Source organism: Oncorhynchus clarkii, chromosome 23 (assembly GCF_045791955.1).
Source record: "Oncorhynchus clarkii lewisi isolate Uvic-CL-2024 chromosome 23, UVic_Ocla_1.0, whole genome shotgun sequence".
Taxonomy (NCBI): Eukaryota; Metazoa; Chordata; class Actinopteri; order Salmoniformes; family Salmonidae; genus Oncorhynchus; species Oncorhynchus clarkii.
This window is the reverse complement of record NC_092169.1, coordinates 16,718,292-16,779,690: the sequence shown is the minus strand read 5'-3', so window position 1 is coordinate 16,779,690 and position 61,399 is coordinate 16,718,292. Positions and strand designations below refer to the sequence as shown.

The following is a 61,399-nucleotide window of genomic DNA, read 5'->3' as shown; positions in this document are numbered from 1 at the left end:
CTATGGTGGAAAATGGGACGTCCCACTCACATCGTTGCCAGCTAAAATGGCCCAGCACTTTTCTGTTCTCAATTAGGGGCTGCCAATAAATCTCACAGCCATTATGTTCCTTGCCTGCTGGTATGTATTGGATAACTTTTGCATTCTGAAGTTTCTACCCAAGTGGGATGGTCTTTAGTCCTTCTCTCATGTTTTGACCCAGTCCTTAATTCTAATCATTCTATTCATTCAATGTTGCTAAGCTAAACATATTCAAATAAAATAATATCCAATAGGCCTACATAGGCCATTGGCACTGTGCTGGTTAATGAATTAATGGAATTGCGAGTATTTACGGTTTCCATGGTGAATTATTAGTTCCATGTTTATTCTTGGGCTAGCTAGCCTGCTGGCATTGGAGTGATAGCATTTTTAAAATGACACATTGTTGCTCAGAATGTAAAGGCAAACAGGTAGGTTTATACAACCCCCAACCAAATAATAGCATCTGAAAATATATATAATGTGCTTTTTTCCCCGAGGGAGATGAAGTTTATGAATTTCTTCCCTGGGCTGTGGGACAGTGGAATTATGAGATTAACATGTCATGGTATCCCTCAACTCATGCATATCAACCAATCAGCATCCAGGATCTAAACAACTAATTTTATATTCAAAGTTAATCATTAAGATAAATTAAGATAAATCAAGAAATCTGTAATTAATTTAAACATTTCTGTTGAGGAGGTCTAAGTCACACAATTTTACATCTAGCTAAGATTTTTGGTGCAGTACTTTTGAAGTGAATTTTTTTTCATGAAAACTATTTGCTGCTGCGCTTTCTGGTTGAATCACAGCAAACACTTAATTGAAAAATCCTGTCCATAGTTCCCACCCCTACTGTTGATCAATCACAGACGAAGGGGCGTAGACTTCGGCTACCGAACTTCAACTTGCCTCAAGATAAAAACATTTTATGTTGTGTGTGCGAACAGCCAAAAAAAATATCAGTCGAACACCAAAACGAACAAAAACATCACACATTTTAATTTAGGCATAATATAGGCACAAACTGTTCCGACTGGGAAGCATGCAACAGGCTTAACGAAAACATGCTTACGTCGATGCAAAAACACACTCGTATTGGTTACTTTTTTAGTGTGTTTTGTGGAATCAGGACTTTCTGATATCACAGGCTGATGACCACCCATTCTGTCTGTTGAAGCAGGTAGGGCAGCTAGGCAATCATGATTTTCATTTGTTTTCTTTAGTTTTGTAGTAATCATCCAAGTAGAGATAAATAAATGCAAGTGTTAACATTAGGGTCACATTGATTTCTCAATTTAGTCATTTTCTCAACTAACTGTCAGCAAAGAGTCAAACAAAAGAGGATATTTTATTAGATGTTGATACCGAGATACAGATACTAATGTGTTTATTGGGGCATTTTAAGCATAGCACAATTAAAATACATCAAAGACAATGACGCTAGTCGCTAGCTCATTTTACCTGCTTCATGCGAAAGCAGAACACAAGATAGCCTACACACGGACTTTGCGCTAAGTATCAATAGATTACCCCATCTGTGTTTTAAGCCTGTAGAATATAGAACAAAACAATGCAGCACTAAATATATACTATACTGTAGGATCTTGCCATGCGTTCTCTATCCCCATTGTAAAGTACCATCAAAGCTCCATCTGTTTCTGTTGCATATTTTTGGGCAAAGTCTTTGCTGACATTCTTTGTCATCAAAAACCTCTATCCTCCTTTGTACTCAGACTCAGAATAAGTACTTGGACAACTGGCACAACTATAAACAAAAAGACAAAAAGCACAGCAGGTTACTGTAATGGAATTAATTTTGCTGGTGTGAGGTCCCCCCTCTGCTTCTCCTACCCAATCCATGGGTACCAGTGTTCAAATGCGACCACTCTTCGGAGGGTGTACCACAATTATTAACAGTCTCCCTCATAGTAGAATGGCTTTGTTATGGTAAGTCTTTGTAAATCACCTCTTTGTTGAGTCCAATGCTGCTGCAGACTACGAGACTAGGAGGTGGCAACAGCTCAGCACTCCTTCCTGGTTCTCACTGTCTTGCTGCTGTACTTTATGGGGATCCCCCAGCGTCTCATTAGATAGACATCAAACATGTAGGCCACCCCAGGCTCCAGGCCCCCGATCACGGCCGTCGTGACAGCCCGCCGAGGGTTTAGCTCCTGGAAGTATTTACACACGACTCTCTCAGTGTCCGACCGTGACTCAGGCCCCAGGCAGGGTGCCGTACCTCCCTTCTCGCCCTTACCCAGCCTCCGGCGGTACACGCAGTATAGGCTCCTCTCCTCTGTGCCCATCCAGGCCAGGGTGATGGAGTCACAGCTCCTCAGCCTGTTGAAAGACTTAATCTGCAGGGTGGTGGGGAGCGAAGGTACCCCTTGACGATGGTAAGCAGAGGATGCCTGCATCTTAACAGAGGCCTTCAGTGCCCCTAGAGCAGCTTGTCTGGGGGGCGCAGTTCCCTCTCTCTCCAGGTGGATGAGGTAGGAGGGGCTGCCCTGGAGCCAGATCTGAGCCAAGTCTTCTCCCACAGCCTGGGAGCTAAGCTCTTGGCCCTTGCTGGAGATGGTGACCTTGATCTTCTCACTGCTTCCGCAGCTCTGGAGAGTGAGCAGGCCACTCTGCTGCCAACCCCGGGGACGGAAGCTAAAGAACTCCCCAGAGGTTAAGCCTCCATCCTGGAAGGTCACCCACCGGAGCTCCCCTTCCCTGAGTGGTGTGATAGCTGGTCGGGCCTCCTCATGTGTTTGAGCGAACGTTCCAGTATATGCTGCACTGGTTCCATTTAGCCTGTCAATCAAAAAGACGTCAAAGTAGTACTGCGTGTCGGGGACTAGCTCTGAAACAGTGCACACGCTCTCTGATCCCTTACAAACACATTGGAGATCATCATGCTGGTCACGGAGAGCAGCAGGTGACCGGAGATCTGTTTCAGCATCCCACTGCTGCCACCACCAGTTTTTGAGAATGGGCCACACAGTTACTTTCCTTTGTTTGTCCTTCTTCTGTCGTTTCTTGTCTTTCTCCTGCTCTTTCCTGATGCCCTCCCGGGCGGCACAGAGGTTGCGGTAGTTGTGTTTGCGGTTGACAAGGACACAGTAGTCATAGCTGCGTTGGGTGTGCGGCAGTCTTGTGAGGGAGGTACTGGGGCCCCAGCTGAGGGTGACACTGGTCATTCCTACACCCAGGGTGTGGACATGGGGGTCAGAGGGAAGCTCCGGGAAGGCCCCTGAGGGCCCAGAGCCCTGATGGAGGTACATGGTAGCCCTGGTGTCCTGGTCCTTGGGGCGCAGTCTGAGGATGTAGATAGATGCTGGGGCATAGGAAGAACCTGTGTAGGTGTCCATGGCATTGCCAGTGTAGGTGTGTATCTTGGCTTCAGTTCCAGGCCCTCTCCACCACACCTCTGGCATACTCTTCTTGGTACTCCCTGTGCAGAAAACACTGTTAAGCCACGGGTCATTAATATTCTGCCTCATACATCCGCACACATACTTACATTCACTAGACAGAACATACATTCACACTCATTGAAGATACAGTCTTACAGTTCAATACGTATCCTGATTACTTTAAATGAATACAGTAGTCAACTATAATCAATGAAGTGCAAAGGAGATTGGCCCTTATTCATATAAACCCCTTTTCACCATCATCCATTATAATTTCTCCTTACCTTGGGAAATAAAAAGTGACCAAATGTTACACAATCGAAGTGAATAATTTAGGCAGACTTTGGGGAACATAGGGTTCAAACACTGAATGATTTATGTGTCACAGTATAACTTCATAAAGCTGTTCATTTGTCCATCTTGAATACCCACTGATTTGAAATAAGCAGGCTGGTGAGGGCCATGTTGCATAACATCATTGCTAGCCTAAATAGGCTACTTTTGGTAACTGTCCTTTTTGTGCTCATCGAGAGATTATTATTATTTTTTAAATTGAATGAAGTTATGTAGCTTAGACTTATCTGTTCTCTATTTAACCCTCGAGTTCTATTACTGCAACTCTTTGAGAGGTTTCCACCAGATTTGCTCTATTTTGGGTTTTGCTTAACCCATAGTAGCGCAAATAAAATCTATTTGGCATGAATATGAGACATTTTCAATTAAATGGTAAATGTCAGAATTTAGCTGAATTTCAGTTTGTACTGTATAGGCCGTTCTGTACAAATCTATCAATCTTATAAAAGTTATTTTAAAAAGCAGAACCCTCTCTATATGTGTTATTTTAAATGACAAATTTAAAAACCCTTATCCTCAAGTATTGGCAATACAGTGCCTTGCAAAAGTATTCATCCCCCTTGGCGTTTTTCCTATTTTGTTGCATTACCTATCATTTAAATTGTCACGCCCTGACCATAGTTTACTTTGTATTTTCTATGTTTTGATTGGTCAGGGTGTGATCTGAGTGGGCATTCTATGTTTCATGTCTTGTTTGTCTATTTCTATGTTCAGCCTGATATGGTTCTCAGTCAGAGGCAGGTGTTCGTCATTGTCTCTGATTGGGAACCATATTTAGGTAGCCTGGGTTTCACTGTGTGTTTGTGGGTGATTGTTCCTGTCTATGTGTTTTTCACCAGATAGGCTGTTTTAGGTTTTCGTTACGTTCATCACGTTCTTTATTTTGTAGTGTTTGCATTGATTCGTGTTTTACGTTTGTTCATTAAAACATGGATCGCAATCTACACGCTGCATTTTGGTCCGACTCTCCTTCGCATCAAGAAAACCGTTACAGAATCACCCACCACCAACGGACCAAGCAGCGTGTCAACAGGCAGCAACAGCAGCGTAAAGAGGAATGGACATGGGAGGACGTTTTGGATGGCAAGGGCTGTTACACTTGGGAGGAGATACTGGCTGGAAGAGATCGCCTCCCATGGGAACAGGTGGAGGCACTTAGGAGAGCAGAGGCAGCCGGAGAGAGGAGCCGGCGATATGAGGGAACACGACTGGCAAGGAAGCCCGAGAGGCAGCCCCAAAAATTTCTTGGGGGGGGGCTAACAGGGAGTATGGCTACGCCAGGTAGGAGACCTGCGCAAACTCCCTGTGCTTACCGGGGGGCTAGAGAGACCGGACAGGCACCGTGTTATGCAGTGGTGCGCACGGTGTCTCCAGTGCGGGTGCATAGCCCGGTGCGGTATATTCCAGCTCCGCGTGTCTGCCGGGCTAGATTGAGCGTCGAGCCTAATGCCATGAAGCCGGCTCTACGCAGCTGGTCCCCAGTGCGTCTCCTTGGGCCGGCTTACATGGCACCAGCCTTGCGCTCGGTGTCTCCGGTTCGCCTGCATAGCCCAGTGCGGGCTATTCCACCTCGCCGCACTGGCAGGGCGACCGTGAGCATTCAACCAGGTAAGGTTGGGCAGGCTCGGTGCTCAAGAGCTCCAGTGCGCCTGCACGGTCCGGTTTTTCCAGTACCACCTCCACACCCCAGCCCTCCGGTAGCAGCTCCCCGCACCAGGCTTCCTGTGCGTGTCCTTGGCCCAGTACCACCAGTGCCAGCACCACGCATCAGGCCTACAGTGCGCCTCGCCTGTCCAGCGCTGTCGGAGCCCTCCTCCTCTCCAGCGCTGTCGGAGTCTCCCGCCTGTTTAGCGCTGTTAGAGCCTTCCTTCTCTACAGCGCTGCCGGAGTCTCCCGCCTGTTCAGAACTGCCAGTTAACATAGAGCTGCCAGTTAACATAGAGCTGCCAGTTAACATAGAGCTGCCAGTTAGCATAGAGCTGCCAGTTAGCATAGAGCTGCCAGTTAGCAAGGAGCTGCCAGTCTGCAAGGAGCTGCCAGTCTGCAAGGAGCTGCCAGTCTGCATGGAGCTGCCAGTCTGCAAGGAGCCGCCAGAGCTGCCTGTCTGCAGGATGCCGCCAGAGCTGCCAGTCTGCAAGGAGCCGCCAGAGCTGCCAGTCTGCAAGGAGCAGCCAGTCAGCATGGAGCAGCCAGTCAGCATGGAGCAGCCAGTCAGCATGGAGCAGCCAGAGCAGCCAGTCAGCATGGAGCAGCCAGAGCTGCCAGTCAGCATGGAGCAGCCAGTCAGCATGGAGCAGCCAGAGCTGCCAGTCAGCATGGAGCAGCCAGTCAGCATGGAGCAGCCAGAGCTACCAGTCATCATGGAGCAGCCAGTCAGCATGGAGCAGCCAGAGCTGCCAGTCGACCAGACTCTTCCAGATCTGCCAGTCGTCCAGACTCTTCCAGATCTGCCAGTCGTCCAGACTCTTCCAGATCTGCCAGTCGACCAGACTCTTCCAGATCTGCCAGTCGACCAGACTCTTCCAGATCTGCCAGTCGACCAGACTCTTCCAGATCTGCCAGTCGTCCAGACTCTTCCAGATCTGCCAGTCGTCCAGACTCTTCCAGATCTGCCAGTCGACCAGACTCTTCCAGATCTGCCAGTCGACCAGACTCTTCCAGATCTGCCAGTCGACCAGACTCTTCCAGATCTGCCAGTCGACCAGACTCTTCCAGATCTGCCAGTCGACCAGACTCTTCCAGATCCGCCAGTCGACCAGATTCTCCCAGATCCGCCAGTCGACCAGATTCTCCCAGATCCGCCAGTCGACCAGATTCTCCCAGATCCGCCAGTCGACCAGATTCTCCCAGATCCGCCAGTCGACCAGGATCTGCTGAAACCGCCAGCCAGCCAGGTTCTGGTAGTTTCTACTACCTGCCTGGGCTTCTTCTCAGTGCTGAGCTTCTTCTCAGTGCTGAGCTTCTTCTCAGTGCTGAGCTTCCTCTCAGTGCTGAGCTACCCATCTGTCCCGAGTTACCTCTGTCCCGAGCTGTCCCTCTGTCCCATGTTATCATTGTGGTGGGTAACCTATTTAGGGACGTTTAGGAGGGGGATTAAAACTGTCATGGAGTGGGGTCCACGTCCAGCGCCAGAGCCGCCACCGCGGACAGATGCCCACCCAGACCCTCCCCTATAGGTTCAGGTTTTGCGGCCGGAGTCCGCACCTTGGGGGGGGGGGGTACTGTCACGCCCTGACCATAGTTTACTTTGTATTTTCTATGTTTTGATTGGTCAGGGTGTGATCTGAGTGGGCATTCTATGTTTCATGTCTTGTTTGTCTATTTCTATGTTCAGCCTGATATGGTTCTCAGTCAGAGGCAGGTGTTCGTCATTGTCTCTGATTGGGAACCATATTTAGGTAGCCTGGGTTTCACTGTGTGTTTGTGGGTGATTGTTCCTGTCTATGTGTTTTTCACCAGATAGGCTGTTTTAGGTTTTCGTTACGTTCATCACGTTCTTTATTTTGTAGTGTTTGCATTGATTCGTGTTTTACGTTTGTTCATTAAAACATGGATCGCAATCTACACGCTGCATTTTGGTCCGACTCTCCTTCGCATCAAGAAAACCGTTACATAAATGGATTTTTATTTGGATTTCATGTAATGGACATACACAAAATAGTCCAAATTTGTGAAGTGAAATGAAAAAAAATGACTGAAAAATAAAATGTAAAAACTGAAAAGTGGTGCGTGCATATGTATTCACCCCCTTTGCTATGAAGTCCCTAAATAAGATCTGGTGCTACCAATTACCTTCAGAATTCACATAATTTGTTAAATAAAGTTCACCTGTGTGCAATTTAAGTGTCACATGATCTGTCACAGAGTCTGCAACACCACTAAGCAAGGGGGATCACCAAGCAAGCAGCACCATGAAGACCAAGGAGCTCACCAAACAGGTCAGGGACAAAGTTGTGGAGAAGGACAGATCAAGGTTGGGTTATAAATAAATATCAGAAACTTTGAACATCCCACTGAGTACCATTAAATCCATTATAAAAAAAGAAATAAGAATATGGCACCACAACAAACCTGCCAAGAGAGGGCCACCCTCCAAAACTCATGGACCAGGCAAGGAGGGCATTATTCAGAAAGGCAACAAAGAGACCAAAGATAACCCTGAAGGAGCTGCAAAGCTCCACTGCGGATATTGGAGTATCTGTCCATAGGACCACTTCAAGCCATACACTCCACAGAGCTGGGCTTTATGGAAGAGTGGCCAGAAAAAAGCCATTGCTTAAAGAAAAAAATAAGCAAACATGTTTGGTGTTCGCCAAAAGGCATGTGATGCAGGTTTTTGGCCATCAAGGAAAATGCTATGCCTGGCGCAAACCCAGCACCTCATCACCCCGAGAATACCACTGGCAGGGACTGGGAAACTGGTCAGAATTTATTAAGGAATGATGCATGGTGCTAAATACAGGGAAATCCTTGAGGGAAATGTGTTTCAGTCTTCAAGAGATTTGAGACTGGGATGAAGGTTCACCTTCCAGCAGGACAATGACCCTAAGCATACTGCTAAAGCAACACTCAAGTGGTTTGAGTGGAAACATTTTAATGTCTCGGAATGGCCTAGTCAATGCCCAGACCTCAATCCAATTGGGAATCTGGTATGACTTAAAGATGGCTGTACACCAGCGAAACCCATCCAACTTGAAGGAGCTGGAGTTGTTTTATCTTGAAGAATGGGTAAAAATCCCAGTGGCTAGATGTACATATCCCAAGAGACTTGCAGCTGTAATTGCTGCAAAAGGTGGCTCTACAAAGTATTGACTTTGGGGAGGTGAGTAGTTATGCACTCTCAAGTTATCTGTTTTTTTTGTCTTATTTCTTGTTTGTTTCATAATAAAACATATTTTGCATCTTCAAAGTGGTAGGCATGTTGTGTAAATCAAATGATACAAACCCTCCAAAAATACATTTCAATTCCACATTGTAAGGCAACAAAATAGGAAAAATGCCAAGGGGGGTGAACACTTTGTAAACCACTGTACTATATGTGATCCAGATATAATCATACTTTAATACAAACGTCCTTCTAATCTCTCTTACATTCAGGATACAAGTGTGACATTTAGATATTACTGTCCTTCTCTCTTTGAAGGTAAAATGGTTGGACAGATTGTCCAGTGATATATTAGTCCTGGGCTCAGTACTGTGTGTGTGTGAGTAAGAGATAGAGAGAGGTGGAAAGGGAGAGCAAGACCAATGGACTGATTAAGTCTCTCCTATCTTGTAGACATTTATGACCAGGGTCAGTCTTTAAATGGACACTATGTCAAAAATAAATGGCTCCAGTGTGAATTGGATTGAGGTGTAATGAAACTGAATTGATATGAATAGGAATTGCATGTGACAGGGTGTTGTGTGTAGTTGCTTTTATTTTCTATCAGTGTTTCCCACTTACAGTGTGGACTTTTAGGCGGTTTGTCCTTCAGGGTTCGGGCTGCGAGGGTCCATTCGATGGGGAGGTCACAGGGACTGACGGTCACAGACATCATCACAACCTTCTTCTTCAATGTGAAGTACAGTCTGCACGAAGATAGGTACCACACGAAAAGGGATTGTCTATGAAATTCTCATGTATTTTTCTTCCCCCTTACAAATGTAATAACATTCTGTACCTAAGAAAAGTACTGTAACATGTAGCCGTCAAAGCATTCCATGTGACATTCTGGTCTCCTTCTACAAGCTTATTGTTCTTCTCCTTCACAATATAATTAGATTCAAACTCACCAATTAACCATGACTCTCATTATCAATCACTGACTCAGACATCAATATTTTATCATCTTTGTATTTTCACCAACATAACTCATCAAGGTGAGACATTCAATATTGAGATGTAATTGACCTCTGTTGTCATAGGCTCCGGGATATTTACTCTGCCCGTTGAAAAATAGTATCATTCTTTTACATGTATTTTCTGGCTCAACTGCTGATGTGCTGCAGTTTATCAACAGCTGTGCCATGCTAATATTGTCAAGGGCAATACATAGTTTAACTGATTGATTAATTCGAATCATAATTAGCAGATTTTTTTCTAATAAAATGCCTTTTATGCCTGGCTGCATGGATTGACAGATGGACAGCTCACAGGGATGCCCATATTCCAATTTACTGTTCCCAGTGTTAGAGCTCTACCACTGACATGATCAGCAGAGCCCGGCCAAGTGGGTTGCTCTTACTGCCCATGCGGCCACACTACGCTCAACCACTGCCTTTCCAACAACCGAAGAAATGGCGATTAAGATTAAGGCTATCATTGTTTTTGCTCAAAACAATGAAGAATTACGCAGGAAATTACCATTTAGGTAGCTTGTAATAACATAGCCTATTGTAGTGACAGCATTTTAAACATGGGCCTTTCTTAAGTGTTTCAATCTTTGTCCAGGACACGGAACATAAACATTCAGTGTGCAATACTATCCACCTCCCCTGACATGATCTCTATACTGTACCTCCGGGTGCGTCCTTTGGGCAGATGTATGGAGGTGACCTTTCCATCAGGCAGCCAGGCGGTGGGGCGGAGTGGCACCTCATTCTCAGGGGCCAGAGCCGAGTGTCCTTTGGGCCAGGAGGGGCCACAGAGGAGAGTCACGGCCAGGCAGAGATACCAGGACAGGGCCATTGCTGCCATCATTCACACTGTCAACACTCTGCCGTCTCCCAGGGACTGAAAGAGCAGGGGAAAGGTCAAAAGCATCCATCAGTTCCATCACATACAGTTCTGCTCCTACTCTTCATGATGTACTAAAGAGGTCTAGCAGCAGATGATTCATTGATATGAGGAAACATTTCAGCTATTCACATGGAATTATTCATGCGGGAAAGCAAATTGCCACGCTATATTACTGGGATCTGTATAGCGCAGCTTGACACTTGGTGAAAAATCACTCATCGTACGACTTTCAAAGCGTGAAGTGAGTTGCAAATATCTCTCAGAAGTGGATTCATTTGAATATATAGATCTATTTATAGTATGCCAGTACAAATGGGTTTGTTCTCTAAATAGAGGGTATTTTTTCATGGTCGTTGCAGCCTTTGTTAACGGAAATCCGCCAATTTAGTTTGGAAAAACACAAACAACATCTGGAGGTGCTTCAGTATAATTCAATTGGAAGACAGATTCTCTTGACAAAAGCAAGCAAAGCCACAAGAACTTTGAAACAGATTTCAGATTGGGCTGTTTTTTCTTTTCTGTTCTCACTGTTGTGATGATTTGAAGATATGATTACAGGTCTTGGCTCTTGTCTCCAGAGAAAAAAATGCATTCATTCAAAGTCACAGTCTTCAAAAAACGCCCGCTTCTCAACGTGTGTTTGTCGGCGTCAAGGCTGTGCCCTGTAGATCAGATGACAATTGTACGTAGGTTCTAGGCATATGCATCTGAGTCTTGATGGCCCTGGGACCTCTGAGTTACAACAACAGTTGCATCATTACAAAGTATGGAGGATCTCATTATCCCAGTAGTGGAGTGAACAACCCATAAAGCTTTTACAGAGAGGGAGGAAGGGAGATAGAGAGAGAGGGAGGTGAGAGTGAGAAAGATAGAAAGAGAGAGAAATGAGAGACGCGGAGTGAGGGAGAGTGAGAGAACATTTTGAGAAATGAGAAGAGGGGGAGGATGGGGTCCAGAGTAATGAATGAGACATGGAGCAAAAGAAGACAAAGTGTGATGGAGGCACATAAATTATTGGTGTTTTCTACAGCTTCAGGTCTAAAATGTTCATAACTGGTGCCACATACCGTACAGTGCACTCGCAAAGTATTCAGACCCTTTCACTTTTTCCACATTTTGTTATGTTACAGCCTTATTCTAAAATGTATTTGTTTTAATTGTCCATATAAATCTAGACACAAAGCAACAACAAAAAAATGCAATTTTTTCCTCCATTTAAAAAAATAAAATAAACTGAAATATTCTATTTACATAAGTATTCAGATGCTTTACTCAGGTCTGAATCCAAAGCGTCACATCTGGAGGAAACCAGGCACCACACCTGGCCAATACCATCCAATACCATACGGTGAAGCATGGTGGTGGCAGCATCATGCTGTGGGGATTTTTTCAGAGGCAAGGACTGGGAAACTAGTCGTTCTTGAGGGAAAGATGAACAAAGTACAGAGAGTTCGTTGATGAAAACCTGCTACAGAGTTCTCAGGACCTCAGACTGGGGCAAAGGTTTACCTTTCAACAGGACAACGACCCTAAGCACACAGCCAAGACAACACAGGAGTGGCTTCGGGACAAGTCTCTGTATGTCCTTGAGTGGCCCAGCCAGAGCCCGGACTTGAACCTGATCGAACATCTCTGGAGACCCCTGAAAATAGCTGTGCAGCAACGCTCCCCATCCAACCTGACAAAGCTTGAGAGGATCTGCAGAAACTCCCCAAATAAATCAAATCAAATCAAATTTTACATGTCACATACACATGATTAGCAGATGTTAATTTGAATGTAGTGAAATGCTTGGGCTTCTAGTTCCGACAGTGCAGTAATATCTAACAATAATATCTAACAAGTAATCTAACAATTCCCAAACAACTACCTAATACACACAAATCTAAAGGGGTGAATGAGAATATGTACATGTAAGTATATGGATGAGCGATAGCGAAGGAGCAATAGATGGTATAAAATACAGTATATACATGTGATATGAGTAATGTAAGATATGTAAACATTATTAAAGTGGCATTATTTAGAGTGCATTGTATAAAGTGACTCGTGATCCATTTATTAAAGTGGCCAGTGATTGGGTTTTAATGTAGGCAGCAGCCTCTCTGGGTTAGTGATTGTTGTTTAGCAGTCTGATAGCCTTGAGATAGAAGCTGTTTTTCAGTCTCTCAGTCCCAGCTTTGATGCACCTGTACTGACCTCACTGTCTAGATGGTAGCAGTGTGAACAGGCAGTGACTCGGGTTGTTGATGTCCTTGATGATCTTATTGGCCTTCCTGTGACATTGGGTGTTGTAGGTGTCATGGAGGGTAGGTAGTTTGCCTGCAGTGATGCATTGTGCAGACCACACCACCCTCTTGAGAGCCTTGCAGTTGAGGGTGTTGCAGTTGCCGTACCAGGGTGTGATACAGCCCGACAGGATGCTCTCGATTGTGCATCTGTAAAAGTTTGTCAGGGTTTTGGGTGACAAGCCACATTTCTTCAGCCTCCTGAGGTTGAAGTGGCGCTGTTGCACCTTCTTCACCACACTGTCTGTGTGAGTAGACCATTTCAGTTTGTCTGTGATGTGTACGCCGAGGAACTTAAAACTTTCCACCTTCTCCACTGCTGTCCCTTCGAAGTGGATAAGGGGGTGCTCCCGCTACTGTTTCCTGAAGTCCACTACCATCTCCTTTGTTTTGTTGATGTTGAGTGAGAGGTTGTTTTCCCGACACCACATTCACCTCCTCCCTGTAGGCTATCTCGTCGTTGTTGGTAATCAACTGTTGTGTCATCTGCAAACTTTATGATTGAGTTGAAGGCGTGCATGGTCACGCAGTCGTGGGTGAACAAGGAGTACAGGAGGGAGATGAGCACGCACCCTTGTGGGGCCCCAGTGTTGAGGGTCAGCGAAGTTGAGATGCTGTTTCCTACCTTTACTACCTTGGAGTGGCCCGTCAGAAAGTCCAGGACCCAATTGCACAGGGTGGGGTTGAGACCCAGGGCCTCCAGCTTGATGATGAGCTTGGAGGGTACGATGGTGTTGAATGCTGAGCTGTAGTCAATGAACAGCATTCTTACATATTAATTTTATTACATATTCATATTAATTTTGTCCAGATGGGATAGGGCAGTGTGCAGTGTGATGGCGATTGTGTCGTCTGTGGATCTGTTGGGGTGGTATGCAAACTGAAGTGGGTCTAGGGTGAGGAGAGGTGGAGGTGATACGATCCTTGACTAGTCTTCAAAGCACTTCATGATGACAGAAGTGAGTTCTACGGGGCGGTAGTCACTTAGTTCAGTTATCTTTGCCTTCTTGGGTACTGGAATAATGGCAGCCATCTTGAAGCATGTGAGGACAACAGACTGGGATAAGGAATTATTTAATATGTCCGTAAACACACCAGCCAGCTGGTCTGCGCATGGTTTGAGGACGCGACTAAGGATGCCGTCTGGCCCAGCATCCTTGCGAGGGTTAACACGTTTAAATGTTTTACTCACGTCAGCCACAGAGAAGAAGGGGGGGGTGCGGGGGCGCAGTCCTTGTTAGCGGGCCGCGACAGTGGCACTGTATAATCTATAAAGAAGGTGTTTAGTTTGTCTGGAAGCGTGACATCGGTGTCCGTGACGTGGCTGGATTTCTTTTTGTAGTCCGTGATTTCCTGTAGACCCTGCCACATACATCTAGTATCTGAGCCGTTGAATTGCTACGTCACCTTGTCCCTGTACTGGCATTTCCCTTGTTTGACTGCCTTGCGGAGGGAATAGCTACACTGTTTATATTCAGACATTTTCCCAGAACTCTTTCCATGGTTAAATGCGATGGATCGCGCTTTCAGTTTTGCGCAAATGCCGCCATCCATCCACGGTTTCTGGTTAGGGTAGGAATTAATAGTCAAAGTGGGTACAACATCTCCAATGCACTTCTTTATAAACGCACTCACCGAGTCAGCGTATAAGTCGATGTTGTTCTCTGAGTCTGACCGGAACATATTCCATTCCGCGTGAGCAAAACATTGACCACATCAACCAGGTGTGCCAAGCTTGTAGCGTCATACCCAAGAAGACCCGAGGCTGTAATCGCTGCCAAAGGTGCTTCAACAAAGTACTGAGTAAAGGGTCTGAATACTTGTGTAAATGTAATATTTCAGTATTTTGGTTTTAATAAATTTGCCTGTTTTTGCTTTGTCGTTATGGGGTATTGTGCGTAGATTGATTAGGGGAAAACATCTATTTAATGAATTTTAGAATAGGGCTGTAACGTAACAAAGTGAGAAAAAAGTGAAGGGGTCTACTTTCCAAGTGCACAGTATGCTGCGTACTTCTAGACCCATATTTACAAGACTGTGTTCTGATCTAGGATCAGCAAATCAAGCGTCTCAAAGTAGGATTTTTTTATTTATTTGAACCGTCAATTTTTACACAATGCTTTTTTTTTGCATTTCTGACTGGATTTATATATCTGAAATAAAGACAATCTCTCTTTTAGTAGAGTATATCTGGGCCTCAATTTCACTTGGTTACAGAAAAAGGATTACAGAATATGTGGGATTGAAGATGCAATGTTCAGAACTGCAGCCAGATAATTAACCCTCTTCACCACCAGGGGATAGCTTTGGCCTTGTGGAGCTTTTTTATTAGTCAAATATGGTCAATAAGGACACATAACACAATTTCTGAGTTAGAAAATGTTCACATCCTCTTCAAATTCAGTGTACTTGTAAGACTGTAATTTGTGATTTTCTTTCTTCATCATGTGTTGAAAGTCTTGTGAAATGTGATTTTAGTTGGAAAGAGCTTCCTTTATATAACTGTATTCATATGCTTTTTTAAATACAGACTGAACCATCAAACTAAATACGTTTTCTTTTTTTTACCTTAACTCAGAAGATTTTCAACATATGTGATGAAGAAAGAAAATCACAAATTACAGTTTTACAAGTACTCTGAATTTGAAATGTGTTCTGGGAATGTTCTTTTAACATCAAGTGAAGGTGTTTTAGTCCCTAAAAGAAGCTCCGTATAACCATCTGCACAATTGGACAGTTTTTGTGTTTTGGGAATATATATTTTTGTTCTCATTAGACTCTTCCCACAACCTAATGAAACATTCTAGGAGCCTTTAAAAAAACAGATTAAATGTGTTCTAGGAACGTTCCTGTAACATCAGGCATATGTTTTATACAAACATTCTATAATCATCACCACGACTGGACCGTTTTTGTATTATGAGAAGATTTGCTCAGACCTAACAAATATTCTGGGAACTTTCACAGAACCAATTTTGATTTGCTTTGTTATCGGTATAGACACTGTGTCAGATGTCTTCTGTCCTAGACTTAGACTTAGGGGGTCCCATCTGCCTCCTGTGAGTGGGTTAGAGGGACAGATTAAATGGCATGGGTAGGTCCCCAAAGGATTTTGTGTATCCTCACCAATATGGGATATGGTTTGGGGGGACATGATATGGCGAGGGGGTGGGAGGTGGAGTGTAGAGGGTTCTTCTACCCAACTGCTAGTGTGTTTGAGTGTGTTAGCCGTCTTTCTCCCTTATATCCACCACCCCCTCTTTCTCACCCTCCCTTTCGCGCTCTCTCTCACACTCTCGCTCTGTCACACACACACACGCACACACGCACGTGCACACACGTTATTGCTGGATCTCTCTGATGTCCTCCTTCATTATGTCCTCTTTCCTTCTGCTATCACTTCCCACTACACAATCACACTTAGCAACTCTTATGGGGAGCTAGAGGAACAGACTGAGATACCGTCTGACAGAGAGACAGAGAAAAAGGCAGGTTGACTGCCAGAGAGACATAGAAATGATTGACAGACAAGCGGTCATAGTGAAACATACAGTGGTTTAGAGGAAAGCTACAGTATGTAGAAAATGAAGTAAATAAAACCCAGAAAAAATACATAAAAGCTTCACTATTTGCATCATCTATTTGTCCCACCGACAACAAACGCAAAGTACTCCAAACCCCGACACAGCTTTCTCCAACCTCCCGAGGCTGAGAGAAAAAAATGAACTGCTCTGATGTAGAAACAAGTTTGAATAACATCCAGACTTGTTTATCGAAATGAACATTTCAAGATGATGCACACACAGGCACTTGACAACAACATGCTTGTCCTTACCTCTCAGTGCAGACAGACTCTCCCACTCCAGAGCAGAATATGAGGGATGAGAGGAGAGATGGACGGAAGGAGGATAAGAGATGGACGAGAGGAGGAGCTCGAGCAAACAACACAGGTTGTTGTTGGATGCCCTTTTCCCTCCCCTGGAGCTTGCTTTCTGCTTTAGTAGGTGTCCGGCTGCCTCAGCACAACTCCCAGTGTGGTGTCAAGTCCCAAAGCACAGTATTGGGTATCTGTACGTCCCTCTCAGTCACATGTGGAGCCTTACCCCATACGAAGTCCTACAAGATCTGTGATCGCTATGTGAATGTCAGCGTCTGTGAGTGAAGCTTCTCTCTCTTCTCTTCTCTATCCTCTTCTCCTATTTCTCTCTAGTTTTTCCCCCCCTTTCCAATGTCTCTTCTCCAGTCCAGTTCAGATCTCAGTGAGCAGCACAAATCAAACTGAGGTAGGCACACGTGTGCAGTGTGTGTGTATGTGTGTTCAGGGTGGTGAGGTCACGGAGTGGGAGTGAGGCTGGTGGTGAGGGGAGTGCGTGTGTGCAGAAGGTGGGGGGGGGGGGGGAGTTGTCAGAGGTAGTGGCGGAGAATGGAGAGGGAGTGAATGATGATACAAAACTTGCCCACATTAACCATTTGCTGGAGGATCTGATAAGATCTATATTAAGTATGAACTGTGGGAGCTTGACATCATGTTTTCTTCTGCCACAGCAGAGTGTTGTAAACTGAAAATGTACACAACGTAGGGCAAGAAACATAAAAATCTAAGTTGGGGTGGAGTGGTGTGGTGTTGTATAGTGTGAGGAGGTATGGGTCAAGTACAGCTCTCCGAGGAGCAAGGTGCACATTGACACACAAAGACGCACAATGGAGAACTGCATGTAGGTACTCTTTCTTCCGGTCTTCAGTCAATATCATCAGATAACCAAAGAGGCCGTTTGCATTGTGTGCTAACTCCCCTCTCTTTTCTCTCGCCAGGGCTTTTCCCACCCATTCTCTAGCTACTTCAGTGGGACTATTGAGGTCCTCTGAATGGAGCCACTTCACCCAGAGGGAGTATTGTCTGTCCTTAGACAAACCTGAGAGCCCTCTGCAATATGGGGGCTTAAAGCAAAACCTCCTGGAAAAAAATAGATGAATATATTAATGATCAGAGCAGTGGCAAAATCTGTTTCCCCTTTTAGGAAGGACCCCTCACTGCTGCTGGACTCTCTTTCAAAGCTAACAGCTCTCCCCTCTCTCTCTCTCCCTGGCCCACTTTAGAATCCCTCTGAAGTTTTAAAAGTTGACAATCTGGCAGAGAACGATATGGCTGATGCGTTTGAAGGCAAGATTCTGATTAACCTTTTGGGGTTATAGCCTATATACAACTGACTCTCCGTATATTTAATTTATTTCAGTGCTGCTGTTTAGTGCAGGAAATGGATCAGCGTATCTGATGGAGCCAAAGTAATGTCAGAAGAATATTCCTGTCCCCATAATTCACCTCTCTCCCATTGTATCTGTAAGGTAACCCAGCCTGCATGCTAGCATATGACAGGTATATCAGGACAGACACCCACAAAACGCACACTCTCTCTCCGTCTGTCGTTTTCTATATCTCTCTGGTGGGGTCTGCACCATCAGAGCTGGCCTGAATATTTATTTTGATCCCACAGCTTTCCCACTCTTGTGTTCCTTTAATAACTTATCGACAAACAGTCACTGGACTAACTCCATCCGCTGAGAGCAACAAAAACCAAGACAGAAAATTTCATTTAAATAATTGCATGGCAGAAACCACAAAATTGCTGGTTTCATTCATTATTTATGTCTGCTTACGAGTCATGCATAATGCAGGAGGCCGTCTTTATGACGATCATGTATTAAATATCATGTTTTTAAGGTCAGGGCTCAGTCGTACGGGACAGACAGCTGGGCTACTGTCTGCAGAGCAGTAGCGGCACAGTACTGCGACTATGTTGTAAAGTGTTGCGTGGGCAGTGTTTTGAGAAAGAAAGAAAGAAATAGAGAGGGCGCTAGCTGACAATGGGTTAAGAGGAATCTTTATTAACAACATATCATCACCAGCCACCCATCTGCTCTTGAGCTGGCAGAGTCCCTTGAGAGAGAGAAGAGATAGATAGAGAGAGAGAGGAGAGAACAAACACCATCTCAGATCAGATCACCAGGAGGGAGAGGAAAAGGTTGGGTTGGGAGGTGGGAAAGATTGAGCTATTCAACTTCCAACATGACAACAGAAAGAGAAGAGAATGATTGTAGGTGAGTGTGAGTAAGTAGGGAGGGACAACTGTCTGGGATCGGATGGGCAGCCTTTGGATCAGTATTAGCCTCCCCTGGGTGTGGGAGGGTAGGTTTGAAGGTGGGGCAGGCGGTCCTGAGGTAATAAGTGGGAATGTATCAACGTAGGGGTATGAAGACACAAAGAGGGAGGGGAGGCTGGAACCTCCAGGGGTGGCGCCAACAATTAATTTCATTTTCACAGATAAAGGAGCGAGTCCCCTGCTATGGGGGAGCAATTGAAGGTGGGACTTTGTATTCAGATCTCCTTTCCCCTTGCCGTGGTGACTGCGTAAACAGCTTGTTTAGCAGGTCACTTATTAGCAAATACAGCCTGCTCTCAATTGGCTCTGGCTGATCTCCGATCACGTACCTATATCACTTCATTTACAGCTGCCCTTGCCGTCTGTTTTTTTTCCTATCTTCTTTTTAAAAACTCTGATATGTTTTACAGCCTCCAGTGGTCTCGTCTTCATCAAAAGTGATGAGAGCGAATCTGAGACGTCAGGAAAAAAATCTTGTTTTGATTCTTTGGTTTTTTTCTGGACACATTGCAACTCTCATTCCTCATTTGCCCCATGTCTGGGAAGCATCTCTATCCTATGTTGAATATTGAAATACATATCTCTCTCTCTCTCACCATCCTCCCGGCGAAGCAAAATCTGAGGGCTAATTAGTCCAGAGACACCAGTGGAACGGAAGAACCCACCCCGGGCCACGTACATCCCCTACTGATCTTTGAGAGTACACACACACGTACGCACACACACAAAACAAAAACTAGAGCTATGGAAAAGCTGAGGCAACAGCTGAAATACCTCAATATGATAGAATGTACTGGAATGTATAAGCCTGTTAATGGCTAATGATTTGGATCTTTGACATTACAAGAAGTCATTATTTCTAAATTTCCTCTTGACAAATATACGCTGTGGCTAATATTCCCCACATCAAACCTCTTCTCACATACTTTATTTTTCCCCTAACTTTACTTCTTTCCGACTATTCCATCCCCCTCCCGTTCTTTTTCTAATTTCTGATCCCTCCCCTCCATTATCCCTCGTTCCCTTCCCTGGTCACGGCGTCTCACACTAAGCTTCCTCGCCTTCCATCATCTCTTTTCCATCTCTTCCCTCTATCATAGTATCCAACTGTCTCTATGAGTCTTTCTCTACCTCTCTTTCCTACAGTAATTGGATGCTTGATCCATGCGACACGTCCTCCTGGTTCTTAATGAGCCCCTCTCTCCTCAGGCCATCCCCATACAGACACTAATGGGGCAGCCAGGTCTCAGACATTTATTACAGGCCATTTCTCCACACAGATGAATGTACAGTGACCGTCAGAAAACAGATGTCATAAGTCAAAAACAAACACAGTACTGAGTGTGACAGTTAGGGGAGTATGATGCTGGAAGTGGAGAAAAGTGGATCATTTTGTATGCTTATTATTGTAGATAGCAGTGATAAACAGATGCACATGTAGACAAGCGAGAGGAGATGTGTTCTTGTCCAGGTCAAAGGTGGTTGTCGGTCTTCATGGGACACAGCTTACCGGATCCCATTTGCATAGCTGTCAGAGAGAGAAAGAAACATTTGCTGTAATTAAATAATTTCCTGTAATCAAATGTTGTTCAATTAAAGATGAAACACACGAAACACTAGGATCTACACGTAATGTAGCATAATTTAGATCGTGAGGGTAAGTGATTGCACCCACACATGAAGTTTTGGAACCAGCTCTCTGAGCGATCCACCAGACAGGAGATCCATTCATGCAGGGTCACCTTACTGTTCTTGTTATGGTCACATGACCTGTATACAGAGAATATACATAAACAAACATAAGTATACTGTTGCAAATACACACACACACACACACACACACACACACACACACACACACACACACACACAAACACGAAGGGAAAATTAAGCATACAAACACAAAGGACACATGCAAACAAACACATCTGCACACAATATGCACAGACTGACATTTGTCTTCACCCACAAAGAAACATTATCTTTGAAGGGTACCATTTCCATTTGCGCTAATCCACACACAGCGGGAAGCTCAGTGGGTAATAAACATTATCATTGCTGGAAATGGCTTGACATTGAGCCGGCCAGCCCCACTCCCACAAAACCTGTCGCTGCAAACTGGCAGCACACACACAAGATTTACAACAGAGGCGGGAGAGGGGGAGGTGAGTGAGAGATCGAGAGAGACAGAGATTGAATAGACATAGTAGGGAAGAAAGAGAGTGATTAGGACATGGGTTATGGAAGAGATAGTGAAAAATCGGAAACACATACATTGTCATCCTACAAGAAACATGGTATAGATGAGATGGACCCGCTGGCTGCCCTCTAGGTTACAGAGAGCTGGTAGTCCCATCCACCAAACAAGCAGGTGTGAAACAGGGAAGGGACTCAGGGGGTATGCTAATTTGGTATAGAGCAGACCTAACACACTCCATTGAATTTATCAAAACAGGAACATTTTACATTGGGCGAGAAATTCAAAAGGAAATTATCTTAACAGATAAAAATGTCCTTCTGTGTGCCACCTATATCCCCCACTAGAATTCCCATACTTTAATGAAGACAGCTTCTCCATCCTGGAGGGGGAAATCAATCATTTCCAGGCCCAGGGACATGTAATAGTCGGTGTCGTCCTAAATGCCGGAACCGGACAAGAACCTGACACCCTCAGCATACAGGGGGACAAACACCTGCCTGGAGGTGACAGCATTCCCTCCCCCATATGCCCCCCTAGGCACAACTATGACAACATAACCAACAAAAATGGATCACAACTCCTGCAGCTCTGTCACACGCTGGGTTTGTACATAGTCAATGGTAGGGTTCGAGGGGACTCCTATGGTAGGTACACCTATAGCTCATCTCTTGGCAGCAGTACTGTAGACTAATGTATCACTAACCTCAACCCAGAGTCTCTCAGGGCATTCACAGTCAGCCCACTGACACTCCTATCAGACCAGAGCAAAATCACAGTCTACCTGAACAGAGCAATATTCAATAATGAGGCATCAAAGCCAAAGGAACTGAGTAATATTAAGAAATATAGTATGGAAACCTATCCAAAAACAATTAGGCAACAACAAATTCAATCCCTTCTAGACAACTTCTAAAATAAGCAAAACAACACACACATTGCTTCCCACAGGGTCGTGGGGTGAGACAGGGATGCAGCTTAAGCCCCACTCTCTTCAACATATATATCAACAAATTGGCGAGGGCACTAGAAAAGTCTGCAGCACTCGGCCTCACCCTACTAGAATCTGAAGTAAAATGTCTACTGATGATCTGGTGCTTCTGTCACCAACCAAGGAGGGCCTACAGCAGCACAAAGATCGTCTGCACAGATTCTGTCAGACTTGGGCCCTGACAGTAAATCTCAGTCAGACCAAAATAATTGTCTTCCAAAAAAGGTCCAGTCGCCAGGACCACAAATATAAATTCCATCTAGACAGGTAACTTCTACAAGGCTGTGAACGATCTGAGAGACATGGCAAGAAGGGCATTCTATGCCATCAAAAGGAACATAAAATTCGACATACCAATTAGGATCTGGTTAAAAATACTTGAATCAGTTATAAAACCCATTGGCCATTATGGTTGTGAGATCTGGGGTTTGCTCAACAACCAATAATTCACAAAATGAGACAAACACTAAATTGGGACTCTGGGTGCAGAATTCTGCAAAAATGTCCTCAGTGTACAACGTAAAACAACGAATAACGCTCGCAGAGCAGAATTAGGCCGATAAGAGACGTTCAACTCTACAACCACCTAAAAGGAAGCGATACCCAAACCTTCCTTAACAAAGCCATCACCTACAGAGAGATGAACCTGGAGAAGAGTCCCCTAAGCAAGCTGGTATTGGGGCTCTGTTCACAAACAAACAGACCAAAGGACAGCAACACAATTAGACCCAACCAAATCATGAGAAAACAAAAAGAGAATTACTTAACACATTGTAAAGAATTAACAAAAAAACAGAGGATGCTAGAATGCTATTTGGCCCTAAACAGAGAGTACACAGTGGCAGAATACCTGACCACAGTGACTGACCCAAATTTAAGGAAAGATTTTGATAAACTCCCTGTTACGGATACAGTTATCCTGTGTGTGTGTGTATACTGTGTGTGTGTTTCTTTTCTCTCCTTCTCCCCTCACAGGTGAAAATCATCACTCAACAATCAATCCTCAATCAGAAGACACACCTCCTCCTGTTTCCTACCCTATCACAGTTCCTTCCCCATGGTTTAAAAACCCCATCATTTGTTTGCTCTAGAGCTCAATCTCTCTGTAAATGCCATGTCTGTAGATCGCTGTGTCTCACTCTCTCTTTGTGTATTAATTAATCTCTCTTGTTTGAGCACCTCCATAGCACTTTGTCATCACCTGTGAGTATTGTTTTTGGTTATGGTGTTTGTATTTAATTGCTGGTGGGAAAAGGGGAAACCAAGACAAGTCGCCCATGGGCATACACTACCCATAGGTGAACTTTGTTAAATACACTAGTTAGAACTGGGCGGACCACCCACTGTATTTTTGGTTGGTTAGTTAGCTGTTGTTAAAATAGGCTAGTCTAGCTTAGGGGTGTTTTTGTATACTTATTGTTTCTTTCCTTGGGTCCAGCTCAGCCCCTTTTCCTGCTCCCCCCATTACCGTGTGTTTATAAATAAACCTTGAGTTTGACGGTAGATTTTAGTTGTCGTGGTTATTTCATTCACACTTTTACTTTGTCACTATTATAATTTGCATGAGATTTGTTACGGATCTCATTACCATCCCCCCTAGACTGTCGGGCCAAAAGGGATTCGTAACACTCCCATATCTACTGGGTGAAATACCACAGTGTGCCATCACAGGAAAAATATTTGTGACCTGCTGCCACAAAAGGGCAACCAGTGAAGAACAAACACAATTGTAAATACATCCCAAATGCATGTTTACTTATTTTCCCTTTTGTACTTTATATATACAGTGTTGTAACAATGTGCAAATGGTTAAACTCAAAAGAAACGTCCCTTTTTTAGGACCCTGTCTTTCAAAGATAATTCATAAGTTCCAAATAACTTCACAAACCTTCATTGTAAAGGGGTTAAACACTGTTTCAATGAACCATAAACAACCATTCCACAGGTGCATGTTCATTAATTAAGACACTAACAGCTTACAGATGGTAGGCAACTAAGGTCACAGTAATGAGAACTTAGGACACTAAAGAGGCCTTTCTACTGACTGAAAAACACAGAAAGAAAGAGGCCCAGGGTGCCTGTTCATCTGCGTGAATGAGCCTTAGGCATTCTGCAAAGAGGCATGAGGACTGCAGATGTGGCCAGGGCAATAAATTGCAATGTCCATACTGTGAGATGCCTAAGACAACACTATAGGGAGACAGGACGGCTAATTGTCATCGCAGTGGCAGACCTTGTGTAACAGCACCTGCATAGGATTGGTACATCTGAACATCACACCTGCAGGACAGGAACAGGATGGCAACAACAACTGCCCGAGTTACACCAGGAACGCACAATCCCTCCATCAGTGCTGACTGTCTGCAATAGGCTGGACTGAGGCATGTTGTAAGGCAGGTCCTCACCAGACATCACCGGCAACAACGTTGCCTATGGGCACAAACAGGACTGGACTAGCAAAAAGTGCTCTACACTGACGATTTGCGGTTTTGTCTCACCAGGGGTGATGGCCGGATTCACATTAATCGTCGAAGGAATGAGCGTTACACCGAGGCCTGTACACTGAAGTGGGATCGATTTGGAGGTGGAGGGTCCGTCATGGTCTGGGGCGGTGGGTCACATCATCGGACTGAGCTTGTTGTCATTGCAGGCAATCTCAACGCTGTGCGTTACAGGGAAGACATCCTCCTCCCTCATGTGGTACCCTTCCTGCAAGCTCATCCTGACATGATCCACCCAGCATGACAATGCCACCAGTCCTACTGCTCATTCTGTGCGTGATTTGCTGCAAGACAGGAATATCAGTGTTCTACCATGGCCAGTGAAGAGCCTGGATCTCAATTTAATTGAGCACGTCTGGGACCTGTTGGATCAGAGGGTGGGGGCTAGGGCCATTCCCCCCAGAAATGTCCAGGAACTTACAGGTGCCTTGGTGGAAGAGTGGGGTAACATCTCACAGCAAGAACTGGCAAATCTGGTGCAGTCCATGAGGAGGAGATGCACTGCAGTAATTAATGCATTAATTAATGCTTGTGGCCACACCAGACACTGATGGTTACTTTTGTTGTTGACCCCCCCCCCCCCCCCCCCTTTGTTCAGGGACACATTATTCATTATTCATCACATGTGAAAGGGAGGTGCAACATGGAATGGGGTAAATGCCATGACATGGTGAGACATTTTAACCCTCTACATTCAGGAAATCATTTGATATTCCATTTACAAATTGGTTTAATTTCCCCAAATGTCACATTTTTCCATAGCATTCTCAATGTATAACTTTAATTGATAAGTATTTTCTTTATTGACTGAGATGAAATTATATCGATAGTTGGCAACTGATAAAGACAGTAATGAACATAGTGGGGATTTGTATTTGTATGTATTTGTATGTGGTGCATAGAGGATAAGGTAAATGTGAAGTCTAATGTGTATTCAGAGTGGGGCTCACTGGAAGAAGAAGTTAGCACATTTCTCGAGAGGCATCCTCTTGTAGCGCAACTTCCTCAGGTCCCTCTGGCTCAGCTTCCCGTCCTTGTTCTTGTCCAGCAGGTCAAACCGCCGCTACACGATTCAGGAGAGGAAAGAGAGGTAACATCTCAGCAGAAGAATATTAAATGACAAAAATGTGCCATTCATGCCCAGGTTCTCCTATTTGCCAATAACTACAAGGAGGATGAACAGAGTGGGAGGGAGGAGGAAGGAGGACAACGAGAAGGTTAAGGATGTGGTTAGTTGAATAGATAAAGGAATGGCGAGAGGACAGGAAGGCAGGGATGGGGATATAATATTACCATCCAGTTTACTTTCTTATTGAATAATTGAGTGATTATTGACAGTCTATTTATACTGGGGTTCCTGTAAGCCCCCTCATTCTGAGTTGTGGAAGACCACACAATAAGCTGAACAGGAGCTTGTTAACCTTAGCAATTTAACAACACAAATCATAGTGGTCTTATGCCAAAGTGCTCTTCATGCCCTTCAATATAGTTCATGATAAGTGTAATCAGGTGCAGTAGCGCTTGGGTAGAGATAAATCTTGCAAACACTGCAGCCGTCTAGGACCATCGTTGCCAAGCCCTTTTCTTTTGTCTTGTCTCTTACCTGGGCTAGTTGGGTGCGCTGGGTATGGCTCAGGCAGCTCTGGGGCAGGGCATAGGGGGCATAAGACTTTCCCATACGACTTAACAGGAGGAACCAGTCCATTAGACGGTATGGGAATTGGCCATACTCCTCCTCTGTGCAGTTTGCCTTGGGAACTTGGAAACAAACATATGAAAAGCATGAAGTGGGAACTGGACATGAATAAGGCTTATTATGTAGGTACAGTACTGTTAGTGAGTTTGTGTGTCCTACCAAGACAGGGTCCTATATGAGCCAGTCCAATGCGACGTCTCTTGCGGCAGGCTTCTCTATGCAGCAGACACTCATTCCCATAGGTCTTTCCCAGAACACTGCACACTGGTGCCCCCTGCCTGCACACACAAATCATTACACGCGAAATGAATAAAGCTTACATTTCCTTATTGATCGAAACATTTGCGCATATATTTTGACACATTTTGTGATGTTTTTTGTTCATTTTGGTGTTTGGCAGGTTTTCTTTGGGCTGTTCGAGCACACAATTCTTTCTTGAGGCAAGCTGAAGTTCGCCAGTGATCTGTCAACAGTAGGGATTCTTCAATAAAGTGTTTGCTGTCATTCAATGACTGATGACTGGTTTTCAAGCAATTATTTTCACTTGAGAAATACTGCACCAAACATCTTAGTTAGATTGCATGACTAAGACCTGCAAAAATGTCTAAATAATGACCAATTTCTTGATCTTAGGTTGATTCTGACTATTTTGAAGAAGTGTTACTGTAAGGGAGAACGGGGACGAAAGTTACTCAGAGATTGATAGAGCTAGAGACACCATTTATTTTAATGACAAATAACTTATACATGTCCTCGACCATTAGCAACTGGAATTACATTTCTGGCGTAAATGAGTTGAAATGAAACAGACCGAGAATAGAACTCCCACAAAGTTACCATTGTACCTGCTGGCAGGGTGGGAGTTATACAGCCTTGGGATGGAAGTAACAGCTATCTCCATGATTCTGGTTTGTAATGGTCATTAACTTTCAGCAAATGTACTACCAGACATAATATCATGTTTGTGTCGATTTGAATAGTTAATGCAATAGGTTCGTAATTTATGAAAATGAGCCGTGTCAACATCGCAATGTTGTGCAACCACAATATTTTGCCTTACAATATTAAATCGGTGTAATGCACCTGTCTTGAATACAACTGAATTAAGTTTGTGGTGTGGCCCTACCGTGGGCAGGTCTTCGGACACACACACTTTGGGACGAGGACTTCGTTGTCCTGCACCACTTGGCACCAGGAGCCCATTGGACTGTGACACTTCAGCAGCTCACACAGTTGGACTGGGACATGGGGAGGGATGGAGGGAGGAAAAGGGAAACAGTGGAGGAAGTGACTGTCACCAGGCGTTAAATATTTACTGAGTTTGTGCATGAATTTAATGTTGGATATAAATCAAATAGGACAAAGTTAACAACGATGGCAGACTTGTTTCACCTGGGTCCACTCTTCCCAGGTATGGTCTTAGACTGTCCTCAGCCTGCCTTTGTTTGCGCTGGGATCTTCCTCCCTGAACAACCCACAGAATTCAGGAGCAAAAAGAGACAGACAGCTCTGTTATCAGTTTGTAACATTGAATAGACCCAGAACATGTGTTTGTCTCTTTATGTTGTGATCTTTGAGGCCGCTGTACTAGTACAGCATATTTGAGGCCCTATCCACTCAACATGAGTTGATAACTTCAATTGCTGTGTTCTGGAGAAACTTTTTTTTAATTATATTTTAGATGGTTGGTTCTCAGACAAATAGAGGCCAAGCAACAGTCAGAGCCTCCCAAACAAGTCTCTTCAGCCATAATACATATGTACATGCCTGACTGTCTAAATAAAATGAAATAAAATCGTATTTTACTTGTCACAAGCTTCATAAACAACAGGGTCCTTCTGCAGCAATGCAGAGTTAAAGATAAAAAATAAAATAGAAATAGGGACACAAAGAAATACACTGTGAATAACAATGACAAGTAAAAATAACATGGCTATATTCAGGGAGTACCAGTACCGAGTTGATGTACGAGGTAATTGAGGTAGTTATTTGCATATATGTAGGGTTAAAGTGACTGAGCAATTGGATAGATAGACAGTAGCAGCAGCAGCATGTAGCCATTTCATTAGCCATTTTGCAGTCTTGTTTAGCAGTCTTATGGCTTGGGGGTAAAAGCTGTTTATGGTCCTGCTGGTTCCAGACTTGGTGCACTGGTACTGTTTTCCGTGTGGTATTGGTGAGAACAGTCTATAGCTTGGGTGGCTGGAGTCTTTGAAAATGTTTTGGCCTTCCTATTACACCGCCTGGTATGGAGGTCCTGGATGGCAGGGAGCTCCGCCCCAGTGATATACTGGGCCGTACTCATCACCCTTTGTAGTGCCTTGCGGTCGGGGTGTCTTGCAGTTGCCATCAGTCAAGATACTCTCAATGGTGTAGCTGTATAACTTTGAGGATCTGAGGGCCCATGCCAAATCTCAGCCTTCTGGAGGGGGAAGAGGTGCTTTCCAGTGCTGCATTTGTGAATCGGGAGGTTCCAGTACAAAAAGTAAGCGTGAGAAAGGGGTGACCTAGGGAGTTCTGAGGTACCAGAATGCATGACAATAAAAATTTAAAATAGAAATCACCTTAATAGTAAAGCATTGCATGCATATCATCTCATTTGTGTAGTGGCATAGAACAGTAGAGTAGAGGCACATTATTAGTAGCCTAGGGTGCAGGAAAAATGTGACCTTTTATAAATGCATTTAATTCAAATCTACATAATTTTACATGAATGGAGACTTTGGCAGAGTATTTTTTTAATACCACACACATCGAAATGGCACTTTGACACTAACAAACTGAGAATCTGAAATCAATAAAAACAACCTTGTCATGAATCCATCAATAGCCTAGGCCCAGGTGTGTGGAGACACATATTGTAGGCTACAATATGAGAAGGAAATTATAGTCCTAAAAATGGCAATGGCTGATGGCTCCTGCCAAAAGCCTATATCTCTTGTTTTACTTTGTAAAACAATATTTGGAAGTTGATCAAATATTTAGGTAGCCTACAGCATAGAGTATTCTCTTTTCAGCAGGAGCCATTTGCTTTCCAACCTGTGTTTTCCCTCAATTTAATTTGAAATATTGCAAAAGGCCTGTTTTGTCTGCATGCGGTTTTTTCAAAGACAGATTTGTCGCACGTTCCTGACTGTAGACTATTCCTGTTATTGGGCTACAATCAACAGCTAGGTTATTTAAAAAAAAAAGCTATTGATCTGCTGTTGCTAAATTATAGGCCTTCTCATGGTATAGTTGCCTATTCTGAATAATTTCATGTATTTCTGAACAGACAACAGTAATGATATACTTTTAGAAAATGTATTTGAATTTATCAGGGGTGCTGCAGTTCCTTCACAACCCTTCGCGCAATTCTATAAGGAAATAGATGAAGTGCAATGCTGGAGAGATGAGAGTTGCAGGCTGAGCAGTGAGGGAGAGAGATCATATAAAGTGAATCTCATTCTAGCTGTGTGAGAGAAACTGTACTGGCTGCTTCTCACACAGCCACAGCCAAGCGTTGGTCTCAAATCATAGGTTACAATGTTGAGCATTGTAGCCCATGATAAACCCAGGCAGACCCATCCTGAATCAACCTTTACAATATTAGGCCCCGGCTGAAAATCTACTTTTCCCACGTAATTTTTTTTGCGGGTTTGGGAATATCAAAAGGCAGAGGAATTTTTACATTGAAAAAACAGACAATTATTTATCATGCCACGAGAGGTACCGGATCCGGCCAAATAGGTTCCGGTGTTGTGCGGAAAAGCTCCCCCGTGCCAGAAATACCCCCCCCTCAATTCTTCATTGCTGCGACTTGCTTGAACGCACACACACTCAATTCTTCATTGATGCGTCTTGCTTACTAGTTTAAATTTCTTATCACGTTAGGCTGCTTTTCATAAAAAATGCTTATGTTGGTTAATCGCGGGGCAGCACTAACAATGTCTGCAGTTTTTGGTTTGGCTATTTGGGGGGGGGGGGGGGGGGGGGGGGGGGTTCGGCAAGGCTATTTTCTTGCATGACAAAATCCCCCCCGCCCCTTCTATTTTTGAACTGGAAGGCCTGGCACACTTCATAATCATTTTTGTAGCTCATGATGACCAGTGGTGTGTGCCACAGAAAGAATTTGACTCTAGCCACAAAATTAAGGAAATAAGAAGGGGGGAGGATTTTGGTAAGGCTATTCTCATGCCTGTCTAAATTTTCCCCCATCTTCTATTTTGGGACTGCAGGGCCTGGCACACTTCATAATAATTTTGGTAGATCATGTTGACCAGTAATGTGTGCCACAAAAATAATTTGACTAGCCACAAAATTAAGGAAATTAGAACGGGGGAGGATTTTGGAAGGCTATTTTCTTGCCTGCCGAAATCCCCACCCCACCTATTTTGGGACTGCAAGGCCTGGCACACTTCAGAATCATTTTTGGTGACCTATCATGCCCTCTAATTTGTGCCACAGGAAGTATTAGACTAAAAAGGAAGTGGTTATTTCAGCAATAATTGTTTTCAGAGCCCTTTACTGTTCTCTCTACCCATCCCTCAAATCGCCCATCCCATGGTGCTTTTCCTACATTTTCTTTTGACTTTTTAAAAGTAATAATTAAAGAATAAATAAACAATAATAAATCTGAAATTTGTACTCTAGGCAAAAAATAAAGTTCAAATATATAAGTCAACATGAGTGCATATCCATAATCACAGTAAACTGTTATAAGAAAAAAAAAATGTATATAAAAAATAAATGTATAATAGTATAATTGTCACTGCCGTTAAAAGAAGAGGACCAAGGTGCAGCGTGGTAAGCGTACATTTTATTTTATTTAGGGAACTAGACACCGAAAAAAACCCAGCAAACACTACAAAAACAAACCGTGAAGCTAAAGGCTATGTGCCCTACAAACAAAGACAACTTCCCACAAAGACAGGTGGAAAAAAAAAGGGCTACCTAAGTATGGTTCTCAATTTGAGACAACAATAGACAGCTGCCTCTGATTGAAAACCACACCCGGCCAAACACAAAGAAATAGAAAACATAGAAATAAAGAAACTAGAATGCCCACCCTAGTCACACCCTGGCCTAACCAAAATAGAGAATAAAAGCCTCTATGGCCAGGGCGCGACAATAATAAAGAAAACTATGACTGCATGTGCCTACATGAAGAATCCCCTCCCCAATTGGTCCTCTCCCCACCCACCACCCCTCAACCACAAAACACAATAATAATAATAGAAATTAAAACACAAAAAAGATATAGCAAGGTGCCTTGCGAAAGTATTCGGCCCCCTTGAACTTTGCGACCTTTTGCCACATTTCAGGCTTCAAACATAAAGATATAAAACTGTGTTTTTTTGTGAAGAATCAACAACAAGTGGGACACAATCATGAAGTGCAACGACATTTATTGGATATTTCAAACTTTTTTAACAAATCAAAAACTGAAAAATTGGGCGTGCAAAATTTTTCAGCCCCTTTACTTTCAGTGCAGCAAACTCTCTCCAGAAGTTCAGTGAGGATCTCTGAATGATCCAATGTTGACCTAAATGACTAATGATGATAAATACAATCCACATGTGTGTAATCAAGTCTCCGTATAAATGCACCTGCACTGTGATAGTCTCAGAGAAAAAATACAGTTTTATATCTTTATGTTTGAAGCCTGAAATGTGGCAAAAGGTCGCAAAGTTCAAGGGGGCCGAATACTTTCGCAAGGCACTGTACACACATATGTACAGTACATATACAGATTCACAGGACACTCAACTTCTCATCTCTTTTCCTACATCTGTCACGCCCTGACCTTAGAGAGCCTTTTTATTTCTCTATTTGGTTAGGTCAGGGTGTGATTTGGGTGGGCATTCTAGTTTGTCTATTTCTTTGTTGGCCTTGTATGGTTCCCAATCAGATTGGTTTACCGTTGTCTCTGATTGGGGATCATACTTAGGTAGCACTTTTACCCACCTTCAGTTTGGGATCTTGTTTTTGTATTGTTGCTGTTTAGCGCTATTGAGCTTTTGTTGTTTTTTTCTTGGTGTTCATTAATAAAGGAATGATGTACGCCTATCACGCTGCACCTTGGACTAATTCCAAGAATGGACGTAACATCAGATATGCAGGTGATATTTCCACCTGGATGACATTACATAATCAGCAAGACGGAGATGTTCTTCATTCGAGGGAATGCCTGCCCGTTCTCAGATGTTAGATCATCTGAAATGATCACGTCATTTACATTCCAGCCCTGGTCAGCTCCAGATTTGACTACTTGACTACTTTGACTACTTCTGGAATTCCTGCATTCTCAGATACCCATCTGTTATTAATCTCTACATTGTAATCAAGTGTTTCAAAATTCTGTACCTTAATTAACATAAACAGTTGAAGTTGGAAGTTTACATACATTTCACAAAATTCTTGTTAACAAACTATAGTTTTGGCAAGTCGGTTAGGATATCTACTTTGTTTATGACAAGTAATTTTTCCAACAATTGCTTACAGAAACATTGAATTTTAATTGAAATAATCTATCACAATTCCAGTGGGTCAGAGGTTCACATACACTAAGTTGACTGTGCCTTTAAACAGCTTGGAAAATTCCAGAAAAAGACGTCATGGCTTTAGAAGCTTCTGATTGGCTAATTGACATCATTTGAGTCAGTTGGAGGTGTACCTGTGGTTGTATTTCAAGCCCTACCTTAAATTGTAGACCTTCCCAAGTCTGGTCCATCCTTGGGAGCAATTTCCAAATGCCTGAAGGTACCACGTTCATCTGTACAAACAATAGTACGCAAGTATAAACACCATGGCACAACGCAGCCGTCGTACCACTTAGGAAGGAGACGCGTTCTGTCTCCTAAAGATGAATGTACTTTGGTACAAAAAGTGCAAATCAATCCCAGAACAACAGCAAAGGACCTTGTGAAGATGCTGGAGGAAACAGGTACAAAAGTATCTATATCCACAGTAGAATTAGTCCTATATCGACATAACCTGAAAGGCCGTTCAGCAAGGAAGAAGCAACTGCTCCAAAACCGCCACAAAATAAGGCAGACTACAGTTTGCAACTGCACATGGGGACAAAGATAGTACTTTTGGGTGAAATGTCCCCTGGTCTGATGAAACAAAAATAGAACTGTTTGGCCATAATGACAATTGTTATGTTCAGAGGAACAAGGGGAGGCTTGCAAGCCAAAGAACACCATCCCAAAAGGCATGGGGGTGGCAGCATCATGTTGTGGGGTGCTTTTCTGCAGGAGGGACTGCTGCACTTCACAAAATAGATGGCTCATGAGAAATGAATATTCTGTGGATATATTGAAGCAACATCAAGACATTGGTCGGAAATGGGTCTTCTAAATGGACAATGACACCAAGCATACTTCCAAAGTTGTGGCAAAATGGCTTAAGGACAACAAAGTCAAGGTATTGGAGTGGCCATCACAAAGCCCTGACCTTAATCCCATAGAAAAATTGTGGGCAGAACTGAAAAAGCATGTGCGAGCAAGGAGGCCTACTAACCTGACTCAGTTACACCAGCTCTGTCAGGAGGAATGGGCCAAATTCACCCAACTTATTGTGGGAAGCTTGTGGAAGGCTACCCAAAACATTTCACCCAAGTTAAACAATTTAAAGGCAATGGTATCAAATACTAATTGAGTGCATGTAAACTTCTGACCCACTGGGAATGTGATGAAATAAATAAAATCTGAAATAAATCACTCTATACTATTATTCTGACATTTTACATTCTTAAAATGAAGTGGTGAATTTTTACAAGGATTAAATGTCAGGGATTGTGAAAAACTGAGTTTAAATGTATTTGGCTAAGGTGTATGTAAAACCTCCGACTTCAACTGTATGTTCAGATCATTCCTGAGAGAGAAGTGTAGTAATATCTCCAGATGGGCGGATGGTACCCTTCCTCACCCATGCCAACAAGATGTTACTTCTTGTGGGATCTTTGCCTTGAAAGTAAGAATGAGAGTATAGGTAATGCACAATTAACCTACTGAAAATATACTGACTAAAAGGCAAAACAGAATTGTCAAATTATAGTAGTCACGTTCGCTAGAACGTTCGCTAGAATAAATGTCAGACCAAAGCGCAGCAGATGTTGAGTTCCACATTACTAATAGAAAGTGAAACTAAGCAAAGACAAAAACAAATAAACATAACAACAAACCGTAACAGAGATTCTACGTGCACTAACTCAAAACAATATCCCATAAACATAGGTGGGAAAAACAGCTACTTAAATATTGTCCCCAAATTAGAGACAACGATTACCAGCTGCATCTAATTGGGAATCATACACAATTACCAACATGGAAAAACATATCTAGAACCCCACATAGAAATAATAAACTAGACTATGTGGGGTTCTAACACCCCAGTCACGCCCTGACCAACTCTACCCTATAGCTGTGTCGTTGTATACTTGCGAATTATTATCTTTCGTCTAACAATTTTGTTGTGGAAAACTGAAATGCTCGTCGCATTTTTCTCCCATTTTGCTGAATTTGTTTTGAAGGAGGAGTCGATTGTCTTTTCAAATACGGACAAAGATGTTAACATCATGAGAGAAGAAATAGCAGTCACTCTCCTCCAAAACACTGTTATGCTCATTTTCTAATTTAATATAATTATAGATTAAAAACACATTTATATGGATCTTTCAAGGTTATCTTTGATCCAACGACTAGAGGGCCACTAAAACACATGTATTTAAATAATTTTGTTACAAGAAACCTATACTATTCCCTTGTTCTCTGTTCCCCGTTTTGTCAGAAAAATACATGCAAAGATGTGTAGACTACTTGACATTATGTTTTGCTAGATGACCTGAGCCAGCTGTGCTACTTCTGTGGGGAGGTGAACAATAATGAGGAAGACACTAACTGTGTGAAAACTAACTGCTTGTTCACTTCTAAAAGGCAAATTTTTATGAGTACAAACTTGTATAAGCAGTAATATTTCTAAAAGGTAGTATTTTCCGCTTTGTCTGATAATTAAATAAATGGTAATTCAAAAAAATGTATTTAAAGTTTTAAATATATTAACATTTTTCATCATACATTTGAGATTGGCTGTGACTGCTGCCCATGATGGTTCCACCAGTCCTGTATGAAAACCATCCCATCATTGGAGGATTATGTCTGCGCTGCCTGTGAGGACTAGGTTAGGCTTGAGGTCCAGGCGACGGTATCACCTGGAAAACTATCGGTAAAAAGTGGACGAAATGTTCAGTCGAGCTGTTGCAACTTTCCAATTTGTTTATGTTATTTATTGTCTTTTAATATTTGATTTATTGTAATTTTATATCTTATTAGGCAAATATTTAAATTTGTATTTCATATTTAATGTTTGTTAACAAACTAACTTTCTGTGAGGTTTTTGTGTTATTGTGTGATAAAATTTGTGTATTATCTTTAATTTCTTAAAGATTACAAAATGTTTATGTTTCTTTATAATCTAATTTTGCTTTCTGTGGCACACAATAGTGGTTAACATGACCAAAATGATTATGAAATGTGCCAGGCCTTGCGGTCCCAAAATAGAAGGGGGGGGGGGGTTGAAAGAGAATTTCGGCATGCAAAAAAATTGCCTTGCCAAAACTCCCCTCCCCCCTTTTAATTCTCTTAATTTTGTGGCTAGAGTCAAGTACTTTCTGTGGCACACATCAGAGTCAAATACTTTCTATAGAACAAACTTCACATCAGGATAGTTAACCGAAATGAATAATTAATGTATGTGTGTTATATTAAACAGAGGGAGTAAAATGTAGGTAAGCAATAAACATTTTAGAACAACTATTAGTCGAATAAGATACGGGAGAGAGGACAAATTTTGGCAAAGAGATTTATTTATAGACTAATACACTTGAAACAAATAGCCAAACCGAAAATCTGCAGACATTACTAGTGTCTCCCACGCGATCAAACCGACAAAATAATTTAATGAAATGCAGCCTAACATGATCAGAAATCTCAACTAACAATCAAGTCGCAGCAATGAAGAATTGAATGCGTGCGAGTTTCGCGAAGGGGTGAGAGTTCTGGTAGGGGGGAGCTTTTCGGGACAACACCTGAACAAAACAGTCCAAAATGGAGAGGTGCCGGATCCCAGCAGGATCCGGCTCAAATTAAGAGCTAGCGCTTTCATGCCCTCTCCACAACTGTGTGGGTGTGTGTGGACCATATTAATTCCTTAGTGATGTGGACACAGAGGAATTTGAAGGTCTCAACCCGCTCCACCACGGCCCCATCAACATTATCAGTCTGCTACTGATAATAATAAAAAAATTATTCAAGCCAATCCAGTGTCCATAAGTTATTTCACTTTATATATGGAAGCTATTTAGATTGATGACTTTTTTGGAGTATATGGAAGCTTGACTGGCACAGAACAGCCCTCCACCCCTGAATCTATCCTCAATCTACTACCAGGGTCTTTGTAGTCTGAGCCAGACCCACATCTGCCCTGAACATATGCTCCATTCTAATGAGAAACAGGTGTATTGTGACCCAAAATTCTGGAGCCTCAGCTCCCAAAGCCCAATTTAACACAAATGTATCGCCCTTTAAACTCCAACTCAATTCCATTTCAATAACAAACAGATAAATGTTGGATTACCTCCATCTAATTCCAAAATGTGGGACCATTTCTCAATGTGCATGCTACAAGCTTTCCCAAATATTTTTCCTTCTGTTGTTTTGACATGCCAAGGGATTTCCTCAGCTGTGCACACGTTTACCTGGTGCCTGGCTGGAAATTAAAGTATGCATTGACTTCTATGAACAGTCCTCAATGTATAACAGTCCCACCTTTCCGTACCACCTGGGATGGAAATATACATTTCTCAGGTTACCAGGGGTGTATTCAGTGAGATGAAACATTTAGAACGCTGAAGATAAATATGTAATGAATAGAGCTTACAACATTTAGTATTATACATGACAGACCATAAACTGTGACAGACAGACAATCATAGTGTATGTTCTATAACCGTCGGTAACATTTGTCTGAATCTTCTGTAACATTGTACTCTTTTGAACAGGTCCCAGCCTCCTAATGTAATGAGGAGAAATGTTATACTCACCATGGCCAGGTCAAGGTGAAAGGTCAGGACCAGCAGGCAGAGCAGGTTTATAGTCAGGTGCATTGTGGTCAAGATGGCAGGCTGACCACGGGAGAAAGGAGTTTCTAACAGGTCAATTCATTTGTTATACCACTTGTATATCAAATGTAAATAAAAAAATCTAAACATTTAAACAATATCCTTTGAAATTATTTTTATGCATAGACTGTAAAACAACCGAAGTTACGGAGGAGTGAAAGACAAATACAACTTTCAGATTGTCAATTTATCCATAAATGCTTGGATAACAGACACATATTTCTTAATTATCTCCTTCCCTAATGCAGCTCATTTATTGTAATTTCCCTCCATTATTTAACAGTCATTCCAATAATGTAGAATAAAACAATGAAGCTCAGTCAGAAGAAAGCAATAATTTCCCATTACTGTACTGTAGAAGCCAGATTGAGTTACATGGAGAGGACATTAGACATCAACAGAGGAAGTCATTATATGGAACAAGTCATGTTCCTCCACTGCTTCAAAAATCTTACCAGTTTCACTTGCTTCTTTCCTCCGTTGCTATTTTCCTTGTTCTCCTGCGTCTTGCCAGCTGCATAGCTTTCCCTCTCCTTTTCACACACCTTTTGAAGGTATCTGTTTTTATGGTCCAATTCTGCTCCCATACTTTCTCTCTCCTTTTATTTGATTGTCTATTTTTACATTTTCACCTTATCTCCCCCTCCTCCCTCCTTTCTGCCTCCTCCTCTTACTGAAATGTTCTCTCACTTCAGTTCACATTATCCCCCTGTTGAGAGGCCACATTAGCAGACCCAAAATACTCAGAGCAAAATACTTCAGTCATTAGGCAGTCAATCAATTAGACAAAAACAGAAAATGCTATTCAAGACATAGGTAAAGGTAACTATCGTGAGAGAGTGTATGAATAGGGCTTAACTGTACCTATGATGTAAAAAGAGGAAGAGAGGGAGTGAATGAGTGAGAGAGATGGTGGAGAGCAAGAGACAGAGAGACAGACAGAGAGACAGAGAGACAGAGAGACAGAGAGAGATTTATTGGCTGAGCCCATGTGTTCTCTGGACTGTAAATATGTCTGTGAACGAGTGCCAACCTCAATGAGAACCAGTTTCCCTTCCTTACAAACCGGTCATCGTGCACACCTCAAATACACTGCAGAGGTGAATGGGGATAATAGCAACTTTTGTATGTTCAGTGTTGTGAAAGAATGAAGCCCATAGCAATTACTATCCTCCATTTTCAGAGAACCTCATAGTTATGAACATACATTTATCTTCATCAATCCTCAAAAAGGAACAAACTTTACACAGTTTGTCAGGGCTGAAGATACTGATGTAGGGAGGGAAGCTCCCGCTTAGCCCAGTCCAAGCTCTTCTCTGTCCTGGCACCTTAATGGTGGAACCAGCTTCCCTCACAGCAGAGTCCCTGCCCATCTTCCGAAAACATCTACATCTGAAACCCTACCTCTCTAAGAGTATCTTAAATAATCTCATAGCAACCCCCCTCTCGTACCCCCCCAACACACTTTAAAAGCCTTTTGTGAACTAACACTCGTACTTGACTCTTTTCCCCTCTACTAGCACTGACTTTGCTGATAGCTACTTTTATTGAGGAAAAATGTACTTACTATGACTGTGATATGTGGTTGTCCCACCTAGCTATCTTCAGATGAATGCACTATAAATTACTAAAACGTAAAAAATGTGGAGAATGACTTACTGAGTAGGCCGCAGGGGTATTCAACTCTTACCCTACGAGGTCCGAAGCCTGCTGGTTTTCTGTCTTACCTAATAAGTAATAGCACACAGCTGGTGTCCCAGGTCTAAATCAGTCCCTGATTTGAAGGGAACAATGAAAAAATGCAGTGGAACTGGCTTCAAGGTCCAGAGTTGAGTTTGAGGGAGCTAGGGTATCATTGTCAGGAGAAGCTTAACACTGTCACCTAGTGGCCATTATGATGCACGACTGGTATATTTTGGGGGAATTAATTTGTTGATGGCACTGTATACAGTACATGGTCCAACAGCAGAACCTCAATTATTATTCCAAACTTTGAGTTAGCTAACCTAATTTCTCTATTTTCTTTCTGAATTAAAAGCTCTCAGATTTCTCACTAGATTAAAATGTCATGACCTTCTGAAACTTCGCTTCAAACGCATGATCGTCAAATGGGATTTGAGAGCCAACTGGAGTGGGAAAAAAAACGTACTGTCATCCCTCTGAAAATCGTTCAGAGTTTGTGTGAGAGAGTGGTTGTGTGAGTGTGTGAGTGAGAGAAATTCTCCCATCCCTTATTTCCATGATTACATGTATTTTTTGAAAATCTTATATACACCCTACACTCTGATAACACATTATGGTAGCATAAGCCTGCTATCTATACTGTAGCAGTTTATATCCCAAAATGTGCACAAAACCTGAGACCAGTGAGCGCGCGCACGTTTACTGAGGGCGGGAGGAAAGTATGACAGCTGGCTTCAGCGTCAACAGCGCTACAGTAGACTACAGAATGCTTGAGGTCGAAACTGGGTGATGGCTGAAAAACAGGTAGCCTAGTTATTTAAATTAATATAAAGATAGGCCTACACCATTTCCAACGCCTTGTACTTCTGCTATCGCACCGTTCAAACGGTCGTTTTATGAAACAAACAATTTGCACCACTTATTATCGTACACGTTGAGATTAGAGGTGTCGCCAAGACATTGAGTTCCAGGTGACTTCCGAACGCTCCGCAAAATCGAGTAGAAGAGGATGTTTTTGAAATGATAAAAAATCATGCATTTCCTCTGGGAATTCGGCCGAACTGTAACGTAGGATTTCATTTTCATCGAAAACGTTTGTTTTCTGGTGGACATTTCAGTTACTTCACGGCACGTCCACGTGGATACATTGATTCGCTGCATGACATAATTTGACTTTATCGTTACATTGTAGCCTATCGGTGTTGACAGCGCGTAATACTCCGCTGTAGTTTGCGTTTATCTTCGCCACACTGCAACCTGGGGATATTTAAAATGTTCTTTACATTAGGCCTATTGCAATAGTTGAATTGGAACCACATTTCAACGTCAATATAATTAACAACATGAATAGGTTAGTAGGCTTTGAGAAAAGGCGGTTTAAATCCTCTTTCTGCCAATTTTGTTAGTATTTCCAGTTATTGTTAACATTCTAAAGAAAACTGTTCTTATATAGAGAAACAAACTTGGTGATAACAAAAGGATTACTTCAACTTCAGGACAGTAGCCACTTCCTTCATCTGACAATTATCTTCTTTGGAATGTGGACCCAGTAAACATTAAACTCTGCCCTTCTAGGTAAGAGTCAATATCACACTTTTTCTAATCACTATGCTAATTCAAAATCCTACCATATTGTACCTCAAATGAATCTGTTTACACTGTTGTAATTTTCTCTATCCATGGTATTCTGCGCATGTCTCCTGTCATATGGAAAGAGGAGATACTGTATATAGACATAATATAATAATATATATATATAATAATATAATATTAACATGATAACAACAACAACATGTCAGTAAGTCATTATTAAAGGTTAGACCTTCTGTAGAAGAGTAAATCATATAAAGTACAATACATGGGCAACTTGTCAATGAGGTTACATTTGCCATTTACTCAAAGTCACTATTTTTGACTTGCACTGTTAGAGCTCAGAGCTTAAAAATGTAACTGTACCCTGCAATTACATCTGCGACCCTGTGCATCTGACTATTAAACTCATCTAATATAATCTATTCAGACAGTCTGCTGGGTCTAGCCATGATTCACAACTCACGTCGACGTACTATGCTCTCATCCGTCAACCGAGCATCCTATGGCCAATAGTAAAATCGCTCTCTCTCTCCCTACTGCTCTCCAGCCACGCAGAAGACGCACCATGTTTTATGCAACGTTATAACCCTGGGGGTGTGACTCAAAGCATCTCCTGGAAAAATTATTTTACCATGAATGTTTATGTTATGCTTAGATAATTATGTAATAGTGCTATAAAAAGAACAGAGAGATTTATGTAATTTGTCAGTTCATTGATGGATAAATAAGAGTATTTAATTCAAGCTTTTTAATTAGTTTATAGTGTGAGTTTCACAATTATAGGGTTATAAGTGTCTTGAATTTTGGTTCACATTTGTACAAGAGAGCACCTATCCCGATACACAATCTACCAAGACCTGTTATTCTCGATTGACACTTGACACTGTCTGCCAAGTGCAATAGATAAGCTGCCTGTATCATCACCCCATATCTACTAGTGAGCTGGACATATATTGATGCTCTGGTGGATGTTTTCTCTTCCACTTCCACATATCTCCGTGTGTGTTCCCCTGGCACCTGTTTGTGTAGGCCCCATCCTGCTTCTGCGTTGGCTACGTTGTGTTTACGACCACACTACCCCACAACAGTTGACTGTCTCCACTGAGGGTCTGCCCATGTAGGACCCCCCCCCCCCCCCAACCTGTAGTATCAGGGTATCTCTCATTGGGTGTGTCTGTTTGTGTGTGTCTGTGTATATATGTGCATGTATTTCTCATACCCACAGTCTTTCATTGGCAGTGTGTGAAACCGTATCACATACCAGTCAGATCCAGTAATCGTGGTGTCCTTGAAAACTGTCTAGTTGAGCAGATAAGATATCAATATTAAAGTCAAGAGTTTACTTGAATTTACAAGTAACCTGATATTTTGAATGTGAGTTAGCAATGAATAACAGAGCAGTTTAATGTTGGTCTCATCTCCTTTATTGCCAGATTGTCCTGACAGTGTAATCTCATGTCTGTTGTTTTTCATTGTATTTTGGTTTAGCAATGTGTTATAACATTTCTATATCAATTTAATGTCTGACTGCAGAGAGGCCTTGGGTAGCAGGGCTCAATGGAAGACCGGGTGTGTGTGTGTCTGTGTGCGTAGCGTACATGTATGTGTTTGTTTCTCTTTCTAGGACTAGTGAACAATCAATGCCAGAGTGGCTCACAAACCACACTCTGTACGACCCAGAAGAGCTGGTTGTGATGTGGGTTTGATGTGACTTAGACAGTGGTCTGATCTGTTTCTCCCTTTGTCCACACTCTAACTATGAGGCCGATCATTACAGCTTTATTTAGCCATGCTTATTAATCGTATCTGACCATTGGGCTGTGTTTCGCAGTCCGGTGGAAGGTGTGTGTGCCACTGTTCTGAATCTTTCATTCACATTATTAGCAACATTTAATCCCATATTTGTTTAACCTAAATTCGTAATATACAGACTGTCTGAATGTACAATTGGACTTTCCACTAGCTAAAAGCAACACTGTGGCATGGAGGTGAAGGGCTTGTGTGCACACAAGTGTGATGGGTACGATTATGCAACTCTGATTGGGAGCTCCAGGTGTGGAGAGTGTTTTTAATCATAAGATGTTTAAGAGCCTCATTGTATTTGTTACCTAGGGGTTACTAATACTGGCAGACAGGTGTGTTGTATGAATGGGAATGTATGATATTTACACAGTGTATGTGTATTCTGAGGATAGACACAGGGCATCAGCATGACGTGTCCCACCTCAAGTCAAATTTTTCCTGGCATGTGGACTGGCTGCCATCTTGGCTCTAATGTGTTTGGATGACAAGCAGCATACAGTGCATTCAGAAAGTATTCACACCCCTTGACCTTTTCCACATTTGGTTGTGTTACAACATACATTTAAAATGTATTAAATTGAGATGTGTTGTCACTGGCCTACACACAATACCCCGTAATGTGAAAGTAGAATTATGTGATTTTTTGTGGGGAATTTTTACAAATGAATAAAAAATGAAAAGCTGAAGGTCTTGAGTCAATAACTATTCAACCCATTTGTTATGGCAAGCCAAAAATAGTTCAGGAGTAAAAATGTGTTTAACAAGACACATAATAACTTGCATGTGCAATAATCGTGTTTAGCATGATTTTTGAATGACTACCTCATCACTGTACCCCACACATACAATTTTCTATAAGGTCTCTCAGTCAGGCAGTGAATTCAAACACAGATTCAGATTCAACCACAAAGACCAAGGAGGTTCTCCAATGCCTCGCAAAGAAAGGAACCTTGGTAAAAAAAACAACAGACACTTACAGGGTTTAATGGTTATAGGAGAAAACTGTGGATGGATCAACAACATTGTAGATATTCCACAATACTGGCCTAATTGACAGAGTGAAAAGGAAACCTGTACAGAATAACAATATTTAAAAACATGCGTTCTATTCTGCTTATGGACTGCTGCACTCTAAACTGGTGTTTTTTTTAGTGTGTGTGTCTGTGAACCATGTCCCATATGGCAGAATTATTCTGCAAGAGCTTTAGTAAGCTGGCTTTAGTTTTGTGCACTGTAAACTGCTCAGTCATTCCAATTCCAAACATAACATTTCCACCTACTGTAAACTGCTGATATCCTCAAAGAGTTTGTTTCGGATATGCCAAGCACTCTATCAGGTGGGATCTAACCTAACACTAACAATGTGGTCTTGATAACACTTTGATATCACTTCTTTATGAGACAGTGACATTTGAAACCAGTGCTGTCCTGTTCACAGCCCAACAGCATGGCCCTCTTTCCTCCTGGCTATAGACATGGAAATTACATTCAAACACACCCTTTGCATAGTCGGTTCTTCTAGCCCACATATGTCAGAGTCAAGGCCCGCGGGCCACATCCGGCCCGCAAGAAGGTTTTTTACGGCCCCTGGGATGATCTTGATTTATTATTAGAACCGGCCCGCAGCAAGCCGGCAGCCCGCAGATCTTTTACACGCACCAATACTACATTTCCCACAATGCAAAGGTGACGCACCGAGCAGTAGGCTGCTTCATTTCAATATTTATTGGCACAGCAGTCGTCAGCATCACAGTAAAATTAACTTTCAGATACCCATCAAAAATGGCAAAACGGAAGGTGGATACTGAGAACCGGGGGTTTCAAACAAGGTGGGAGTCGGAGTATATGTTCACGAAGGTAGCTGGAAAACCTGTGTGTCTTCTGTGTGGAGAAAGTGTGGCGGTACTGAAAGAGTATAATCTGAGACGACATTATGAAACGAAACACGCGGACAAAAACAAGAATATGGACATGGAACAAAGGCTACAAAAGGCAGAGGAATTAAAACGAGGCCTCAAATCTCGACAGGCTCTGTTCAAAAAAGCCAAATCACAAGGCCAGGCTGCTGTCAAGGCCAGTTTTATTTTGGCAGAAGAGATCGCTAAATCAGCCCGGCCATTTACGGAGGGGGATTTCATCAAAAACTGCATGATTAAAGTTTGTGACGAAGTTTGCCCAGAAAAAAGGCAACTCTTTTTAAATGTGAGTCTGAGCAGAAACACCATTGCCGAGAGAGTAGACCAGTTGTCCATCAATCTAAAAGAGCAGCTTGTGAAAAAGGGAAAAGATTTTATTGCATATTCCTTGGCTGTGGATGAGAGCACCGACATTTCTGACATTGCCCAGTTGTCAATTTTCATCCGCGGAGTGGACTCCAACCTAAGCGTGACAGAGGAGTTTTTGGCTTTACGTCCTATGCATGGCACAACTACGGGGCATGATTTGTATGAAGAGGTGTCAAGATGTGTAAATGAGATGGAGCTGCCTTGGGAAAAACTTGTGGGTTTGACAACCGACGGAGCACCTGCGATGTGTGGACACAGGAGCGGACTGGTGGCGAAGATACGGGAAAAGATGCAAGAGGAAAACGCGACAGGTGAGCTGACAGCTTATCATTGTATCATACACCAGGAAGCGTTGTGCGGTAAAGCCTTGAAAATGGAGCATGTAATGAGCATCATCACGCGCACAGTTAACTTTATCAGAGCCAAAGGTTTGAATCACCGCCAGTTCAAGGCATTTCTGACGGAGTTAGAAACGGAGCATGGTGATTTGCCTTATCACACAGAGGTGCGATGGCTAAGCCAGGGAAAGGTGCTTCAAAGATGTTTCGAGCTTCGTGAGGAGATTTGTCTGTTCTTGGACAGCAAAGGGAAAGACACAACACAACTCAGAGACGAAATGTTTCTGTGTGAAATGGCTTTTCTGTGTGACATTACGAGTCATCTGAATGCAATAAACTTGCAGCTGCAGGGTCGGGATCGTGTCATCTCTGATATGTACAGTACAGTGAAGGCATTTAAAACCAAACTGACTCTGTGGGAGACGCAGATGCGGAAAGAAAATTTGAGCCACTTTCCCAGCTGCCAGACCATGAAAGAGAAGCTCTCTACCAGTGCGTTCCCGAGCACACAGTTGGCTGATAAAATAGGTATGCTTGCCGCTGACTTTCGACGCCGATTTGCTGACTTTGAAGCACAAAAAAGCAGGTTGGAACTGCTCGGTAACCCATTTGCTGTTGACGTGGAAAGCTCACCACCAAACCTCCAAATGGAGTTGATTGACCTCCAATGCAATGATGCACTGAGGGCAAAATATGCGGCAGTGGGTGCTGCGGAGTTCGCCCGTTTCCTCCCCGGCACAATGCCCCAGCTGCGCATCCAGGCTGCTCAAACGTTGTCTATGTTTGGCAGCACATACCTGTGTGAACAACTGTTTTCTTTGATGAACCTGAACAAAACATCACACAGAAGTCGACTTACTGCTGAACACCTCCACTCAATTCTGAGGATTTCTTCAGCTCAGAGCCTTACCCCGAACATTGATGAACTTGTGGAAAAGATGGGACACCACCAAGTATCACCCTCAACCTCAAACAAGTGAACATTACTGTGCAATCACATATTTAGAGTTTTTACTCAGTTCAAGTTTAAAAGTTAAAATTTAATATTTGTTTTCACTGCATGTTACTTCTCCTTAAACAAAGTGTTGTTTTTGATTAATAGATTTTTGCACTTTATTTTTTTGTATTTCAATCCAATTATATTTTAAAAATATTTCAGTTGAGTGGATGATAGAAAATTGCTATTATTGTTTTTTCTTTGAAGTAAATTTAGCCCACTTTTGCTAAAATAGAAAATATAGTCTACTGATGGTGCCTTGAATACCGGTTTCTTTCATTTAATGTTCATGTTATGGGGATATTTATATAAAGGAAATTTGTCTTTTGTGTCTGTTGAAAATTAAAGATTACTGACAGAGCCATAAGAAAATATTGCTTTATTTATCTGATCATATTGTAATATATTTGTTAGGTTTTCAGTAGGTTCAATTAGGTTCACTAGACTATATGCGTCATTTAAAAATTTTTCAATTAACATTCGAACAGTCCGGCCCTCGTCTTGTAGCTGATTTTTTTATTTGGCCCTCCGTCCATTTGACTTTGACACCCCTGTTCTAGCCTCTAACTTAAGTGGAACATCCGCCTGCATGTTATCAGATAAGGACAACACGTCTATAGATAAGGAGCAGGATATATACATATTGCTGCTCTTTCCTTGACAGACTGACCAGGTGAATCCAGGTGAAAGCTATGATACCTTATTGATGTCACCTGTAAATCCACTTCAATAATTTTTAAGCCTTGAGAAAATTGAGACATGAATTGTATATGTGTGGCATTCAGAGGGTGAATGGGAAAGACAAAAATATTTAAGTACCTTTGAACAGGGTATGGTAGTAGGTGCCAGCGCACCGGTTTGAATGTGTCAAGAACTGCAACGCTGCTTGGTTTTTCATGCGCAACAGTTTCCTGTGTATCAAGAATGGTCCAACACCCAAAGGACATCCAGCCAACTTGACACAACTGTGGAAAGCATTGGAGTCAACATGGGCCAGCATCACCGTGGAGTGCTTTTGACACCTTGTAGTCCATGCTCCGACGAATTGATGCTGTTCTAGGGGAAAAAGAGGGTATAACTCAATATTAGGAAGGTGTTCCTAATGTTTTGTGTATAGAGGAAGTTAATCCTGTGCTGCAGTCAGAGGGGTTGAATCCGTCAGGAGAGAGAGCTATTAAAAGACTAGCCCTACTATTTGAAACACATCGTGGACTAAGGAGCTTTAAGGTATGTATTGAATCCAACTGCATTATTTTTATTTACCCTTCATTTTATTAGGGAGTCATAGTAAGACCAAGGTCTCTTTTACAGATGAGCTCTGAACAAAAATATTAACACAATATGTAAAGTGTTGGTCCCATGTTTCATGAGCAGAAATTAAAGATCCCAGATGCACAAAAAGCTTATTTTTTAAATTTGTTTTGCACAAATTTGTTTACATCCCTGTTAGGTAGCATTTCTCCATCCACTTGACAGGTGTGGCATATGAATAAGTGCAATTGGCATGTTGACTGCAGGAATGTCCACCAGAGCTGTTGCTAGATGATTGAATGTTAATTTCTCTGCTATAAGCTGCCTCTAACGTTGTTTTAGAAAATTTGGCAGTACCTCCAACCTCCCTCACAACCACAGACCACGTGTAACCACACCAGCCCAGGACCTCCACATCTGGCTTCTTCACCTGCGGGATTGTCTGAGACCAGCTACCCAGAAAGCTGGTGAATCTGAGGACTATTTTAGTCTGTAATAAAGCCCAATTTGCTGGGCCTGGGTCCCCATTGCTTTGCCACAGTCATGTGAAATCCATAGATTTGGGCTTAATTTATTTATTTAAATTGACTGATTTCCTTATGTACTGTCCTCCATATGCGTTACTGTGCATAAAATCTGTCTTGTGCATGCTGTCTGACCGTAGTGCCAGCCCTTACAGTTGCTGATTTTTGCCGCTGTAGTGATGTTGAAGAGACAAGCGATGTGGACGAGGTGAGTGATTGCACGAGTCAGCGACTTCCATATGGAGAATCTTGACAAGCGTAAGGATCCAAGCTGCTTGTGTGAAGTGGTTTTCTTCAGTGTGGACACTTGGGGGTGAACGTCAGCATCTGAGGGGTTGATGAGCTCAAAAGCGGCCCTTTCAAGACTGAGAGACTGGCATGTCAGAAACGCTGGGCCAGAGAACCAGGTTGTGTCTGAGAGGTGACCTGCAGGGATGAATCTCGTTGTATGATCTGCAGGGTTATGATATGTAGGTACATAGCACCACTGTTCTGGACTGGTAGATCTCCTTATCCAATGGACTCGATTGCTGAAATAGATGTAGAAACAACGGGTCTCATTGTATATGTAGACTAACACCTCCTTGGTGTCTGTGTGGAAGGTTGTATCATCAAGCTCAAAGTCTATTTCTGAGATGATGAGCTCGGCCAACTCATCTGCCAAGACTGCTGCGCAGAGTTCCAACCTTGGAATCGTGTGTTCTGGGTGTGGCGTCAGTTTTGCTTTACCCATAACAAAGCCCATGTGACTCAATCCTTTGACGTCTGTCACTTTGAGGTAGGCAACTGCCACTATTGCCTTCGGGGATGCATCCGAGAATATGCATAGGTCTCTTCATCTCGCTTCTGAAGGTGAGAACTTAGTGTAGGCCCTAGGGATATGGAGGTTACATAGCTCTTTCAAAGACTCTCTCCATGCAACCCATGGCTCCACCATTTCTTGAGGCAGGGGGAGTGTCATTCGCCGTTGGCCATTGTGAGCTCCCTGAAAATAGACTTGCCTTGAATGGTGACAGGGGCCACACATCCCAGTGGGTTGTACAGACTGTTGATAGCACTCCTCGGCGTGTGAAGGACTTCTCATCTTCAGCTACCTTGAAGGTGAAAGTGTTGGTCCTGAGGTCCCAGTTGAGACCAAAGCTGCGCTGCATAGGCAGAGTGTCTGACCCTATGTCGAAATCTTTGAAGTTGTTTGCGTGATCTTGAGATGGAAATGCTTCCATTACCTCCTTCTTGTTCGAGGCAATCTTGTGTAACCTCAGATTAGAGTTCGCGAGAATCTCTTGTCTTCTCTTGAGCAGCGTGACTGCATCATGGACTGTAGGAAATTACTTTAAGCCATCATCAACATAGAATTCACGTTCCACAAACTGTCTGACATCAGGATTGTAATCTGGTTCTCCTTGTTGAACAGACTGTCTGAGGCCGTAGATGGCCACTGCTGGAGAGGGACTGTTGCCGAAGACATGGACTGTCATGCTGTAGTCGATAATGTCTTTGGACAAGTCGTTGTCCTGGAACCACAGAAATTTCAGGAAGTTACGGTCTTCTTCTTTCACCAGGAAACAGTGGAACATTTGTTGAATATCTGCTGTCACAGCGACAGATTCCTTACGGAAACGAGTAAGCACCCCAAGGAGTGTGTTGTTGAGATCGGGCCCAGTCATGAGAACGTCATTGAGGGACACTCCATCTTATTGGGCACTAGAGTCAAAAACCGCACGGATTTGACCAGGCTTCTTTGGGTGATAGACACCAAATGTAGGTAGGTACCACCGTTCTTCTTCTTCTTTCAGGGGCGGAGCCTCTTCAGCATGACCATTCTCAAAAATCTTCTCCATGAAAGGGACAAAGTGGTCTTTCATCTCGGGCTTCCTAAGGAAGTTGCATCTGAGGGAGGAGAAGAGTTTCAGCACTAAAGGTCTATTGTCAGGGAGACGACGTCTTGGTGACTCAAATGGTAATGTTGCTGTTGCTGTCGTCCTTCCTGATCCCTTCCTTCATGATTTTCAGAAATGAGCTGTCCTCGATGGAGAAGTCCACTTTATTGTCATCTCTAGTTTGCTGGAACACATTGCAGCCAAAGTGAACTTCCTCTTTGTCGCAAGGAATACTTTTGTAGCAGCATAATGCAGGTTGATCGGGAGCTTGGGCCTTCCGGAGTCTTTCTTTCACCAAGAAGAGGTTGGCACGTGGCTTGAAGAGAGTAGGGCATCCTTTCTCCAAAGTGTTTGTGTAAAAGGTACTCACGGAGAGAGGCTTGTGAATGCTCCCCATGTAGACATTGCATATTATGACCCATCCAAGCTCAAGCTTCTGGGCGTATGGTGAGTCATGGGGCCCATTAACTATGGACTGATAATGTTTCTTCCAAGAAGGAGCATGATGGGAGCCTTCGGTTCGATTTCTGGGATGAGGTGAGCAAGGCGTTTCGGGTGAGCATAGTTGAGCGCTGTCTCTGGAGTTAGGATTTCAGATCGGTTGTTCGGGATGTCATTACACTCGATGAGAGTTGTCAGCGGAAGACTGACTTGCCCATCCATTGATTCTACCTGGTTGGCTCTTCTTGGCTCTTCTTCCTACTGTCTCCATCACTCCAGCGCAGGTCGTAACGGAGTAGGGAGAGCTGGGGCCTTGTACCCTGAAGATATCGAAGAACTCAGAATGAACCAATGATCTGTTGCTTTGCTCATCGAGGATAGCATAGAATTTCACTGCTCTATCTCAGCAGCCTGTTGGGTAGATTTTGACAAGGCATATCTTAGAGCAAGACCTGCCGGTGAGGATCCCACCGCAGGAGGTGTGAGGTCTTCCTCCCCACAGTGCTCTGTAGGAATGTCAGATTTTTTGACCCAGGGGGGTAGTCTTGGATGAAGGGCGGTATTATGACTCTCGCTCTCACATTCTGCGCAGCTAACGCTTGACTTGCAGTTCTTGGCAATGTGAAAAGATGATGAACAACATCTAAAGCATATGCCATTCTCTTTCAGGAAAGCCTTGCGTTGGACCAGTGGTTTCTCACAGAAGGCTTCAGTAAGGGGTGAGGCTTCTTGTGGATAGGGCACTGCCGTTCAGAGTTGTCAGCTTTCTTGATAGGCTTGTCTGAGTTGGAGATGGTGGGGGATACCTCTGTTTTGTGAACTGAGACTTCTCTCTGTCTGCTTTGCTTCCATGGGAACTTTGTCTGCTTTAGCAGGAACATCGGCAACAAGGTTGAAACTCGGTTCGGTCCTGATTCTGGCTTGCTGTATGACGAAGTCAACAAAGAAGGCAAAAGGAGGGAACGGAACATGGTAATGTTGCTTGTAGTTGGAACCAATGGAGATCCATTTCTCTTGTAACCCGAAGGGCAGTTTTTGGATTATAGGGTTAACACCTCGAGTTGTATCGAGAAAAGCTAGGCCTGTGAGGTCTCCTTTGGCCTTGGCAGACCGAAGCTCCATAAGCAAGTCGCGCAACTCCCTCAGCTTTGGGAAATCCTTGTTGGATATCTTGGGAAATCCATCTATTTGTTTGGTGAGCGCACTCTCTGTCACCTCTGGTGAACCGTAGCATTCCCAAACCAACCTCAGACCTTGTTCTGGACAATTTACATGAACGGCTTGGAATTGTTGTATATGTTCAGCAGACTCCCTTCCAAGCCACTTAACCTACAGTGAATAAATTGATCTTCTAGCTAAGTCTAAGCCTCTGATGGTGTTGTGAAAGGACTGCCAAGCCCTGTAGCTATCCAGTTGGTCAACAAATTGGGGTAGAGCCGCGGTGATGAGCCCGTGACGAACAAAGTACCTGACAAATTCGGTAAAGTTTTGGTTCTCACTTTGGGGGTCTTCACATGTGCTCTTGTAATGTGGAGCAGGTGGATGACTTCAGTCATTGTGCATACATCTTTGGGTCCAACTGCTGTTCTGTCCTTCTTGAAGGGAACTGTGTATGCTAGGGGTGAGGTGAAACTGCTGGGCTGGCCTCCGGATTAGGGAAGCGGCGGTCTACATCAGTAGTGGTGTCAACAGGAGGAGAACTGATCTCAGACTTGAGACATTGTAATAGGGTGTTACATGCAGGCTCTGGCCTGGTATATCCCTGTCTTGTCTCTTCATCAGAGGACGGCTCTGCTCCTGTCATTGGCTTGGGAGTGTCGTAGGATTTAGCTTGCTCCATGAGATACTCCTTAGTTCGCTGTGTGGGTGGAGTCGAGCTTGAGTCGGCAGCTACTTTTCAGTAGCCTCAGTTTCTAGAGCAGCGGCCCCTAGAGCCTCAGTTTCAGCCGCTTCCTTTTCCTCTTCCAGCACATCCATTGATGCTTCTAATTGTGCTTTTTCTATTTTCATTCTCCTTTCTTTTTCCACAAAGGAGAGGTGAGCTTATGCAGCTTCTGCTTTTGCCCTTGCTATGGCTGCTGCGGCTCCTGTAGGTGAGCTGCTTGAATGGTAGGATGAGGCTGAGGCTTGTGTCCTGGTCTTGAGGGTGGATGCCTGCTCCTCGGCCATAGTGTGTTGGATGTTGTCTGTACACTGCCGTAATTGTCATAGGCCTCTCTTGGCGTTGTGACGGGTTAGCAGTGTCTGTTGCTTGATCCAACTTGTGGTCCTGTCCACTAGAGAGCTGTCATTTCACTGTACTGTCCTCCGTATACGTTACTGTGTATATTTTGGCAGCAAGATAAATGCCTTCACATCAATAATCCTCAAAGCATGACCTCCGTGTTCACAAGATTTATTGAGTTTAAACAGCGTGAAACTGAAACACTAAGACAATAATGTTTGCATAAGACAATGTAATCTGTCCTAAAATAGAAACTAGACATAAACCTAACCTGATATTTTGCTCACACTGACAACAAGCAAAAGCTAGGCTAATATACTGTAGCAATTAAGCTAGTGCTGTCCATCTATTCCACAAAGTTAACATACACATCCAAATTCCACAAATAATGCTCTGAAAGGAAAGATATATGCAAAAGGAATGAAAATACTCACTGACTTCCTAAGGCATACAACGTAAAGAATGGTTGAAGATTGTAAGCAGACAAATGAAACAGATCAACTCCAGATCAACACTAGGGGGAGCCAAATTCATGTTAAGTAATATAGGTAAGTATTACAATTAAAATATAACACCTTATATGAATTGTAACTCAGTAAAATTGTTGACATAAATACACACATCAAAATATAAATACACAAGCAAACAATATATAATTAATCAGTAATAACATCCTTAATCAGCTTTCTGAATTGCCCTAGAGGCACCAGAACATCAAATTTAAGAACATTTAGAAAATTGTTCCACAAATAACGTGGAAGAACTGATTCACTTAACTCCGTAGAGACCAAATTAATTTCCAGAGATAACACACCCAGTCTCAGGGATGGTTAACTCGTATGTGTAAAGGCTAGTAATGATGTTAGGTACAGTGGGACTTTTTGTTAAAGGGATTTATAATTGAAAATGTTCAACCTTCGTGACATCAAATAGGGCCAACCAACTTTCTGGTAGAGAATGCAGTGATGAGTACAAAAATTGTTGCCTATAATAAAGTGCAGTGCACTATGATAAACTGCATCTAACTGCTTTCATTAAGTGGCAGCTGAGTTCATATAGATGATGTTGCCATAATCTAGGACTGACAGGAACGTCGACTTTTTACTTTTTAGAGAGGCGGAACCTATTTCTATCGAAGAAGCCCATTTTTATTCTCAGCTTCTTAACGAACTCATCTATATGCTTTTTAAAAGACAGCTTTTCATCTCTCCAGATGCCCAGATATTTGAAAGCACGGACACAATCAATATAAAGACCATCCCAAGTACAGATTCTTAACTCAGACTTATTTTTATGCACTATATAGAACATTTAGTACTAATTTCAGGTCAATAAAGTTTTTAGTGTAATACAATGAAGGCAGACTGTAGTTCAAATAGAGCCTGGTCAACGGTGGGGGCAATAGCATACACAACAGTATCATCAGCATGCAAGTGCAGGTAAACATTTTTTACAGTACATATTGTTAATGTAACCTGTAAAAAGTACAGAACCCAGAATTGACCCCTGTGGGACACTTTTTGTAATATCCAGGAAACCTGATTTAACACCATCAGTTAGGCAAAAAAGTATTTAGTCAGCCACCAATTGTGCAAGTTCTCCCACTTAAAAAAGATGAGAGAGGCCTGTAATTTTCATCATATGTACACTTAAACTATGACAGACAAAATGAGATTTTTTTTTCTCCAGAAAATCACATTGTAGGATTTTTAAGGAATTTATTTGCAAATTATGGTGGAAAATAAGTATTTGGTCACCTACAAACAAGCAAGATTCCTGGCTCTCACAGACCTGTAACTTCTTTTTTAAGAGGCCCCTCTGTCCTCCACTCGTTACCTGTATTAATGGCACCTGTTTGAACTTGTTATCAGTATAAAAGACACCTGTCCACAACCTCAAACAGTCACACTCCAAACTCCACTATGGCCAAGACCAAAGTGCTGTCAAAGGACACCAGAAACAAAATTGTAGACCTGCACCAGGCTAGGAAGACTGAATCTGCAATAGGTAAGCAGCTTGGTTTGAAGAAATCAACTGTGGGAGCAATTATTAGGAAATGGAAGACATACAAGACCACTGATAATCTCCCTCGATCTGGGGCCCCATGCAAGATCTCACCCTGTGGGGTCAAAAAGATCACAAGAACGGTGAGCAAAAATCCCAGAACCACACGGGGGGACCTAGTGAATGACCTGCAGAGAGCTGGGAGCAAAGTAACAAAGCCTACCATCAGTAACACACTACGGCACCAGGGACTCAATTCCTGAAGTGCCAGACGTGTCCCCCTGCTTAAGCCAGTACATGTCCAGGCCCGTCTGAAGTTTGCTAAAGATTGGGAGAATGTCATATGGTCAGATGAAACCAAAATATTAATTTTTGGTAAAAACTCAACTCATCGTGTTTGGAGGACAAAGAATGCTGAGTTGCATCCGAAGAACACCATACCTACTGTGAAGCATGGGGGTGGAAACATCATGCTTTGGGGCTGTTTTTCTGCAAAGGGACCAGGACGACTGATCCGTGTAAAGGAAAGAATGAATGGGGCCATGTATCGTGAGATTTTGAGTGAAAACCTCCTTCCATCAGCAAGGGCATTGAATATGAAACGTGGCTGGGTCTTTCAGCATGACAATGATCCCAAACACACCGCCCGGGCAACGAAGGAGTGGCTTGGTAAGAAGCATTTCAAGGTCCTGGAGTGGCCTAGCCAGTCTCCATATCTCAACCCCATAGAAAATCTTTGGAGGGAGTTGAAAGTCCGTGTTGCCCAGCAACAGCCCCAAAACATCACTGCTCTAGAGGAGATCTGCATGGAGGAATGGGCCAAAATACCAGCAACAGTGTGTGAAAACCTTGTGATTACTTACAGAAAACATTTGACCTCTGTCATTGCCAACAAAGGGTATATAACAAAGTATTGAGATAAACTTTTGTTATTGACCAAATACTTATTTTCCACCATAATTTGCAAATAAATTCATAAAAAATCCTACAATGTGATTTCCTGGATTTTTTTTCTGATTTTGTCTGTCATAGTTGAAGTGTACCTATGATGAAAATTACAGGCCTCTCTCATCTTTTTAAGTGGGAGAACTTGCACAATTGGTGGCTGACTAAATACTTTTTTTGCCCCACTGTACATTGAGTTCTATCTGTCAAGTCATTTTTAAACCAGTTACATGCAGCCTGGTTTAGGCCAATTGAGAAAAGCCTCTGAATTAGCAGTGAGTGATCAACAGTATTGAAAGCATTTGACAAATCAGTGAAGAGGGCAGCACAATGTTGCCTTTTAGTAGCCTAGTAGCCTAGCATAGTAGCCACCCTTTGCCTTGATCACACCTTTCACACTCTTGGCATTCTCTAAACCAGCTTCATGAGATAGTCACCTGGAATGCATTTCAATTAACAGGTGTGGCTACTTTAACCAATTGTGGAATATCTTTCCTTCTTAATGCGTTTGAGACAATCAGTTGTGTTGTGACAAGGTAGGGGTGGTATACAGAAGATAGCCCTATTTGGTAAAGACCAAGTTCATGTTATGGAAAGAGCAGCTCAAATAAGCAAAGAGCAACGACAGTCCATCATTACTTTAAGACATTCCGGATTGACTGACCTCATTATACCCCATAATGACAAAGCAAAAATGTTTGTTGTTGAAATTTTAGCAAATGTATATATAAAACAACGGATCATATTTACATAAGTATTCAGACCCTTTAATCAGTACTTTGTTGAAGCACCTTTGGCAGCGATTACAGCCTTGAGTCTTGGCTATGACTCTACAAGCTTGGCACACCTGTATTTGGGGAGTTTCTCCCATTCCTCTCTGCAGATCTTCTCAAGCTCAGGTTGGATTTGGAGTGTTGCTGCACAGTTATTTTCAGGTCTCTTCAGAGATTTTAGATCAGGTTCAAGTCTGGGCTCTGGCTGGGCTCCATTGAGACTTGAGACACTCCCGCGTTGTCTTGGCTGTGTGCTTATGGTCATTGTCCTGTTGGAAGGTGAACCTCCATCCCACTCCCAGGTCCTGAGTGCTCTGGAGAAGGTTTTCATGAAGGATCTCTCAGTACTTTGCTCCGTTCATCTTTGCCTCGATCCTGACTAGTCTCCCAGTCCCTACCGCTGAAAAACATCCCCACGGCATGATTCTGCCACCACCATGCTTCACTGTTGGGATGGTGAAAGGATTCCTCCAGACGTGTCGCTAGGCATTCAGGCCAAAGAGTTCAATCTTGGTTTCATCAGACCAGAGAATCTTGTTTCTCATAGTCTGAGAGTCTTTCAGTGCCTTTTGGCAAACTCCAAGTGGTCTGTCATGTGCCTTTTAATGAGGAGTGGCTTCCGTCTGGCCACTCTACCATAAAGGCCTGATTGGTGGAGTGCTGCAGAGATGGTTGTCCTTCTGGAAGTTTCTCACATCTCCACAGAGGAACTCTAGAGCTCTGTCAGAGTGACCATCAGGTTCTTGTTCACCTCCCTGACCAAGGCCCTTCTCCTCCGATTGCTCAGTTTGGCTGGGTGGCCAGCTGTAGGAACAGTCTTTTTGGTTCCAAACTTCATCCATTTGAAAATGATGTAGGCCACTGTGTTCTTGGGAGACATTTTGTGGTACCCTTCCCCAGATGTGTGCCTCGATACAATCCTGTCTCGGAGATCTACGGACAATACCTTCGACCTCATGACTTGGTTTTTGCTCTGACATGCACTGTCAACTGTGGGACCTTATATTGACAGGTGTGTGCCTTTTCAAATCATGTCCAATCAATTCAATTTACCACAGTTGGACTCCAATCAAGTTGTAGAAACATCTCAAGGATGATCAATGGAAACAGGATTCACCTGAGCTCAATTTTGAGTCTCATAGCAAATGGTTTGTATACTTACAGTTGAAGTCAGAAGTTTACATACACCTTAGCCAAATACATTTAAACTCAGTTTTTCACAATTCCTGACATTTAATCCTAGTAATAAATACCTGTTTTAGGTCAGTTAGGATCACCACTATATTTTAAGAATGTGAAATGTTAGAATAATAGTAGAGAGAATTATGTATTTCATATTTTATTTCTTTCATCACATTCCCAGTGTGTCAGAAGTTTACATACACTCGATTAGTATTTGGTAGCATTGCCTTTAAATTCGGTCAAACGTTTTGGGTAGCCTTCCACAAGCTTCCCACAATTCTTAGGGTGAATTTTGTCTCATTCCTGCTGATAGACCTGATGTAACTGAGCCAGGTTTGTAGGCCTCCTTGCTCGCACACACTTTTTCAGTTCTGCCCACACATTTTCTATAGGATTGAGGTCAGGGCTTTGTGATGGCCACTCCAATGTCTTGACTTTGTTGTCCTTAAGCCGTTTTGCCTCAACTTTGGAAGTATTTTTGTGGTCATTGCCCATTTGGAAGACCCATTTGCGACCAAGCTTTAACTTCCTGACTGATGTCTTGAGATGTTGCTTCAATATATCTACATAATATTCATTCCTCATGATGACTTCTATTTTGTGAAGTGCACCAGTCCCTCATGCAGCAAAGCACCCCACAACATGATGCTGCCACCCCAATGCTTCACGGTCGGGATGGTGTTCTTTGGCTTGCAAGCTTGCCCCTTTTTTCTCCAACCATAATGATGGTAATTATGGCCAAACAGTTGTATTTTTGTTTCATCTGAACAGAGGACATTTCTCCAAAAAGTACTATCTTTGTCCCCATGTGCAGTTGCAAACCGTAGTCTGGCTTTTTTATGCCGGTTTTGGAGTAGTGGCTTCTTCCTTGCTGAGCAGCCTTTCAGGTTATGTCGATATAGGACTCGTTTTACTGTGGATAAAGATACTTTTGTACCTGTTTCCTCCAGCATCTTCACAAGATCCAAGGTCCTTTGCTGTTGTTCTGGGATTTATTTGCACTTTTTGCACCAAAGTACGTTCATCTCTAGGAGACAGAATGCGTCTCCTTCCTGAGCGGTGTGGTCCCATGGTGTTTATACTTGCGTACTATTGTTTGTCCAGATGAATGTGGTACCATCAGGCATTTGGAAATAGCTCCCAAGGAGGAACCATAATTGTGGAGGTCTACATTTTTTTTCTGAGGTCTTGGCTGATTTCATTAGATTTTCCAAAGATGGTAAGCAAAGAGGCACTGAGTTTGAAGGTAGGCCTTGAAATACATCCACAGGTACACCTCCAATTGACTCAAATGATGTTAACAGAAGATAACAGAAGCTTCTAAAGCCATAACATAATTTTCTGGAAATTTCCAAGCTGTTTAAACGCACAGCCAACTTAGTCTATGTAAACTTCTGACCCGCTGGAATTGGGATATAGTGAAATAATCTGTCTGTAAACAATTGTTTGAAAAATTACTTTATCATGCACAAAGTAGATGTCCTAAACAACATGCCAAAACTATAGTTGGTTGACACGACGTGTGGAGTGGTTGAAAAACAAGTTTTAATGACTCCAACCTAAGTGTATGTAAACTTCTGACTTCAACTGTATGTAAACAAGTAATTTCTGTTTTAACTTTATTTTATCTTCATTTAACTAGGCAAGTCAGTTAAGAACAAATTCCTATCTACAATGACAGCCTAGGATCAGTGGGTTAACTGCCTTGTTCAGCAGCAGAACAACAGATTTTTACCTTGTCAACTCAGGATTTGATCCAGCAACCTTTTGGTTACTGGCCCAATGCTCTAACCACTAGCCTACCTGCCTCCCTCATCATGGGGCATTGTGTCTAGATTGCTGATTAATTGATTTTTTTACAAATACATTTTAGAATAAGGCTGTAACGTAACTAAATGTGACTCGTTTCAGGAAAATAGACATATGTCGCAGGTCACTGCATCACAGGAGAGCCATTTGAATGTAAACTTTATTTATCAAAATGCTTTTTTTCATGAAAGCTAGGTCATATGCACTTCACATGAGTTCCACACGTTGGTATAACCACAAAAGCAAGGCTTATCTCTCTGAATGACTGTGTGACAATTCTGAATTACTGTGTGACATTCAGCTCCTTGTGACATGCCTATGATCAGGCATTGCAATGAACATTCCTCAACCACAAGGCAAGAACAAAGACTTGTGATTCCAACTGAAGTGAATACATTCCACATCAAGTCATAAAGATTATGGCTATGTGTTCTAATACGCCAGAAGTACCGAGTACAGATTTGAAGCATACTTTAGAGTTGAAGTCATTATTGAATAGATAAGAGCATCTGAAGACAATAACTCTAATGGAATTACCAATGGAATTTCTCTTCTACCCTTTTATCAATGGCAAAAGGCATGTGTAACAATTGCTTAACACTAAGGGCTACTGTATGTTTAATCTTAAACTCTATTGGACCAGTTAGGTTCTGTACTTGAGCAGTAGGGAGAAATTAACCGCACAACTGAATAATTTTGGAAAAGAATGCCGGCTTGATTTCTGAAAATAAAAATAATTACAAAGAAATGAATCACCTATGTCATTTTGAATTTTGTACAATGAGCTCAATATGATTGAAATACATCAATAGTACAATAGACATACTGTAGATATCGGTCATATATCCTGTCTATAGTTTACTAGGGTGCACCCAACTCTATCTTAATCTGAGGGTCTCTCAGATTTCAATCTTCAAAGTTCAATAGCAATACAATAAACATGAATCCACAGAAAAACACAAATTAATTCACAAATGCTGACTTATAAACCACTATGAGATGGAATCTAATGTGAGTGACTGTGCCTATCAAAAACAATGTAAGGTGTTTAAGTGTAGCATGTGCTTATAACAATCCCTTTGCAATGTATGACGCAATGATGTTTTGCAAGAAAAATCCTACCACACCGTAGTATGGTAGTACAAATTCAGTGCTCTCCAAGGAAAATAAGTCTTCGCATGCTAATCTTCTAATCGATGTCCTGGGTTCGTACGGCCATCCTTGGTGGAACTGAATCCATACTCAAAAAACCTGACTTGTTTTACAAACAGGATCACACAATATATATACCATGAGTACCTTTCACATAACCATTAATATAGTGCTTAGCTTTAATCTCTTACAGGAATAAGAAAATAAAACTTAGTCAAAATGCTTTACACTTTAACTACAGCACTAGGCTCACGTGGACTGAACAATTACTAGCCTGGGCAATGCAAAGGACTTTACACAATTACAGCACCAGGCTCTCCCCGACTAACCCGGGCAAATTAAAAGTACTAGTGTTTACACCTACACGTCATTTCTTATAAAGTAATCTAAAACATAAGTGTACCAAAATGGATTATGATACTAGTTGATCACATTTTATAAAAGTATGAAAACTAAAATACTTTGCATGCACGATCACTAACATTTGTAATTTCAATTGATTGATAGCTGACCTAGCCTAAATGTTAATGGCTTGTGCGTATGCTTGGTTTAGTATGAACACGCACAAAACGCAAGCAATATCTTAGCTAGCCTAATCACTAGACGCTCGTTCTTAATACGAAAACTCACCAAAATCCCAGTGTCAATCTTTCCCTCAATCCCTTCACAGCACGTTTGTATAGATAAGTGAGTGTTTATTTCCAGTTCTCTCTTTTTAGTTACATTTTCTGCAACTTTTCAATGATTTTAAACTTTGTCATTCTTCAATGGAATGGCGGTAGCTCTTCAAGTTCCGTTCTAGCTCTTTTTCAGCATGTTGGCGCCAACTAGTGTATCATGTGAGGTTAGGAGAGGGACTAAGAGAATATTGAGTTTTGATTGGCTCAAAATAAACTGCTCCTCATGCGGCTTCTGACAGCTGATTTGTAACAGCTGTCAACTTAAACATATCAATAGCAATGTAGTATATTATGATTGGTTTTAGGAATCTCACAAGTAATGATAAGTATTCAACATTAG

General features: G+C 42.6%; 2 protein-coding genes across 2 annotated transcripts; both read right to left on the bottom strand.

Moving 5' to 3' along the window:
- Positions 1 to 1,006: 1,006 nt before the first annotated feature.
- LOC139381625 (protein NDNF-like) lies at positions 1,007 to 16,920 on the bottom strand. Its single transcript, XM_071125289.1, has 4 exons — positions 16,627 to 16,920; positions 10,283 to 10,497; positions 9,229 to 9,353; positions 1,007 to 3,466 (listed from the first exon to the last, which is right to left on the bottom strand). The coding sequence occupies exons 2-4, from the start codon at positions 10,462 to 10,464 to the stop codon at positions 2,049 to 2,051; spliced, it is 1,725 nt and encodes a 574-aa protein (XP_070981390.1). The 5' UTR covers positions 10,465 to 10,497; positions 16,627 to 16,920; the 3' UTR covers positions 1,007 to 2,048.
- A 1,825-nt stretch (positions 16,921 to 18,745) lies between these two features.
- LOC139381712 (SPARC-like) lies at positions 18,746 to 38,156 on the bottom strand. Its single transcript, XM_071125439.1, has 9 exons — positions 37,951 to 38,156; positions 37,418 to 37,498; positions 27,727 to 27,799; positions 27,461 to 27,572; positions 26,494 to 26,612; positions 26,242 to 26,396; positions 25,589 to 25,701; positions 20,625 to 20,719; positions 18,746 to 20,477 (listed from the first exon to the last, which is right to left on the bottom strand). The coding sequence occupies exons 1-9, from the start codon at positions 38,080 to 38,082 to the stop codon at positions 20,422 to 20,424; spliced, it is 936 nt and encodes a 311-aa protein (XP_070981540.1). The 5' UTR covers positions 38,083 to 38,156; the 3' UTR covers positions 18,746 to 20,421.
- Between the last annotated feature and the right edge of the window lie 23,243 nt (positions 38,157 to 61,399).

Bases quoted from the DNA above. Each gene is read 5' to 3' on its own strand.
- LOC139381625 (XM_071125289.1), bottom strand. From the start codon at position 10,464: ATGATGGCAGCAATGGCCCTGTCCTGGTATCTCTGCCTGGCCGTGACT. The intron at 9,354-10,282 runs GTACAGTATAGA...ATCTTCGTGCAG, and splicing joins CCCAAAGGACGCACCCGGAG to ACTGTACTTCACATTGAAGA. The intron at 3,467-9,228 runs GTAAGTGGGAAA...TTTTCTGCACAG, and splicing joins ACCGCCTAAAAGTCCACACT to GGAGTACCAAGAAGAGTATG.
- LOC139381712 (XM_071125439.1), bottom strand. From the start codon at position 38,082: ATGGGAGCAGAATTGGACCATAAAAACAGATACCTTCAAAAGGTGTGT. The intron at 27,573-27,726 runs GTGAAACAAGTC...CCCATGTCCCAG, and splicing joins CCTGGGAAGAGTGGACCCAG to TCCAACTGTGTGAGCTGCTG. The intron at 20,478-20,624 runs GTGGGTGCAATC...TCTCTCTGACAG, and splicing joins CTGGTTCCAAAACTTCATGT to CTATGCAAATGGGATCCGGT.